Genomic DNA, 57665 nt, shown 5'->3' with positions numbered 1-57665 from the left:
ATATACCCCTCCCAACGCAGGGCCAAATTGATGCAATGCTAAAAGTGTAATTAGAAATCATTCTAGCTTTCCAAATTTTAATATCTTTTTTAAAAAAATAATAGGATGCACAAGGGTTGATTTACCACTAGGATTGCAGCACACAAGAAATGGAGATCTTGATTTAAATAGCACACACACAACACACATCTAAGGCACACCTAAGGCCCAGCAGGCTTCCTCAACCTCGGCCCTCCAGATGTTTTTGGCCTACAACTCCCATGATCCCTAGCCAGCAGGACCAGTTGTCAGGGATGATGGGAATTGTAGTCTCAAAACATATGGAGGCCTGATTTTGAGGAAGCCTGCCCTAAAGTTATTTTCATAGCTGAGGAAAGAGAGGTGAAACCTATCCTCCACTATACTGCAATCCTGATGGAAATCACTCCCCTACATACCCATTTTATATACATGTATATATTTAAAATATGACACGAGTTCTGATGATGCACTTAATGCTTTGCCCACAGCTTTTCTGTGAATAATTGTTCCTTGAAATACAGCTGCTTTAAACATAAACAAAATGTGAATGGAAAACAATTAAGGGGGGGACCCACTTTCTGATTTATTTGCCCCAAATTCACTAAGGGGGTGGCCATTGCATGGAATTGAGAGTGTAGAACCAAAGGAAGTGCATGGAGGTGGAACCGATACTGAAAATTGGGTTGGGGGCAGGATTTTACAGACCCTGAGTGCTAATTACATGGTTGGCAAAGTGGACATTAATTTGTTTGAGAATTTGTAAACCAAGAAAATCTTTAATTAAAAAAATGCATAGATCTGCATGCATTTTGAAGTGTGCATATGAATGCTAAATATGCTTGCAAATCTGGAAAAAATAGGGGCTGATTCCAATGTTGTTTGTCCTCAGCTGGTATTGCCCAAGTCCATAGTTGTTAAGTTCGAAAATCCTGTAAATCGTTTTTTCTTCAATATGCCTTTTTGCACTAAAGTAGGAAAAGTACTCCTAGATTAAAGGTCTGGTCTTCCATTTCTATATTCCAAACCTATGGCAGGGGGCATAATTATGCATCCTCCTTGTTGACTTTTAATATATAGAAATTTGGTTACAATATTGTAGGAACAGCTCACACTGTCAAAATCATACCTATTCACACCCCTTCCAGTGTTTTTGTTTTGGAGGTGAATGAATGTACAATCCGATTGCTGTGAATGCTATATTGTTAGAAATAATAAATTATTTGTACGGGTATTTATTTGAATATAAGACTTTGCTGACTCAAAAATAATATCTAAGTGGTGTATAAAATAAATAATTATCAACAGATAAAAGTAGTAGCATTTAAAAATGAGTAATACACAATGAAATTATATGCCCAGATAGGCTTGCTGGAAGTTTTAACATATATTTAAAACAGTATAATGAAGATGTCTGCCAAATCACAGAGTTGGAAGGGACTACAAGGATCATCTATTCCACCCCCTGTAATGCAGGGATCTTTTGCCCAACATGGGGTTTTAACCCCCACAGTTCAGCTCATGTTTCTGAGAATGAGGGATGTAAGGTTTGGTTACAGGTTCTAAAATGCCAACAGAAATCAAACTTCTAACAATACTTTTCAACTGCTACTTTTTCTAATACCTATGACCATTTTATATGCAATTTTGCACAAATCGCTATTAAATACCGGTAGAAAAATGTGTCACTTTACACTGTTGTATTTCAGTGGCAATCTCCGTGAACTATTTTGTAAGAAATAAAATACTTTGCTATTTAATTTGCACGTGCTTTTTTATTGTAAGTTGGTAATATTTAAAAGCAACAACTCTTTGAAAAATCATTTATAGAAATGTAATTTATTTTCATACAATAGATCACAATACCATTTAGCAATTTTCATTAAAAGCAACTTACAGCGCAATCAATAATCATCACAATCAACTTGCCTCGTGGGTGGGCACAACAGCCTTGTCCTCTATTGCACCTGGCCACCCTAAACTGCACAACTGGCCAGGCTTTCTCCTCTTTGGGGATCTGCTGCCAAATCACTGCAAGAGATAAAGGGGTGCCGGGGCTCCCCGCTTGTCTCCTACGTGCAACGGTCGCTTTTGCCCATCGTCGAAAGCAACCCGGAAGTCCGGTGCCGGAAGTAGGAGGAAGCCCTAACTAACTCCCTGCGCCGAAGTCCCACCCCAGCGCGCCTGCGCAGTGCTAGCGCGAGGAGTCAACTGCGCAAGCGCAGAACGTGAGCCGTCAGTCCCTTCCAGTCACGGGGAGTTTTAAGCGCGGGGCCCCATGGCGAAAGAGGTACGGCGCGCCGGAGGCCACCAGCTGGGGCTGTGCTTGCTTTGCGGTTTACCTGCCGCGGGTAAAACGACGGCGGCGCAGGCTCTGAGCCGGGTCCTGAGGGAGCGCAAAGGGTGGCGCTGCGTTCCCCTCGCTTACGACGACCTCATACCTCCGGAAGCGTTCGACCAATCAAAGGAGAGCTCGGGACAGCGCGGGCAGCAGGCGTTGGTCAGTAGCCTCCTCCCCCTGCTCCTTATTGGCCAATGTGGTCTTGCGATTCTCATTGGCCAGGGAAAGGTCTTTCTTCGCCTGCCCGCGGGATCTTTCAGTGGTAGCACAGCAGCTCCAGATGGGCAGCAGGATGCGCCCCAGCTTTATATTTCAGCCGCTGTGGGAGCTTCCTTTTTCTTCTGACGCCTCGCAGCTGAATCCGGCTATGAGATCTGATGCTTTAGGGTCAGCTGTGGGGTTTGCCTTAAGTAGGCGCTCAACAAGTTTGCTAAAATAGTAAAAAAAATCTGGGTATTGTGGGAGCCTATTGGCGTGTCCTTTATTTATTAAAGTAATCTACTGTAGCATAGCAGCGATAAATCACAAAAGTCATGATTCTTCTAAATCGGCTTTGATTCGCTCCAGCTGCCGCCAGAAGGTTTTGCATATTTCAATTTTCATCAAGAAAAGTGAACTCGTTTTTAAAACATATATATTAGTTATATGAAGTTAAGACTAGCCTGCATATTTTTAAACTTAAAGACAGATTTGTTGCAGAATAAGCCCTCAGACATCTCTGTGGCTTCAGTGAAATCCATGAAATTTACACTGCAATAGGACTGCAATCCTAACTCCTCTTACCTGGGAGAATTCAGTAGGACTTCCTTCTGAGTAGGCATGGTTAGGGTTGTGCTATAAATCTGTTGGCCTTTAAAGCACCAAAAGAAAAAGAAAGATATAAGGCTAAATTGCCTTCTGTCATTAAATAAGTGTACTACTTGATCTGTTGTTGATTTGTGTTAGTATATAAAAAACTTAATAGTGTGTAATTATTATTATTTCATTTTCGCATGGCTGCCCTGCTGGAGTTACCACTTACATGCATTGTAGAGGGGTTAGCATGTTTGTTGCAAGAGAAACAATAGTTTTGTGGTAGTTACACTAAGAGTTGGGAAAGACTGGTATACAGTCTGGCATACAGTATTATATTAAACTTTGATTTTCAGCACAATGCCTGTAAGGAGAGAAGAGTTTTGGTTAAAATGGCATGGGTGGGCCATGCAGAGACTTATAGGCATGATTGATGCTAAGAAAGAATAGCAAATCATCTAAAATATGAAGAGGACAAATGCTGTCTATTTAACATTGCAGCCAATAGCAAAAACTTCATTGCTGTTAATGGTTCCAGTTTTTATCCAATATCTTGTGCTCTAACCATGAATAATTGTCCTTTTACTTTATAGATGTCACATTGGAGATTGTACCGTCATGAGTTATTGCTGTATCTTGAACATTTCCTTCAGAATTTTATTAAAGGATGCCATTATTCTCCTCCTCCAAACAGAACTGAAACAACATGGAAAAGGTTTGCCTGCTATCTGAAAGAACAAGAATTAATATATCCAAGAACAGGAACTGAAGACTCTGCATCTTGTCAATATTTAATAGATTTTACCCCTCTCAGACCAACATATTTTATTTTAGATGACAACTTTTATTATCGGAGTATGAGATATGAAGTGTACCAGTTAGCTCGCCAGTGTAAGTTTGGTATTATATTTTAAGGTAGCGTCTCAGCATTATGACTCAGCAGTGCAAACCATGATTTGGGGTGTTATGGGTAAAAGGGATTCCTATCTGCCCCAAAGATCAATAATCTGCTACATAGAACACCTAAACTATGATAGCATTAGCAGGCAGCAGCTTGTGGTACAGAACCGGCCATTTCTGCATTGGTAGAGAAGCTGGGATTGTACTCCGTGCAGATGTTGGTTTCCTTCCACCTGACATCCTATACATTTTGTGGTTCAGACAGATAAACTGCTTTGGTTGCCATGACCAATGCCAGGAATGAGACACGGAGAATACAACCAAGCCGAATTGTCTGGAAATTTCAATTGTTTCCTGGACTATTGCCTCCTGAACAGGGTAGCTGGTTTAGAAACTGGAGGCATCTAATAGCAATGGCTTAGTGCCTAACTGGGTAGCTAATTTCAAAAAGTGGTCCTGGATATTGACAGTTTGGGTTCTTGACATTTATATTATTCCATAGGGCTTCATCTCCCCCCGCCCCTTTTAATATTTAGATCAATCACTGCAATGGCATCCAAGGTTTTGGAGTTGGTTGTTCATATGCACCATATTTCTTTTACATCTGATTCTGATGAGGGAGCTGAGTGTTGAACTGGTGTCTGGGCTCAGTAATGGACTGGATTACTGAGGTACTGTTGGTGGTTAGTTTGTGTGGGAAGGTGGTGCTCAATAGTTATAAATGTAGCTGCCCTCTCCTTGAAGGATCGAGTTTGCATCTTGAGGTGCTCGTTGTCCCCAGCTTTGTCACCGGAAGAACAAGAGTTTGTCTGTGTGACTCAGAGTACCTTTCACAAGCTGAGGCTGGCACACCTGCTTCTGGACATGTACAGCAGTCCAAGTTCTGGTAACCTCCAGAATAGATTACTGCAACGTGTTACAGAAGGCAGTTTGGAAATTGCAAGTTAGTTCAAAACATAGCTGCCAGGCTGCTAACTCGTACCAGATGTTGGGATCACATTTCAAAAGTGTTTGAATAACTTCACTGGCTTCTGGTCTGTTTCCAGAGTGATAATTTTTACCTAGAAAGCCCTAAATGGCTTGGGGCTAGGATACCTGCCACCATAGCAGCCACCTGGACAATAACACCTTGCTGCTGCTGCTGCCTTTTCAGTTGCAGTGCCCTCTTATGGAAAACTTTCATCAGGCAGCTTTGCCTGGTGCCTATGTCATTATTTTTTCAGGGAATCCCCTTTTAATTTATTTTATTTAGCAGTTTTGTTCCCTCTGATGTTATTTTTATGCTACTTGTGTTATGCTTTTTAGTGTTGTTCTTCATTTTTATTTATTATGGCATTTCTGTCCCACCTCCGCATCCTAAGTGATCTCGGATCAGACACAATAACCAATGAAAACCAAAAGTAAAAGAACGTTACGAATAATTATTACCATTCCATCTGCTTAATATGACCAGGTTCCCACATGTACATGTGCAGTACTTCAGAAGACCTGCCAGAAAAGGAAATTCAGTTGGTTCTAAAATAACGATTAAAGTGGGTGCCGGTCAAAGCTCTGAAAGGAAAATTTTAGTTATTGATATACCAGGCCTCCCCAAACAATTACCAGGTCTGGGCAGGACTGTATGAGGAGAAGTGTTCCTTCAGATACCTAGCTCCTAAACCATTTCAGGGCTTTATATACTAGAACCAAAACCTTGAACAATTGGCCTTGGTGACAAATAGGCAACCAAAGCAGGTCTTTGAGAATCTGTGTTACATAGTCTTGTACAAGCTCTATTTATAATAAATACTAAACTCTGAAATACTTAGGATCCCACATCCTCACTTCATGGTGATACAGAAAACTACCTTTTTGTGCAACATTCCTGTGTGTGTGTTTCTTTTTCAGAAACCATGGTGAGATTAAAATGACCCTCTTATCATCCAGGAATATTTTTATATTTGTCTAGATACACTGGGCTTCTGTCAGTTGTTCCTAGATTGTCAGGCTGATGTTTGTTTAGAGAGAAACAGTCGGAGAAAACAACCATTACCTGAAGAAACCATCCATGCAATGGTGCAGAAAATGGAAGTTCCAAATCCAGAGAAATACGCCTGGGAGCAGAACAGCCTCGTTCTGAAGACTACAGAATGTTCAGTAGAAGATAAGTATGTAGTCACATGAAAGCAGTTATTTACATTGAATTAAATGGAGGCTTCACAGACACCCGTGGGCCTAGCAGAGTTGAAGTAGAACTCTGGAGTTGTGCAGCGCTTCTCTATTCATTGATATTTGCCTTGCAATAGCATTGTCGCAGGGTACCTAACTGCGGAAAGGGACATAGCTCAGTGATAGTACACATGCTGAGCATGTAGAAGGTCCCTGGTTCAATTCCCAGCATCTCCAGGCAGGGCTGTCTGAAACTGAAGAACTGCTGCTAGTCAGTGTAGACAAAAGCTGAACTAGATGGGCCAGTGGTCTGACTCAGTGCAAGGCAACATCCTGTGTGATACTTGCTTGGCAACCCCTTGCCCCCCTCCCTTTCTGGAAGCTTGTATTTCACCCTGCTTTCATCTGTAACGGGGGTGGGGTGGGTAACCTCAGGCCCAGAGGCTGAATTCAACCCTCCAGGCCCCCCTCTCTGGCCCCAGAACTTTCCCCAGTCCACACCCCTCATTGGCCATGCATTGTATCCCACATGCTTTTGCCTGGCTACAATGCGTCTTTGCACGCTGATAATGCCTCTTGGTTGTGTGGGCGGAAGATGGCAAGGGATGTGTAGAAACTAGCCTGTTGTACAAAGCAAAATTTGCATTGCTGCTCTGCCCACTTTTGCCGCTGGCCCCCACCCACCCCTGGCATGTGGTCCTCATAAGGTTGGCCAGAATTGAATACAGCCCTGATACTTAACCAGAGTATTGAGGCCAGTATGTGCCTTTGGAATTTTATGAACAGATCATGGCCTGCTCTTGGGCAGGGCAAAGGGTAGAGCGGGGGGAAGCCGGGGCAAGTCAGTATTCATCATCACCCCTTTTCAGATCCTCTGACATGTACGGCATGTAATAAATTCCTACTAAAACCATAATTGGGGGGGGATAAGATAACCAGGTCCCAAAGTATGGTCTGAAGATACATGAAGTCATCACCTTGCTGAAGGTAAGCAGGTTCAGGTCTGGTCAGTGCCTGGATGGCTGACCACCTAGGGACCACATGCATGCCACTTGCAGTTACATGACAGGATAAGAAAGTAAATAAGCTGGCTGGCAAAAATTAAAAAAAAACTCAGCTGGCGGCTGAGCTGCATTTGAACTATGATCTCTGGAGTTCAATGTCAGCATTCTGCTGTCTTGTCCAGGGGCGGGAAGATTTCAGACCTTGCTGGAAGTAAAATCTAGACGTGAATGAGCTTCTGAGCACATTCTGAATTGTTTCCCATTCCAAACCCGAACTGACTGAGCTCACAGTTCCTTTACAAACAAGTCCACTGCTAGTTGGTTTTCTTCATATCAGCAGCCTAATTTCGCAGGAGAAAATCATTTTGTTCTTGTTGTCAGTAAACAATTGAGAATCAGCCAAGGAAGGTTCATTACTGAGCTATCTGAAGCTCGTGAGAAAAAAATAATGGCGAAAACAGGGTATTTATTGAGCGGACCCCTCCCTGTTCTCTCTTATCTGTGGACTGAACTGAATAAATGCTAAAAGGACTTGAAATTTAACTTAATTGGAAATATATTTGCTTATCTTCGGCTGAATGGGAGGATGAAAGGAATCTGTGTGCTTGCCAAGGAAGGTTCATTACTTTGAGGTGCGTGAGGTCACTCTCCTTCCCAGGCCGAGAAAAAAAAGGTGAAAAAAGAATATCTACTGGAACAGTGATTTTTGCAACTGCTGTTGAAGCTGGAAAACAATGAATGGGATGGAGCAATGGAGAACTTCTGAAACAACAATGGGATATTAGCTCGCCCAAGGCATGATGGAGAGCAGCAACGGCTGGGAATAGATAGACATAACATTTTACAAGGATAGGAAGGAACACCATGGACAGAATAATTGCCATACACAGAAGGAATAAGGATATAGTCTGAATGCTTCACCTATGGGTTTATAAATCATTTAATGTCTCAAGACGAATGGATGTTGTTAACATTACAGTAGTTGTATAAGGGATTGTTATTTTGACTGGAATGCAATTGAGATACCGGTAAATAAGATTTTGGAACGCAGAACTACAAAGTAAATCACCAAACCATCAATTCTAGCATGTGGGAGGCCACCTAAATTATATAGTTTGGCATCTGAATGGTTGGGATTAGTAATTGTATTATAATCTGGCACTGTTATAATGAGGCTACCATTGGTTTATTCTAATTGCAAACTAATAAAAATTATTGTATATATATATAAAAAAGAGAATCAGAAAGCTGAGATGCAAACCCTTGCTAATCTAATGCGGCTCACCCCGAGATCCAACATTAGATCCCAATTTACATTCTGCTCACTCTTTTCTCTGCTGTCTAACCTCATTGATCTCAGCAAAATTCTTGCCAGTGTCCCATCCTTAGGCGAGTGCTTACATTGCATGTGCATAGTAGATTTTTCCTTTAACATTTTTGTCTTCTTGACTTTTTCAGTCTTCAAGTGCTTGATTTGCTATCTACTGCTTTGGAAAATCCAGTGAAACCCCTGGAAGAGAATACAGAAGTAAAGGTAATATGGAACTATTACATAGCTATTAAAACAGACATTTGATGCCTGGCACTTCTGCTGAAAATAATCCACCAGTGGAGAATTGTCCACTTTGGAGGAGAACATTTCCTATACGGGAAATCTAAGACCCACTTTCTGCTCATAAAGGAGAAGTTTGTGCTGTAAAGACAGTTGGTGGAATTCAGTGTCGTGCCATTACAAACACTCCACCTGCACAAGCATATCAGCTTGTTAGATGGAATGATCCCTCCCCATGCACAGTTCCGGGGGTTCTCTTGACCCCCCCCCCCCGCAGCCAATGGGGTGTAGGGGAAGCCCCACTGCACAAGTGGCAGTCATTATGCAGGGCTTCCGCTAGTGCTCTGTACCGAAATTCCCTCTGTGTAGTTTCACACTTGTCCGAAAGTACAAAAAATAAAATAAAATGGAAGCTTCAACTCTGCTCCCTTTGTGCAAGGTGCACAAAGCTCACCCGTTAGTGCACATATTCATAATGCCCAAATTTACTCTCTCTCTCTCTCTCTCTCTCTATATATATATATATATATATATATATACCCAGTTCTAAGAACATTTTTTCTTGTTGATTGCGTCTAGGAAATGGATCGAGCTATTTGTGCAGCCAGTGTTCTTCATCAAGCAGACCAGGCTGTCAGGCGAGCTGTCTCCCAGACCATGAAGACAGCTAAAGGTATGCTTATTTGCAAGAGGTTGCTTAACTTGCTTTGCATGCACTTAAATTAGGAAGGCACAGTACAACAAAACCATACATGTGCAGCGGTTTATGACTACTATTTAAAGACACTGTTTATGCACGAAGGCCCTATACATGCCAGTTGTCCTCTCTCTATCTCTGAAGATTCCTCTTTCAGGGATCCCACTCCTGAGGAGGTAAGCCTTTGTTCATTTTCAAAAAAAAAATAGTGGCTTTGCTTAAACCTTTGATCTTCCTTCCCCTCTAAAATAATATTAATAATAATTTTATTATTTATAACCTGCCCATCTGGCTGGGTTTCCCCAGCCACTCTGGGTGGCTCTCAACAGAATATTAAAACACGATAGAACATCAAACATTAACAACTTCCCTAAACAGGGCTGCCTTCAGATGTCTTCTAAAAGTCAGATAGTTGTTTATTTAATTGACATCTGATGGGAGGGCGTTCCACAGGGTGAGCGCCACTACCCAGAAGGCCCTTTGCCTGGTTTAAGATAAATTTAATATAACAGTAGGTAAATCACCATGTGCTGTGTATTTTGTTTCCCTAGATAATAACCTTACCCCAAAGGAGATGAAGAGCTTGGCAGATGAACTAAATATGCTGAAAATGGAATTTTTGGAAGATTTGAGGCACAGAGAAAATGAGAAAAATTACCAATTGGATATAAATGTAACCTCTTTATTCAGCCAACAGGCAGATGGCATTGTTAAGAAATATTTAAGTGAGAAGTATTAGCATTTTGATTCATTCAGTGAAGCGGATATAATGCAGTAGCATGTGGGTTTGGCAAGAACACTAGATATTGCCACCTGAAGCAGATCTGATGTCTCATTGGAAAAAAACTGGGCCAATTCCCTCACTCTCTGTTCGGACTGACTACGAAAAATACCAATTGTACCAAGAAGCTTCAGGATCCATAGGGAGAAGAAAGATACAGTGAGATCTACCCTCTGAAATATTTTACTGTTTGCTATAATTTGAAATATGTATGAGTTAATGATCCTGGCTGCAGACATATGACCCAGACGTTGTTAAACTTCAAAGTCCCACCAGCCCTTACTACCGGTATCATGGCTGAAGGTCTAATGGACGATGGTAGTTGTAGTCCAACAATGGAGGCCACGGGGCATAGTGGGCAAACAGTGGCTGGATCTAGACACATTAAAACAGCATTCTAGTTAAAAGCGTTGTAAATTTAAATAGGGAAAACAAGTACAGTGGTGCCTCGCAAGACGAAATTAATTCGTTCCGTGAGTCGTTTCGTATTGCGAAAAATTCGTTTTGCAAAGCACGACCATAGGAATGTATAGTAATTTAATTCCCATAGGAATACATTGAAATTTTCGTCTTGCGAAGCACGATCATAGAAAAATTCGTCTTGCGAGTCACCCTTTCGTTAGCGAATGCCTTTCATCTAGCGAGTTTTTCGTTGTGCGAGGCATTCGTCTTGCGAGGTGCCACTGTACTGTAGAGAAAACAGGACTCCACAGCACCATCTGGTGACACAATGTTATATCGCATATACAACGCATAGAAATCACTTTTTCTTTACCAATTTGCCTGAGTTCTGTTTGTAGCTTTAGCACTGTTATAAAATACTGTATTAAAGACCATAAAGGCCTTTTCATATTTGTTCCATCTAGTGCTTCCCAGACTGCTGTTTCATTTTTATTTAACAAAGGGGATGCATATAGTACTTCTGGCTATATATTCCACATTTTGTGAATTGTTTCCATCAAAGGTTCAGTGGTACCTCGGAAGTCGAATGGAATCTGTTCCAGAAGTCCGTTTGACTTCCAAAACGTTCAGAAACCAAGGCAGAAACCGTATCAGAGGTTTGGGTTCCAAAGAACATTTGCAAACTGGAACACTCCCGGGTTTGCGGCATTTGGGAGCCAAAACGTTTGGCTCGCAAGGCGTTTGTGAACCAAGGTATGACTGTTTATCCATTGCTCTACAACAGTTCATTCAATCAGATCATTTATAGACATTTCATAAAGATGACCCAGCTAGGATATACGTGTGGATTTTTACAAGCAGCCTTTATTTAGCTGTGTTAGTCCATTCAACATATCCAGCACTGTAATTAAAACATACATAGTATATTTTAGGTTCTCTGCTGTCATAGCATGCAATCCCAATCAAACAAGACTAATGATAAGTTTGTCACTGACTTCCTGAGTGCAACATATATGGCACTAGAGTTGCAAGACTAATTTGGTGCTATGCCATTTTAGAGAGGCAGAAGGCAATTCCAAAAATATTCTGGCGAAATACTTCTATACGTCGGAATGCAAACATTGAGTACAGTTACACAAATGTATTAAGACACTGAACACTAACTTTGAGAAAGATACCCAAGAGAATGTCAAGAACTGAAATTAAGGTCTTAAATATAGCTGCTTGAGAGCTCTCCCTCTGAAAAATGATTCTAAACTTAAGAGAGACAAAAAATTCTAACATGGGAAGGTGAGTTTTTTAGTCTGCTTTGAGTACAGTGCCAGCAGCCTATCCCGCTCAAACTATGCTGTTTACCTCAATAAATACTGTGCATCCTCCACCTTATTATAGTTTAGGACCTTTGTGGTGCCATGTGGCTACAGGAGGGGGGGGGGAATGACCCAATTGCTCAAGTAGACTTCGGCGTAAGATTTCTTACATCTTAGGAGATAGGATCCTACTGATAAGGTTTTTCTTTTGCACTGACCAGTGATGACTTAACTGACTCAAGAGGACTTTTCTAATCTGTGCTCCTATTTTGCCTCTCAAAAGAATGCTCCTCTACCAAAAGAGCTGAAGATGAAGAGGGGTATACTAGACAATTATTCACACAAAGGCACGTACTTTGGGATGCGAAACCATTCAATAAAAGCACTCTGCCTTAAGTTTGTATGTGCATGTGCATATTTACTTTGGGATGCGAGGGACAGCAGTATAAAGTTCTCTCTTTCCCTTAAAATAAAATAAAGATACAATAAAAGTGCATGTCAAAGTGTTTTCCCCTGTATATTAAGGATTCATGTGCTGTAAGCTAGCACCATAGTTTTTGCTAGCATTGTTTGTTTAAAGTGCCTATTCACTTAACTAGATCAAGGCAGAAACAGTTGACTGCTGTGTCTTACGGTATTTATCCACTGTAATTAGTCAGTGATTCCACATATAAACTTTTTGCTTTGTCAAGTCCAGAACTATAACAAAAAACCTAGGATGGAATGTTTTCTTTCGACTGCTGTTTACCTGGAATAGGACGCTCTTTTCAAGAAGTACATTCATCATTCACAGATAAAATGACCCATGTGAAATCTGAATGGATTATCATAACCGCCTTGCCACTTCATTTTCAGGTAAAAAACATTACTACCAGAAGGTAAAGACAAAACAACTTACACATTAGCATTTACATGGTAATGAAGTTCTTTGCAATGCAATCCAATGCAAGCTAGGTATGAAGATTATGGTACAGTATTTTAACACATTACCCATTTTCTTCCAATGTTTTCTTTCTGCACACAGTTTTAAAAATTACAGACATTTAATACTAGGCACTGTTTCCTTGTATTCCTTTAAAGGGGGGGGGGTCAGCAGTAATGAAAAGTGGATGCCTTTGTACCCTATTTCACATTTTTACTCTTAGTTTTCCACATCATGACTCACTATTACCACAGAAGCTTTATTAAAGGCCTCACAGCAATTAAACTTTTCCTAGATTTAAGTTTTGTTGTAGACATCAACTTTATCTCTGTTTACTCTTTAAACAATATTTTATAGCGGTTTACGGGATGGTCAGTTTATACACAGTTGCATATAGCTTCTACACTGAAAATATCTGAGTGCATTCTGTTATGACGGAATTAAACTAAAGGCTACTCCAGTAGCTCAGCTTAATGTTAAGTATTTGTTAATTACTTGGACACAAGTGTTGATTCACAAGATCCACATTATGTTAGGTCTGTATATATTGTGTTGCACTGATTATCCATTAATAGTAATAATAATAATTGCACTACAAACCTCAATTCTTATTTTAGGAACCATGTAAAGAATGCCACCATGGTAAACAAGCACGTCTCTAGCAAATAATGAAAGCGTGTAAAGGTAATTGCCTTTGATGTTAAATCTGCTTAACTGGATTCCTCCAAAAGGGCACGCAACCTCTCCAGTAGCAACAAAGAGACAGACAGCAATGTGTTTAAACAAACACTGATAAATGAATGCATGGTATAACTTATATTCAATCAATGCTGGTTATGTTGGCCTCTGGCAAAATGGCAAGCAAAGTCATACTTGTTTTTACATTTGCAACCACATATGTTGCACTGGAAAGGGTTCTCAAAGCCATGACATCCCATGTGGATCGTATAAAGAATATTGTCAGCAAAATACATATCACAGTGCTGGCAGTGATGCAGAAGCTGAGGATCTTGAACTGGAAGAGTTGGTGCTGGAGTACTTGGCTGACTATTACTTATGCTTGGGGTGCTGGCATGAGCACTGTGGTCGCTGCTGGGACCTGCGACTGGACTGTAGTTTCTTTGAGAATGTGCAGGGCGAGGATCAGGACTTGTAGGGGATGAACTCTGAGGAATACTGGTCGACACCGCTGGAACGGCTGCTGGCGCAGCAGGCTGCTGCATCATAAAAGGCTTTTCATCTTGACATGGTACAACATCAGGAGAGGGCGGGTTTTGGTTTTCAGGGGGCAGGCTAGACAACTGTCCTGCTAAAGTAGATAGCTGGTTTAAAGGGTTATCTACCATAAGGTCTTGTGGATCTCTTGGTAACCCACCGGTCTCTGTTGGCTTTGTCATACTTTCATATGCTTCAGTCTGAATGTTTGGGATTTCATGAGAGAAGTCGTTAAGGTAGTCCGGCTTCTGAACCACCATGGAAGGTGGACTCAAGTTTATTAGCGCCCTTCGACTATACCCCAAGTTACTGGTCTTCTTCTGCAAGACACCCCACATCTTCTTGCTACTAAGGGAAGGCCTTGTACCTTTTATAGGCACCATTTTATGTTTGCGCCTGCGGTGGTGAGACAGGTTGCTTCTGTCACTACAGCGGAATGAACACAATTCACATTTGTAAGGTTTTTCACCTGTATGCGATCGCATATGAGCTTCCAAGTGACGTTCGTATGCTGATGCAAAGGGGCATAAGTGGCATCTGTGTGGTTTCTCACCTGAAAGAATGCAAATCAAGATTTTATTGTTGCTTTGATACCATGTGTTTTGCAAGAAACAAAAGGAGGAAGAGTGACTAGAGTTGAGTCGCTTGCAGAAACAGCACTACAATATCTAAAGCTACCATTTAAAATCCTTAGACAAACAAATTAAAGAAATGAGTTTTATGGTTCATGTCTTAGGTCCAGTAAATGCTGGAAGACACATATTGTAAGTTGAACAAGTAAAAGAATCAGCAACATTGTGAGTGTAAGCAGTATCTAGAGCTGGCAAAACCATTTCCCTCGACAGTCACACAGGTTATTTCATATAGTCTGGTTTTCCTACATTTAGTTGAAAACTGAATTTTAAGAATCAAGTCTGCTTACTGGAAAAATAAAAGGGGAAAGATCATTTAACAGATAGATACAAATCTCCTGACTGGAAAACACATGTTTAACACAATAAGAAAGCTTGTCTAGGTATATATACCACCAGCAGAGAGGTACAAAATCTGCAGACTCAGTCATACCTGTGTGAATTCTGATATGTTCTATGAGACGTGCTGTTCCTTTGCTGGCATAGTTACAATACCGACATTTCAATTTTCCATCAAAAGTTCTTTCAAACCCATCGACTAACACTCCAGAGTTTTCATCCAGTGAGACTTCGACCGAAGGATGATCTAGTCCATTTTGATCACCTTCTGTCCCTGCTGTAAAAAGAGAAGGGAAACACCAATTAAGTTTCTTCCTTTATCTTAGTTTGCATACTATAACAGGCTATTGGGAGACAGGTGGAAGGAAGCTCACCTCTACAATAACCAACCTTTCGTATAAATAAAGTGAAAACTGAATTGTACCGTGGTGAACCTACCTCCCTGAAGAGTCTCTGCTTCTTTGTCCCCACTAACAGAGCCTGAAATCATGTTCACATGGTGAGTCTGCTGAGTCAGATATTCCTGAAAATCTTTTACAAAATCCAAAGGTTCTGGTTTCTTTTCACCCATATTCACACTACAACTTCACAATCCTGTGGGCCTAAAAATAAAAACCAACTTAAGATTCAAACAAAAATCACACAATATAGAAAATAATTACTGATTTCTCACTTGAAGAGCAACATGTTAGTCTTGCAATTACCCTACGAGGTAGGCTAGGGTGGTAGATGGTGACTTGAAAAAGCCAGCCATCAAAGAAGAGTCAGGAAACAATTAGGGCTCCCCATATCAAGTTTCACTGTGTGAAGATGTCTAACATTTAATAAAAGCCCAAGTCCTATACTGTTCATATCAACAAACCTACTCATGTTACATCAAGGCCTTCAGAAAATAGAAAGTAGGTTTCCAGGAGCCAGTTATCCATTATCAAGAGTTTAAATTTTTGTGGTTTTGTGGTTCAAAAATATACTAAGCTAAAAACAAAACACAGAACTCCTGCTTGCAGGCTTCCCATTGACAGCTGGTTGGCCAACATAGGAGACAGGATATTGAGCTAGATAGGCCCTTTTGTCTCACCCAGCAAGGCTCATTTTATATTGTTACGGAACCATCTTGGTAACTAGAATTTGGTCTTTTGCAACACAAGGGCAAGGGAAAGAAGGTAGCCTGTGGAACTGTGAAATCTACAAATACTCAAAGCACTGATGATTGGAAACTTCAGTAAGACACCTCTCACTTCAAAGGTTCCTCTTTTGTGTCTCCACTCCATGTAAATTTTTCTCTTGGTACGCTGATGAAAATGCAGGTTCTGTTTTGACTCACTAGATTTTACTCTGCTTCTTCCCCCCCCCCAAAGGAATGTTCAGAGAAGCTTATACATAATATAAAATAAACATATATATCCAAAATGACAAACACAGAACAGCAAGGGGGGGAATTACTACCCCTTCACCCACACTTGTGGGAGGGGATTAGGGTTTTGCAGGCATGCCCACCTACTGCCACCAATTTGCCCCCCTCAACAAATAAGCATCAAAAGCTACCCTTCCCCTGCTACCCTGGTGGGCACGAGCAATAAAACATTGGATATAGCAGTGGCTGCACCATTCCCCAGATGGAATTTAGATCGCTCTGCTCACTAGATTAATATTATAACCATATTTCTTTGATTTATATATGATAATCACGGTCTAGCAAATTACTAGTTCCCATACCCAGTCTTCCACTTGGCTAATTTTTTTTAAGGAATAAAGTGAAATGACTATCAAATCCATTTGATATGTAATCTTAACCAGCCGATGATTTCGTGCAATTTGTGGTGTCTTTTATCACTACACAAGATTTAATAGCGTATTACTAAAAATTCATGTTAGACTTCCATTGGCCTCTACCAAATATCTCCGTAATTCCATTTTATTGGTGTGATGTAAGAAAAGAGATGCACACAACCTACTGCTGCAAAATGATTAGATGTGGATAAAAACTTTTAAAGGCAAGTTCTAAGAACTGCAGCCTTTTCCCAAAAAATCATTATAGACATGTCATACCTGAATTTTTTTCCTTTTATGTAGAAAACATTTTGAACTCTTCTTCAGGATATTAGATAAGTAACAAAGCACACATGTCCCACTTTCCCTATCAACAAAAAGGGGGGGGACATTCAACCATTTATTAACTAATTTAAGAAAGCTTCAGGAATTGTAGTCCAAAATCATATATAAAACTGACAGAAGCATTTCAGTTACTCATTTTACAGACTTTGTTTTGAAAACAACCTTTTCACCCCAATCTTAAATCCCTTTTACTGTGTCCTGTTAAGGCTTTACCAGTGGTATATATAATCACATTTGAAAATCATTTTTTCTCTGAAGGCTGACAGCATACAAAACATTTCTACACACACTGGTTCACATCACAGTAAGGCAGCTAGTCACCTGGAAGTCTTAAAAACTAAAAAGATATTTGAAGAGGGTGCAAACAGGCATACTTGTTCAGTCTTGCCAGGAAAAATATAGGTAGGTAGCCGTGTTGGTCTGCCAAAGTCGAAACAAAATAAAAAAATAAAAAAAATCCTTCCAGTAGCACCTTAGAGACCAACTAAGCATGCACACGAAAGCTCATACCAATAACAAACTTAGTTGGTCTCTAAGGTGCTACTGGAAGGAAAAAATTATTTAGTTTGTAAAATTTTGCAGTAAACATCTGGCAGGCAATGAAGATACACATATTACTTTGCTGGATTAGATGAAAAGACCTATCTATTCAAGTATTCTGTTTCAAATTATGGCCAAATGAATACTCTGGCAAGAAAAAAGAGAAAAAATGAAGAAACCCCTGAAGCTGGTGATTATAACCATCCCAGATTAATCTCCACCTACTAATTACTGATATAGAACAGGAACAACCAACATGGTACCCTGCATGTATTTTGAACTACAACTCCCATCATTCTTGCTTTTGGCCATGCTGGTTAGAGCTAATGGAAGTTGTTGTCCACAACATCTGGAAGGAATGTTAGTAACCTGCTATAGAGATTTCATTTTTTAAATTAGAAGGTGGACTTATTTTGTATACTTCATCATTGTGTACTTATTTAAGTACTTGGTCTGGGGTTTTTTTTAACCTACTTCCAATCAGTTTCACTGGAAAATCCTAAATTCTAGTACTCTGAAAGACAAAAGAAGTTTCTCCATTCACTTGGCTATTTCATTTCATACACTTCATTCATGTATATGCCTCCCACCTCCCCTAGTTATTTTTAAAATGAATTTTTCAGGCATCACCTGTTTGCTGAAGGGCAAAAAGGCAGTGAGGAAAGCAAATGCTATTTTAGAAATTGCAGTCTTAAAGCATGCCTGGGAACACATTGAAACTCTAGGATGCAGTAACACTGGTAAGAGAAAGTGTGGAAGGAGATATTGGCTAAACAAGGGGAAAGGGTTATCTGGCTGAAGGCATTACTTGCTTTAGGAAAAGTGTTCATGCTAGTAATTTTGTGGGGCTTTGGGAAAGATTTCAGGGAAAGAATGAGAAGGCAGCAATTGGAAGAATTTGGGGAACAGCAAGGCGAATAAAGACAGCAGGTCTTCCCAAGAAAGAAGAATCTGATCGGGCTGAAAACAGAAGATAAGGGAAGGGGTGGGGAGAGGGAGAGAGAGACTGACAAGACAGAGAAAGAATTGCCAGCTTATGGGCTTGCAAGGGAAGATTTAGTACCTGTCCTTATTTCTACAAGGAGCCTGCTTGATGTACTGGAGTTGAGAATAGCTGGAGTTGAGCAACAAAAGGAATAGTTGTGGGGATCCACAGGAAAGTTCCTATGCAAAGAGTGATAGAAAAATAACTGGGTACTGAACAAAGGTGCAAAAGAAAAACTCACACCCCAGTTAACAGTGGCCCGTAAAAGTATGCTTCCTGCAGAGTCAAAAGAAGAAAAAACGCAACAGAAACTGACTTGGCTGAAGCAGGCCACCAGCAGTAAAATAAAAAGGCTTTTCTAATCTCGACTTTAATTTTAAGCAAAAGGAAGTTAGAACTCCCTGTTAGCTGCTAGCCTTCTCTCAGAGACTTTTTAAACTAATTCCAAATACGCTTTATCAAAGAACTCACACCAAATAAAACCCAACAAAGAGATGAGGTCTCTGGTATTCAAAGAGTTCTAGCCAGCAAGATGCCGGCCATAGTCTTTTATGCACAGGTTGGGGAGAAAATTAAAATAGTAACAAAGACAACAAATCCTGTCTTCCTGCCTATAAATGGGTGTCAAAGGTTTTTGAATGGTGTGACCCAGAAAGGGTGTCTAAAATGTTTGAAAAAAATAGCTTATAAAAGAGTATATTTTTTCTGCATTTCAGCTGAGTAGGGGAAAGAGATTAATATTATATTTTGGACTGTACTGGAAGGAGCCTCATTGCCAATGAAATTACTTGTGCGGAAGGGAGGGGAGGAATGACAAAGGTAGATGTCCAAACTCTTGTAGTGTGAGTTTTATTGACAGTTACCCAGGCTTAGCAACAGTATTTGTTTTCATTATTCCTCAAAAATATCCCCAGTAAACTGAAGCTTAATAAGAATGTAAGTAGAACTAGTCGTCTTCTAAGCCTCCTTCTTCCCAGATAGCCCACTCTACCCCATCTTCTCTTAATAATAATAATAATAATAATAATAATAATAATAATAATTTGTACCCCTGCCACTGGGCAGCTTCCAACATATATAAAAACAAAATAAAACAGTAAACATTAAAAACCTTCCCTATACAGTGCTGCCTTCAGAAATAGTAATACTACCAGGATTCCCACTTGCACCCACAGCTCCCTTATTCCGACTTAGCTTTGCACTGCATATTCCAACAACCTCCTCGTTACTTCCCTCCAGACAAAAAACCCAAGCATAGGTCATTAGTTTACTGACACATAAATATACATAACTTTTAAGAGATCATTAAAATGTGTGTGCAGCAGTTTTACCTTAATCCTCCAAATCAACTTCAAATCAGTGAAACAGACATCAAAAATCCACTCTTGAAATATATGTTCCATCATATATTAAATACACTTCTCTGATTAATGCCTTTCTAGTCTACAAGGAAATGAGATTAGGGCACACATTGGTTTTAAAAAGCATTTCCACCAGTTAAGTCTTCAAGGCTGCTTACAAACATTTCTGTTGCCAGTGAGAGGGCTTGTCCATCTTCTATTCCAGGGTTTCCCAAACTTGGGTCTCCAACAGTTCTTAGACTACCATCATCATCCCTAGCTAGCAGGACCAGTGGTTCATAGCTGTCAACCTTTCCCTTTTTGGGCAGGAAATTACCTTATTATAGCAGTGGGGAACAGCGGGGAGGGTTGACAGCTATGCAGTGGTTAGGGATGATGGAACCTGTTCAAAAACAGCTGGAGACCCAAGTTTGGGAAACCCTGTTCTAGTCTACTACAGACTAGCTCACCCAATGCCCAACGCCCACAACAGGGAGCCAGAATGCATTGGCAATGTCTGCCTCAAAGTTTCAGGGGCGGCAGCAGAGCAGAGAACACACCCTCCCCAGAAACATCCCTCTCTAAAAGCTACTAGGAGCAGAGATCCTAGTAAAGATGTGATCATTTTCATGGGTCACAAGTTGTGTAGCGCTGCCATGGCCTTTTCTTGTTATTTTTTTAAGTGGGGAACAATATGGTTCAGCTTATGACCAAGACAATAACCTTAATAGGCTTTATACAGCCATATTTTCCCAAGACAGACTGATGTTGTGCTCATGATTGCTTGTGGTCTTCACATAGACCATATGTTGTGAGAACAGGATGCTAAACTAGATAGGCCTTCAGTCTGATCCAGTAGTGCTGTTCTTGGGTTACTTATTTATTTCAAAAAACTTATTCACTGCTTTATCGGTTGAAAAACCATCAAAGCTGTTTACAAAAAAAGCAATAAAAGTATCACTAGGTTAGTGCTGAGCAAGATCTAGTTTCATTCTGAGCGACAGTTGCTTCAAATTTTCCTTTATAAAATAGTTTTGCCTACCTTCTTTCTGTAGTCATCAGCTTCATATAGATTTAAGTTAACTTGGGTTCCATTAGTTGAACACTGCAGAATAAAAGACATAATTTTGCATACTCAATATTGTTTTTAAAGCAATCTCAAGGGAAATCAAAATGTGAAGTTCCGCATTTTCAAACTGAGTTAGTTAAATTAGATGCCGTTGCCTTAAAATAACGTAGCCTGATAATGGTGTTGCTTTAGTGTTGAAAATACGCACAGAGTACATTATACCTAAGGAAAGCCATAAAACCTAAGTTTTATAACTCACATTTCATGCTTAAGTAATATAATTAACATACCAAAATCCTTACAAAGTTAATGCTAAAAAATTATCTTCTGTCAAATGCAGCATCTACATGAATAAACCTATGCAATAGTTTTCCTATGTAAGAAGGATATGCTTTTGTTTTCCTAGCTGACACTGCTGTACAAAGCCCTATTTAGGATATTCACAATGAATTGTAGCTGCAGGAAACAATCCAAGCACTGGATTGCCTGAATGCTAAAGTTTTTTATGCTGTTGTTTACATATCTGAAACAGGTGGTTCGGTTGTTTATGTGCATGCCGTATTTGTCTGCTCTGAGCAGGACAGACAATTGATGCTCATATCTAAGAAATCTAAGGAAGAAAGAAAAAATTGAGACTTTTCTCAAGTCTGCTCACATAACACCTTAACATTTTCACAGTTCCACACTGTCCAAAACAGAGATTGATTTTTGCCAAACACAGTATGCAAAATCTATACATTAGAATGTGCAAGAGGCAGAACATGAGTGCTATAAGGAGGAAGATCAACGTTTCAGCCACCAGAAAGCCTTGAATGAGCATGCCTTTGTTGTCTTATTCTCACTTGCCGACTTTCATCCCGAAGGCAACAGCAAAAATGAGCTGGCTACATACTCTACTGCAGACTTTGCCATATTATTCAGCTAAAATGTTTCACTGTACCTCTGCTCCCACTGGCACTGGAGAACATATTACATATAGCCAACGGTGACACAAACCATAGGAAGAACCTGAAAATGCAGGAAGTAACTTTACGGAGCTTGCTCTTTCACCAGCAGCAAAGCTACACTGTATTAACTGCACTGTGGGAGCAATAATTTGCATCCAGTATATTGTGACTCTTGCCCTTTCTGGCAACACTTAACCCATTTCCCCATCCTTGCAGTTCAGGGCAGCAAGGCCTGAAGGGATGCAGAGCTGAAGAACTCTCAGCAATTTTGTCAGATGCTGCAAATCAGTGCCTAGAGTACTACGATACAAACAGAGTTTGATCCAATCTTGTTGGAAGATACCACTTCATATTCTCATCTCTTAACACTTGCTCCCAATTACTTTGCCAATTTAATCCTAAAAATTATGGCTCATATAATTACTTTAAAGAATTAAACCAAGGAGACGGTAAGAGGGAACTAATGTTCGGAAGGCAGTTGGAATAGAACTCAGATTTTTCATTCCACAGAACTCCATACACACAACCTATGGCACGCCACCCTCCCTGCCCTCCAACTCTTCAATCCCATGCAAAGACCTCCCGACTTGCAGTTTTCCCCTTCCACTCTCATCTCCAAGCAGTTTAAGTCAGACATCTCTCACTCGGTGTCGCTTATTGAGTGATCTCAAGAAAAACAGTGTCACTTCTAGACCCTGGGCTGCGCTAAAGGAGCACCCAGCTAGCATCCTTCGAGGATGTATGTTTTAGGAGTAAACAGATCTGTCAGCTCCACTTTTTGCCTCTGGACACACACACACACACCCAAATGTTGGTGGGTATGCACTGTTTCTAGAGCCGGCCGCCAGGGTGGTGAGATGCAACGCAGGAGAGGTGTGCCACTCTTAACAGCTGTGTAGGGAAGAGTAAATTTCATCCTCCCTCGCTGGGCAAGGACGGCGGGGGGGGGGGGGGGAGGCCGGACTGGGTGTTCCTGTTCCAGCCGCCCCTTCATAGTTTCGCAGAGGTGGAGATGTCCACAGAGGCAGCTTGCCATACAAGCGACACCTCACACCTGCTGGGGGGGGGGGAAACCCCCCTCTTCTGCAGAACTGTAGGATGCATGAGGAGCCCAGGCATCATCGTCTTCTTGCATCTTCTTCTTGCTTTCCTTAGGGCAAGATGAGCTGCTATCGACTCCCCGGGAAAGCGCAAGCTGCCTGCGGCCACCTCTCCTCCCGTGACCCTGACAGAGAGCCAAACTCCAAGCCTCCCTTTGGGGGCTGCTGGGGAGAAGATTCCCACTGCCCACCGGACCCACCTCCTGGGCAGAGCGCAGCCTTTTCCCCGACCGCACCGGAGCGCCGCTCCCGACATGCTGCCTCCCCGACCGACCCACGGCGAAGTGGGCTTCGCCAGCGCCACTCCTCCTGCGCTCACAACTTCGGCAGGCAGGCAGGCAGGCAGAGCCGGGTGCCAGCGGGGAAGGAGCACGAGGAGGTCTCCTCCTGCTCCGCCCAGGCGGAGGGAGCCCCCCGGACGCTGCTTGCCCCGCCGCCGCCTCACCTCCGCCGCACTTGCCAGCCGCAGGTGGACCCGACTCCCGCCGTCACCACTGCCCCCGCCGCCTCCGCCGCCGCCGCCGCCTCCATGTTTGTTGTGTCTCCCGGAGCCCAGGCGTAACCCACGTCCTTCCCCCTTTCGAAATCCCGCGAGAGCTCCGCCAGCTCCGCCAACAGCCGCGCCCGGCGCGCGCCGTTCTCAAAGAGAGGCGTCGGGAAGCAGCGCGCTCTCGCTCTCTCTTTCTCCAAAGCGGGTGGTTTGCTTTTTTAAAAATTTTCTCTTGAGTTCTGTAGAACTTCCGGTATCCAGTCGCATACCGCCCGGGCTCCCTCCTTTAATGTGCGGCGGCGAGAACGAAGGGAATGCGCAAACGCCTGTAAAAATCAAAGCGACGCTGCTCCACATCGGGGGCGGGGAATTGGGGAACGAGAGTGGTTGCGCTTCTAAACAACTCCCGCCCCTCAGGAGGGAGAGGAGGAGTGTTCCATTGGGAACCAGAAGTGCGCTGCGCGGCAGGATTTCCGTAAAAATGGGCAGAAGTTCCCTCTTTGGGTTCCTCCAGCAAGTTCGGTGTCCGCTCGGCCTTCGGGGAGAGAAGCGGCGGCGGCGGCGGCAGACGGGATGGCGGCGGCAGGGGCTCTGTCTTCGCTCAGGCGATGCGGGAAGGTAAATGCCGCCGTTGTTTTCCAGGGGTTCAGCTCGATGAGGGGGGGGGCTGTTTTCAGATCCAGGTGGCAGGTGGAAGCTGTAGGGGGGGGCGGGTCGATCGGCTGCTTTGCAGGCAGGTGGTCGCAAGTCCGAATCCCGGCATCTCGTGTCAAAAAGAGTCGGAAAGCCACCGCCAGTGCGAGAAGAGGGGCGTAGTCCAGATGTGCAAGATAGTCTGGTCCCTGGTAAGAGGGAGAGTTCTTTGTAAACCTCACCTGTACAGGTGAGCTGTGTCCAATAACAGATCCAGCCACGGAGAAAGGTTCCCTTGTTGAATTTCAGGAGGATGCACGGGAAAAGGTGGTTAACTGTACTAGGACAAGAGGGCGTAGGTGCATACGGTCTCCATGCGTTTTGGGATTTAGGAGGCACAATTCCCAGATCGGAGAACGTGATTTCCAGATGCTGCTGAGTTCTGGCACTTCTCACTCTCTCTTTAGAAATGGATAAAGGGTGTGTTTGTGCTCATGGGAGCCATGAGGTGATCTCTCCTTCATCCCACACTCCTTTTCACTCTGTGGAGTAGGCTAAATTTGCATACCTTTTTGTTAAGATGTGCCAGTAATCATAATAAGCCTAACGCAACAGTTCTAAACATAAAGGTTTCAGCTCCACTGAACACTGACTTCTGAATGAAAATGCATATAACTCTGCTGCAAAGCTGGGTGTAAGCATGGTCCTTTCAGTGATCATCAGGGCAGCACTATGAGATAGAAGTGTAGAATAAGCAGGATGCCACTCCTAGTCGGAGCATCAGGCCTGGCTTACCACCTTCTGAAGAAAATTAATACACATTGCCAACTAAAGAGGGAACTACTATAAGGCTACTAAGTCCAGCACTACTAGCTGTTCAAGACTGGCTTAGGAAATACAACTTTATTGTCCTTTATAAATTGTCCTTTATTGTAGAAATCAACAAGAGAACTTGGTAGCCCATATTTCAGTATTTTTGAAAAGTGAGCTGTAGAATACTTCAGTAGTGTTTTCTCCTAACTCACTTCATAAGAAATGGTAGACTATGGTTCTAATCTCTTAAAATCATTACATCCAGAAGAGGTCAAGCAGAATTCCACTGGTACATGACTAGCTATTGCAACATGAGCTTTCAATAAGCCTGCTAAAGCAAGGATAGAAAAATAGCAAGTCCATTGGTCCAACAATTGCTAACCAGTTGCTAAGGTTTCTCACTAATGATTTGCTTGGTCATCTGTATATTGTATACTGTAAAGAAAAGTGTGGCCTTTCAGCATGTTCATTACCCAGAACAGGGATGAACCAGCTTTTTAACCTTAGGAGTTTGTGCCTTTAACAATAGGGAGGGGTTTGTTTGTTTGTTTATTTTTACAGTAATAGCTTCTGATGTTACTGTGCTCTGAAAAGCTATGTATTGTATACTAAAATCCCCATCTATGCAACTGTTACATTAGGTACCTTAATGTAGAAAGGCTGGCGTTCCCTATTATAGAAAACTATAATTCTTTCAAACATAGTAGTCATCTACTGAGTTTTGTATGAGATTCTGCAGTACAGAAGTACGTATTGTTTTTTGGTATTTACTTATTTTATGTGTGCCAACCCCTTTCAAGGGCCTAACCCTAGAGTGTGAACTTTCTACATAATTCAGGAGTTATTTGCAAATGTTCATGTATATTGCCCATTGTAAATTTTATAGTGAAAAATAGCTTAACAGGGAGTTGCCTCTCTTTATATAGTGAGAGCAATCTTGGTCTGCTTGCCTGTCAGCAAGAATTTGTTTAAAGTGAAGGTGGGCTGACTTTATCCAAATGCAACTTACAACCCAATCCTGTGTACTTAGCCCATATCTAAGCCCCCTGGAACAGGTTTGCATGTATAAGCAAGCCACAGTTAAACTAAACAAACCATTTGCATTGAATCTGAATGTGTCCAGTGTGTTTAAATCTGCATAGGACCTAACAACATAAATCAGGCCACTAGGCTCCAGTACTAAGCCCTTTTATATTATAGTTATTGTAGTTTTATATAGCACCATCACTCTGCATGTCACTTTACAGAGCAACTAAACAAAAATCTATGTAGCTTCTTTATAATCTAGTTTTTTCAAAGAGGCTGAAGTTACCTTAACCAAATGGAAATTACCTTTCAGTCTGTTCTGCCTGAAATTAAGTTTGGTCTGTTTCAGTTTTAAATTTAAGCACATATGCTGTTAGATCTAAGCAAGTCAAAGGATTGTTGCACGATAATCCTAAACAGATTTCTGTTAAAAGGTTCTCTCCTAAGTGTTCTTGACATTGGGGGGGGGGGGGGTTGTCTTACTTGTGTTCTCAGAAATAAAGCCAGAGAAATAAGATTGCTTAAAACAAAGAATGAAAATCAGTATTTACCATCTTGGACTATGCAAATGTTGTTTAACCATATAAGATCTTGAAGTTGTTTGTGTGCATGCTCATCAGTGGATTACTAAAGCAAATCAAATGATAACCTGTATGTGTGACTCAAAAGATCTAACATGATTGACAAAGACAACTTCCACAACACCTGTAGCAACCCCCACATAAGTCAAGGGCATACTGTATTGCAGGGGTAGCCAACATGGTGCAGTCCAGATACTGTACTTTATTGCACATTCCCATCACCCCTGACTGTGGCTTTGCTACTTGGGGCTGATGGGAATTGGAACCCACAACTTCCAGAGGGCACTATTCCTGATATAGGGCTGACTTTCATCCTGTTTATATTCTGAAGTATCTTGTAGGATGCTTTTGTTCACTTGGGAGCATAGTTTCCTTCCACAGTACCCTAAATTATAATATCCATCCTTGCTCACAACCCAAGCCTAGTGATGATGTGCTCGTTAGTCACTTTGGTCTGAGTCTGCCCATGCTCCCTGAGATTTCATGGATATATCTTATTTGTAATTTCAGGTTAAGATTATTTTCTCTAGTGGTATTGTTCTCTCCTTCTTAAAATATGTTTTGTCCGCAGCTGAGATGGAATATGCCTCCGTGCATAAACTTTTGCATGAGACAACCCAGTTTCTTTAAATCTTCCAAATCTGAGGCTTTACCAAACCTAGCCAGTGAGAGAGTAACTTGTGCTCCACTTCAGACATTTACAGAAGAGGAGATCATGATCAAAGAAATGGGTAATGTATTTGAATTCAATCTCTATGGGCAAAGTCTGCCATGACTATATCAATTATTTTCTACATGGCATGTGATTTATAATAATGCACTGAAGAGAACGAATCACTTCTGTAAGCAAGAAATTCACCCCCACCCCATAAATTGTTAGCTCATTTTCAAAAATTGATGTTTTGAAGAATTAAATGTCGGTTTAAGTCTATGTACACAATTCTCTGTTACATTCTAGACAGAGGGGATAAATACTGTTACCTTTCCCCCACTTCACTATGGTAAACTTCAATCAAAAGACCTAAATCTAACTGTAGCCACGAGTGCTATCTTACCTACATTTGTGAATTTTATATCTGTTAAATTTCTGGCTGCACTGCAACTTAAGGCTAACAATGAGATTCTTTATATCTTTTCTTCCTTATAGTGAAAAAGTTTGCTCATGAGCGAGTTCTACCATTAGTACAGAAAATGGATGCTGATGCAAAAATGGACGATTCTGTTGTACAAGGCCTATTTGAACAAGGGGTTTGTACATATTTTGGTGTTTTTAATGCAGTATGTAGCTTCTTCCCTTTGCACACTGAGTACTGTACATATACATTTATAACATTATAAGCAAAAGGATGAATTATATAATTGAAAAATAGTCACAGGGCTGACTGCTACACAGTTGTTTCATTGGAGGTAGATTTCAGGGGAAAACATTTGGTGACTAAGGTTACACCCTGACCCCACTTACATGCGAGCAAGCCCAAATGAATTCAAAAGGAGTTGCTTCTGAATGGACATGGCTAGGATTGCACTTTGGGGCATTTTGATTACTCTTTAGTTAAATAAGAGGCACAAGTAACAATAATGTTTTAGTATTATGCCACTCTGATTCCAAAATTTGCTGTTTCAGGAGTACAACAGCACAAACAAATCTGTAGGATCACAGTATTGGATCTCAAACTTGAGCATGCTGATAGCCAAATCTTGTGAACATTTCCTTAGAGTTCAGTGGGAGGCTGCGATTATAGGAGGGTACACATGAAAATTCCTTTTGGAATCAATGAGTTGTATTCAACTAAATTTTACTCGGAGTAGACCCATTGAAACTAACGGAAATGAGTCATGTTCGTTAAAATTCATTGGGCCTTCTCTGGGTGAAACTTAGTAGAATACCACCCAATAGCTCTTTTTTCTAGCAAAGATTATGGAAGTTGAATAGAAGTCAGAATTCATAAGGTTTCTCCACCCACTCCTAACAATAGCTTGTTCTTCCTTTTTCAGTTGATGGGTATTGATCTTGATCCCAAATATGGAGGAACAGGGTTTTCTTTTTTTTCCACTATTCTGGTGATTGAGGAGTTGGCCAAGGTTGATCCATCTGTATCGCTTGTGTGTGAACTCCAGAATACCTTAACCAATAAATTGTTTACGACGTATGGCACAGAAGAACAAAAGCAAACCTATTTGCCTAGACTGGCAAAAGACATGGTAGGTGAAGTATATTGGCATATAAGTTAAATTTGCATTTGCAGAATTTCCACCTTAAGGAACGAACTGCAGAAACCTATGTAGATTTATTTAGGAGTAAGTTCCACCAATTTATTGAAGCTTACTCTCAAGTAAGCGTGCATAGGACTTCAGCCTAAGAGCTCCACCCACAGCCTAGCCCTAGTTGAGTTTAGGCATATTTGTGTCTCGTTGACTCCTGTGAGTCTTAGGTTGGGTAAAAGAGATGTTTACAGACAAATCATTCAAAGTTTTTGGAGTTAAACTGTTTATTTTCATCCCCCTTAAAGAGGCCACTACACTGGCCTGTGGCAGAGCTTTTTGTATATTCCTCACTGCCAATGCACAGCATAACAGTGTCACTGTTATTGCAGCAGCTGTTCCCCCTTTCCTCCATAGCACTGCTGTACAACGGTAGACGTGTGACTTTGTTCAGGATGAATGAGAATGTGGTATTCTAGAAAACTGGCTGCTGTGATTGAAACAATAAGTGGTAACAGCCCTTCTTTGTTTTCCAACCAGTGCCATCCAAGAAAGGGTTGGGCGTGTTGTTGTTTTTAATTGGAGTGGTGCGAAAATGTTAGAGAGACTATATTGTGTAGATACTTGGATTTACTTGTCTTGTGGATTAAATATGCCACTGGTTGAAAAATAATCCTTTCTTACTTGATTACTTTGCTGTACCTATGTTCTCAAAATGTTTGCAGAGTGAATATATCTAGTGACTTGACTTTATTTTAAAATGATAGATGGGCAGCTTCTGCCTTTCAGAGCCTGGTTCCGGCAGTGATGCGTTTTCCTTGAAGACTCGTGCTGAAAAGAAGGGGGACTACTATGTCATCAGTGGGTCAAAGATGTGGATTAGCTTTGCTGAGCATGCAGGAGTGTTTTTGGTGATGGCAAATGCCAACCCTTCTGCAGTAAGTAGTTAAAACAGTTATTGCTTGATTTTACTAAGGCACTGCAGCAAGATTAATTACAAGGTATAAACTAGACTTGTACCTTGCTTATACTGGCAGTCTTCGTCTTTCTTCCTGTATCCTCAGTTTATGGAATTTCTGCTGCTGCTTTGGAAATTTGCTAAAAACAGCAGAAGAGCAGAGTTAGGAACCTTGATCTCTCTTTCTCTCTCTTTGCCGCCCAATCCCTGCTGCCTGCCCTGGTGTTTTTCTTATCCTATTTGCATCTGAGAAGCCCTGTCTGGAGTATCCATACTAGTGAGTAAAAAGGTAAAGGTGCGGGTGGCGCTGTGCTCTAAACCACTGAGGCTCTTGGGCTTGCCGATCAGAAGGTCAGTGGTTCGAATCCCCACGACAGGGTGAGCTCCCGTTGCCCTGCCAACCTAGCAGTTCGATAGCACACCAGTGAAAGTAGATAAATAGGTACCACTGCAATGGGAAGGTAAATGGCGTTTCCGTGTGCTCTGCTTTCCATCATGGTGTTCCGTTGCGCCAGAGTCTGTTTAGTCATGCTGGTCACATGACCCGGAGAAACGGCGGCTCCCTCAGCCTGAAAGCGAGATGAGTGCCGCAACCCCATAGTCGCCTTTGCCTGGACTTAACCGTGCAGGGGTCCTTCACCTTTTTACCTTTTACTAGTGAGTAACAAAGGACAAATCACACATTACAGTGGACCCTTGGGTTACGTCACCTTCAGGTAATGTAACTTTTGGGTTGAAAGCACAGCAAACCCAGAAGTGGCACCTCTACTTGCGGATTTTTTGGGTTACGTACGGACCCCTGGAACGAATTACATTCGTATCCAGAGGGTCCACCGTATGCTTTTTTTTTCTTTTTCACTGTATGCTTAATACATAGCATGCAGCTACGTGTCTTGAGTTTTAAAAATAATTACAGCTTGAGTGCCAAGAAGATTAGTGCTCAGGCTCTTGGTATCTTGCATGGTTGCTATTTTATGTGTGTGCCTGCTTAGGGGTTCCTGTGACAGATTGTTCCATTAATCGTTAGCAACTTACTTATTGATACATTCATACTCTAGGAATTTCCAGGATGGTATTTTTTATTCATTTTGGTATATTATTAGCTACCTTGATTTTCATTTTTTGGGGTGGGGGTGGGGAGAGGAACAGCAGCATACACACATGAACTAAAATAAAAAGCTGTAAGTTGAGAGCAACATGGAATTCAGAGGCATTAGAATGGGTGGTATTGTTGCATGGGTGAAATGGCGCTTGAGGGCATTTCCAGGTACAGGCTCTTTCAGCTGGTGGGAACATTGGCTTCCACAAACTGCAGAGGAACAAATGGCAGACCAGGGATAAGATGGGACAGTAAAGGATGCAGTCAAACAAAGAAAGGTGATTACACAGCTGTTGTACAGTTGTGCACTCTTCATGATTAGGCACTGTATTACACAACCAGCAATCCAGAACATTTATTTATATACAGTGGTACTTTGGTACTCGAACAGCTTGGCTCCCAAACAAATCAGCTCCCGAACTCCGCAAACCCAGAAGCAAGCATTCCGGTTTGCGAACTTTTTCCCGGATGCTGAACATCTGACGCAGCTTCTGCTTGAGTGCAGGAAGCTCCTGCAGCCAATCAGAAGCTGCGCCTTGTTTTCTGAACAGTTTTGAGAGTCAAATGGACTCCCAGAACGGATTAAGTTTGACAACCAAGGTACCACTGCAGTCAATTTCACAGTTAAAAGCGTTTACAATAAAAACAAATCCATGTATAAAACTAAATCTGTAAATAGAAATAATTTCATATCTAATACAGACACAGATTGGGAGAAAGATCTTCACTTAAATGGCATATTGAAAAGGAAAGACTTCTCATTTTTCCAGTATTAAGTTGGGTTCTCCACAGTTCTACATAAGTTTCCTAATTCTTTTTTAAAGGTACTCACAAACATTTGTTAGCATTTTATTGCATTACACCCTTTTTTGTATGGAACGCTGCCTAATATAACGAGTTTTGTGTTTTGTGTTTTTACTGATATATGCATTTTCATGCAATCTTAACCTTACATTACTTGGTTGGAAAACTGCCCTGCAGAAATCAGAGAAGTGCAGATTTCAAAGGGTTGCTGCATTTTCAGAATGTGTGAATTAGGTAGAACTGCCTTTAAATGTGAACTGAATTGAATTTCCACCCCGTCCTTATTATCAGCACAGTTAATTTTCCGTATGTCTTTGCTTCCTAGGGCTATAGAGGAATTACCTGTTTCATAGTAGACCGTAATACAGAGGGCCTACACGTAGGAAAGAAGGAGGATAAACTGGGAATCAGAGCCACATCTACATGTCCTGTAACATTCGAAAATGTGAAGGTGCAGTACTCCTTTTAAAGCTGTGGAATTTGGCTAAATCGTTGCAATATCATAGCTCAGTATGAGCAGCTCAGTGGGATACAGTTGCATAAATTAGCATGAGTTTGGAAGGTGAATGGTGCATTTCTTGCAGGAGGTTGGCTTAAAAAAAATAACTTTTAGAAATATAGCAGATTTAGATTTGAATCACACACAAACACAATCTGTTGATTTATGATTGATACAAATTTACAATACTTTTGTCAACCAAAAGCCATACAATACGTAGTTTGCTTTTTTATGTTCCTCGCAACCAAATGTAAAACACACCTTTGCGTTTTTGTAAACCGCTTTGGGAAGCATTTATGTTTGAAAGGTGGTATACATTTTTTAAATAAATAAATATGGAGATGGAAGTAAAGGGCTATTAGCAATTAACTAATGTTGCTTAATTCCTCAGGTTCCTGTGACCAACGTGCTCGGGCAGGTTGGGCAGGGCTATAAGTATGCCATTGGAATGCTCAATACGGGAAGAATAGGAATAGCTGCACAGGTAAGTATCACTATAATTACTTAGGTCCAGTGCAGACGTAACACAGAGTGTATACAGTTTTGACTGCCCTCCACCAGTACTGATCGCAAAAAGGATATTGCAGAATTGTAAACAAAAGCCCTTTTAAGTGTCATCGAGTTACAGTTATCTGAATCAGGAGAGCCACCACTGTCCAGACACTGTGGCTGAAGGTGTGTATACAGTGGTACCTCTGGTTACGAACTTAATTCGTTCCAGAGGGCCGTTCTTAACCTGAAATTGTTCTTAACTAGAGGCGTGCTTTCGCTAACGGGGCCTCTTGCTGCCACTGCGCCGCCGGCACACAATTTCCGTTCTCACCCTGGGGCAAAGTTCTCAACTCGAGGTAACTTTTCCAGGATAGCGGAGTTTGTAACCTGAAGCGTTTGTAACCTGAGGCGTTTGTAACCTGGGGCGTTTGTAACTCGAGGTACCACTGTACTTAAAACCTATGACTCCCTCCCCCCATTATATGATTTGTAGCAGGGCTGGGCCCTTCAGAACGTGGCAGAGAACGTGGGGCCACACGCTTCCCCTTCACCCAGGCCTTCCCCTTCACTTCACTTCCCCTTTCAACCCCTTCATGTGAGGGGTTGAAAGCCTGAATATGGCTAAAGAGTCTTCCACAACTGTAGTTAAAGAGATTAGCAGCTGGCTGCTGGATTGCATAATTCCATACTTACACGCTCCTAGTCCTTCCTTTCTCTTGGAGAAATAAAGTGCACCTCATCACGGCTTAACATTGTTTAAGCACATAGGCTCGGACCCAACAATTCTTGGGCCTCCCCATTGGGATGTTTTTGCCTTTTTTTCTTTGAACAACAGGTTCCCATGTGATACCGCAAGCTGCTTTTGAATAGCCCCTTGGTTTCAGAAATGCTTTGTAATGAGGGCTGCTCTTCTATGTGTCCTTGGGCACATGGAAGTAGTTGCATAGTTCTTTGAATTTTAGCCACGGTGACTAGGTTCCAGTCTCCTCCTTAGAAGCTCCCTGCGCCACTCACACCAAGAGTATCTTAACTAATACTTTGTTCCAACATCTTGAAGTAAAGAGAGATGTCATGAGCAAAAACCCAGGTTCCTTTCCTCTTCCCCCCCCCCCAATAATAAAAAACCTGGTTTTAATTTAGAATTTAATCAGCATATTATGAAAAAAAAACCTGAGCTATTAAGTTTAGGAGAACAGTATTAATAAGTAAGTAACCTTATCAAGGCATTATACATTAATGTTGTTAGATTATCACTTTCCATATTAAGCAGTGAAATGGACTGCTGGCGACTGACTAGGTATTATTATGCTGTCTGATGGGACATTGAAAATTAAATGAGTAAAATGAAAGTGGCGGTGAGACGCTGTTAGAAATACCCGACTTCTAGCTTCTTTCACTGCCTTTTGAATTCTGCATATAACTAGGTCTGCTGGGGGTTTTTTTAGTCTTTCTGGAATACAAAATCTCTCCACTCCTGTCCATTCCTAACAACCAAGCTCACTCCTGGCAATTGTCACAAAGCTTTTCTTGCCCTTTTAAAGAGGAGGACTGTGACACTTTTCCAACCATATTAGTTACATTTGCTTTTCTTTGTTGTTCATTCACAGATGTTGGGATTAGCACAAGGATGTTTTGACCACACCATCCCATATACAAAGGAGAGGTCCCAATTTGGAAAAAGCATATTTGATTTTCAGGTAGCGATGAGTGCATTCTGTAAAATGGGTCTAAAAACAATAAGAAAAAAGAAATGCTTATCACAGCTGATATTTTGTAGGCCACAGTATTATAACTTCTTAACCACTGCCACGTTTTGTTTGAAGGATTACCTGTCAGTAGTAAATATGAAGAAAACATTTTAAGTAGTAATACCTTTCTGAATTAATACCTTTCTGAATTTGAAGTAATACCTTTCTGAATTTGAAGTAATACCTTTCTGAATTTGAATTATGGTGCTGGAGGAGACTCTTGAGAGTCCCATGGACTACAAAAAGATCAAACTTATCCATCCTTAAAGAAATCAGCCCTGAGTGCTCACTGGAAAGACAGATCCTGAAGTGGAGGCTCCAGTACTTTGGCCACCTCATGAGAAGAGAAGACTCCCTAGAAAAGACCCTGATGTTGGGAAAGATGGAGGGCACAAGGAGAAGGGGACGACAGAGGATGAGATGGTTGGACAGTGTTCTTGAAGCGGCTAGCATGAGTTTGGCCAAACTGTGGGAGGCAGTGAAAGATAGGCGTGCCTGGCGTGCTCTGATCCATGGGGTCACGAAGAGTCGGACACGACTGGACGACTGAACAACAACATCTTTCTGACTATCTGTGTGGCATAACTTTCTATAACTTGAGTGAGAACTCCTTCAGCTACGAATTTTTAAACAATTCTACCATGATGCAGTTATTTCTTGCATCATGGTAGAATTGTTTAAAAGTTCATTTGTAATTTGTCACTCAAGCTACAATTTGGTTAACTACTGTAATATTTGCATTATTATATTTCACTATAGTTGCCATAGGATGTGTTTATAAAATGATAATTATAGTAATGATTTCCCCTTGCTTTTTTGGTTGTTTTTGGCTTGGTCTTTTGGCACTTTAGACTTCATTCCTTACCTGGAAATGAATATGGTTCTATTTACACTTGAGTAAACAAGCAAAGAATTGCTATATCATCGGATCAGGAACTGAGCATTATATTTGACAGCTGAGGAAGGGAGGATGATTTTCTCTTGCAAGTTTAGTTTTACATGGAACTTGTTTCTTTCAAGGGAATGCAACATCAGATTGCGCAAGTGGCTGTACAGCTAGAAGCTGCAAGATTGTTAACCTACAATGCAGCTCGACTTGCAGAAAGCGGAAGGCCATTCATAAAAGAGTCAAGCATGGCCAAGTATTATGCGGCAGAGGTAAGCTGTATTTGAGGTTCTTTTTTTTTGCCTTTTCTTTTTAAATGAAACATAATTGAACTGCGGCTTTATATTATTACAGATAGCTTATCATGAGACATCCTGAAGCAATTTGCAATAGCAACATATATGGGACAATTGCCTATAAATACAATTAAAACATTTGCCCATATAAAACAATCATATACACAATTTAGAACAAGATAGACATATGGCTTGATTGTAATGCAACCTCAGAGTGGCTTACAAATAGAATGAAACAAGAAAATCGCCCGTTAAAAACAGCATTTTCAACATTTTAAAAATGATTAAAATCAGCAATAAGCCAAATACCGGATTAAAACATTCTACGTGTCTGAATAGGCTTGACAAACAGAGTACAGTGAAGGCACCAATCTGATGTCAGTATTCTCACGGTCAGGATGGTATTGATTTGAATTGAGCTAAAATCACAGCATGTTATGTGTTTTTTGCAGGTTGCTACTCTAACAACAAGTAAATGTATTGAATGGATGGGCGGAGTCGGCTTCACAAAAGATTATCCTATTGAAAAATATTACAGGGACTGCAAGATTGGTAAGTAGCAGTTTCTTATAGCTCATCTGTTGAAAATGAAAACGTAGCATTTTTATCCAGTTTGAGTTTGAATGATCAGAAAGTTGTCAACGAAGCACATTTGCCGTTCTCCATCTCCTGATATGGATATTGAGTGGCAGGTCTATAAGAATCTGGAAGTCTGATTGTTTGTCAAGTTTTGATCTACAATCTTAGCCACACCAGGTTCCTGACCCTCTTCACTGTCCCAGCTACCTACAGGCAAACTGAATAGATACCTTAGTTTGTTCATTACCCAGAATGTAGATCTGGTAGTCTCTTCGCATACAGCTGCATAGGCAAATCCATGCTACCTGCCCCACCATGCGGCTACATTATTCGCTTCTAATCCTTAGCTGCTCAGAATTCCATGACTGAAAAGCAGGCCCCATGCCTCTGGATGTGGAAAGATATAGGGACTAATTTCTGTTAGGTCATCATTTTGCACAATGCATTTCCTATCTATGTTAGGCTGTACAAATCTGCGTGGCTATCACAGTCTCATCAGTCACTGATCTGCAGCCTGCCATAACGGACTGTCTCCATGAAAATACTTGCAAGAGGCTATGAAAGCGATACCTAATTTACACACACAAGTTATAGGGTGGAATCGAACTTTCGTGAGTAGACGTCTGCTTGCCCAACAGGACTTCTTATTCCTCGCTCCTGCAGCCTCCACGTGCCTCCCAAATCTGCATTGGAGGGACCCCCAGTCCCTCAGAGCAGTTGTGTGGGTGGCTGCAGAAAAAGGTAAGAGGAAGCGAAAGTCCTGTTCTGCAAATGGAAGTCTGCTCCACAAGCACACGGTCACCGCCAGAGTCAATCCATAACTTTTGTGAGCTTGCCCTTGCATCTTCCTTTGTAATAAAACCATACCACATTCAAAGTTTGTACTAAATTGTTTAACATACTGCACTGATCACAACAAAAAATACTCCAGCTGTAGAACTTGAGGCTGCATTATCAGATCTTTTTCACACTGCCTCTGTTACATACCGTTGCCTCATATCTAATGTTTGCCATAACATGCTTAAATCACTGTTTATCACTGTTTATATTATTGCTTCATTTATTCCCTCACCCTGTTGGTTTGTTTCAGGTACCATATATGAAGGGACTTCAAATATCCAGCTGAACACAATTGCAAAATGCATTGCTCAAGAATACTGAAAAATCAAGAGATTTAATTACCGCTGCAGTACTGGTGGGAATCACGGGCTACTTCTTCATGTCCAATTTCTAAGACAAAATAAGAAAAATTGTGGTAATTTTAAATATGTACAAGACTGCAGCATAAGTGACTGGACTGTTACACTTCAGTAATGTACCATAATAACTAATTTTCCCAACTATAATGATACAGGGCGTTAAAATCAACCTTCTTTTGTATCTACACATTGGGGTCTGTAGAACTGATAACTTCAGTTGATTCTGGGCTATCAAGGATTCTCTGCTTTACCATGTGGGCTCTTTGCACCTGCTTATCAAGATCCAACACACAAATATGCAAACTGTAAAAAAGAACTAAGTATCCAAGAAATCTCTGAAATTCTATTCACACAAGTGTGATGGCCCTGATCACATGGGAGCTGTAATGAAGTTACACTAAAAAATACCCTACAACCCATACATGTCGGTGAACTACACAAGTATCAATGGTCGGTGCTTGAAAACATGGCCCTAAACAGGATAATAATGGACAAAATAACCCACCTCTTTGATTGATTCACAACACTGTACTTGGGGAGTTGGAACAGACTTGTCCTATGGTTAAGATGGAGATGAAGGAACTAATTGATACAGGGCCTTTCCTATAGGATGGTTAAAAGTTAGTACTTCATGCTTTATCCTGGGCATCCTGTAAAAATGCATGCAGGTCTCAGAGCCAGTAATAAGTAAGACATTTGCTTCTGAATAGTCCTGTTAATTTTGGCTATTGCAGTGTGCCCAGGAGTATGTTCATTTCCATGGCACTACTCTGTCATTAATACTATGAAGAGTATGGCCAGGAAGAATACTTGAAGGTATTTTACATAGAACTGCTTGTAAGATAACATTCTGGTGTCTGTGGCACTACAGTATCATGAAATATTGTGCAGGGTTGCAAGTGATTAAGTGAGAAAGCGGTGCTGGTTGCACTGAAGCCAATGGGGTTTTTATCAGCTTCCTTTAAACCCCTTTGTCTTTGTTAGCTTTTAGACTGCAATTTTTAATTTTTGTGCCTCAGTCACATACATGTAAAGTGTGATCACCTAGTTTCCACACCTCATTGGGTAAAACTGTTGCAGACAAGAGTACCCAACCAAGGTGATCTTGCATTCTTCTTATTTGTGCCATATTTGAAACTTGAATACAGTGGTACCTTGGTTTAAGAACAGTCCGGTTTAAGAACGATTTGGTTTACAAACTCCGCAAAACTGGAAATAGTGTCCCGGTTTGAGAACTTTACCTTGGTCTAAGAATGGAATCTGAACAGTGGAAGGGCACCAGTGGCAGAAGACCTCATTAGGGAAAACGTGGCTCCATTTAAGAACGGTTTGGGTTTAAGAACAGACTTCCAAAACGGATTAAGTTCGTAAACTGAGGTACCACTGTACACACACACACACACACACACGTTTCTTTCCATTCTATTAGTGGAAGAAAATGCCCATTTGAAAAGCACCCACTCATAATAAATATTGCTGTTTCTGACTAATATTAGTTTATCCATCAGATTGGGTTGGGGGCAAGCATTTGGTTGTGTACGTGGGGAAGAAACTTTGCTAAGTCCAAGCGGTTGAGCGCAGCTTGAACTGCAAAAGGCTGAGGCTAAATTAGATCATGCATGGGGAAGTTAAGGCGAATGCATTTCCTTGTATGCTCAGATCTTGTGATAGCTGCTGGGTTTAATCGGAAGTAGTGCTGGAACAGAATAAGCAATGTTCTGAAGTGAGCTAATGGGCGGGGGCGGGGGGGGGGGGAGGAAGCCTACTTTGTTGTTAGGTAATGCACACATTTCGGAAGAAGCACAACACATTAAAAGGCACCCCAAAAAAGAAGAAACCAGAAATCCAGCAGGTTGAATTTCTTGTTGTTTCTGCCATCTTAGAAGAGGCATTCTCCTCTGTGTGACAGAAGAGGTGATCTCTCTTTGATGATTCATTTATTTCCCACCTTTCTTTTCTTATGGTTTCATGTGGTTTCCAGGCAGTTACCTCTCCAGGCACCAGCCAGACCCAGACCTAAGCTTGGTTTCAACAAGGCCTGGGAGTGCTGCCTGTATTCTTTTTTTAAATAAATGCTTGTATTTAAAAAAAATTGCAAAGACCTGCAAGTTTAATAGAGCCATCTTTTAAATTTATGAAAATGTTTCAGATTGAGTAATCTGATTGACAAAACATTGCAGCCCCAGTAGTAAGTGGTAGCATTACTCTTTAAGCTGGCAGTAATTGGCTATAACATTTCTATGACAATGTCCCCACTGTGCCTTCAATCAATCTAGCTGTATTAAAAAATATGGAAAGCTTGTCTTCGTTACATTTGAGCTACCTTCGTGGGTTAAGAATAAGTATTGGCACATAGTCCAGTTATATGATGTACAAAGCTGCTCATGAAAACTGTCCAGCTACTTAATTCAACATACTGCTCATGTCTCTGCTTTTACTAAATATCTGTTACTGGACATGCATTTGCCTCTTTCTTTTCTTGAGGGGCTCTGGGTCTTTAAACATCTGCATGTCAGTCAGATTCAGCAGGCACAACTTTCCTCATAACAACTCATGCCTGGGAAAGCTTTCTTTAATTTCTAGCTAGGGGGCAGCTTTTAAAAAGCAGAAATCCACTTTCAGCAAGGGGGGGAATGTTACAACCCTAACTTGAAATGGCTTTTGCATTAAGCATCTAGCATACAAGTTTTTATCACTTTGAACTGTGTGTTTATTATATCTGCTTCGGGCTGTATGCAGCTGATCGGGATCCGATTCCTTCTAAACCTAACATTAAGGAAAATCCTTGGTGAATATTTCAAGCTAAAGGTACAGTTTGTATAAAGAGCATCTAACATGAAGTATTTTTGTACGGCACGCTTACTGCGTGCATTGTTACAAATATTTTTGTATGTCTTCTACCATGATTGTACACCCCACAAAGTGGCTATAAAAGTGATTCAATGCAAATGCATCTACTAAGTGAAAGTGGAATAAAACTGTGAAACAAGATTGTGGTTGATGAATGCCATACACGTAACATCCTCTTCTCAATCAACAAAGCATATGATAATGTCTTCTGACTGTGGTGTGTGCTGTCTATTCATCTACCCCACAACTACATTCCATGCAGATAGTACTTGAAGCATGATCTAGTGTGGCACAGTAAGGCCTAGATGCCTTCCTCACTGTCTCTTTCTCTTTCTTCTCTGGCACACATTGCTATCTCTTGCTGTTCTCTTGCTTTCCTAATTTTTTCATAGGCTGACATTGGAAGGTGTTTGCAAATGCAAGCACAATTCATACAAGATCGCTTTCTGCACCTGGACAAGAACACACATATGGGAATGTCTTCTCTGTTCTTTCTTTGGGATCAAGGTACCCGTAAAGGCATCCCAAAAGCTATATATATCCTATACTCTGTCATGGTCAAGAGATAGGATTATGAGTAATGTTAACACAAAGACCAAATGTTTTCATACTGAACCAGCTGAACAGCAAGGATACATTTGTGATCTTGGTTCAGAATGAGAAGCTAAGCAATAATGGAAATGGACTTGGCTATGGCATTTAGATGGTTCTGTAAGTCCTGTTTATTCACAAATCATGCTGACTCTTCTCAGGTGCATGTATGATTATAACAAAGTAAATCCATTAGGAGTGTTCTTTCGGCAGTGTTGTCATTTTGGACTTGTTAAGTTGGTTCTACGTTGATTTCAAAATTGGGTGGCAAATTGCCTCTAGCAACTTAGGTGGAATAAAATATTTTCAGATGCATACATTTTCCTCACCTCTGACCCTAAAGTTGTCTATTTATGGGGCAGGGGAGGCAAATGGCATTGGCAACCTATTTGAATGTAGCATTCCCACTTTCCCCCTCATGGGATGGTTTGTAAAAGGTATTGCATGAGCATGAATGATGCACTGTAGTCAATCTTGACTTTTTAGTTTCGAGTGTGATTGCTTACCTTTTCCCCCTCCTAAGCCAGCCACTAGAGGGACATCCATCTACCAGTAAACAGGCTGAACATATCCAAATCTATACAGTAGAGGGCATAGGAGCTCTTCCATACAGGCCAATTTTTTTAAAAAAATAAATAAATGCCTAAATCACTGTCGCATCGAAGAGACTGGAGGGAGAAAGATGTGGAAAAGTGTGCCAAGAAAGCCTGCCAGTGTAGAAATAATTAAATGTATTCCTTTCCTTTTTTAAGGTTAACAGTAAGTCCTCTTTGGCACCAGAGCGAGTTGACTTTTTATGTAGTGAAGTGTTCATTCATTATGTCTTTTCTTACTGTTAGGCTTCAGTTTTTCATTAGGACCAAAACGCAACTGGCTTTTTTTTTTCTTACAGGGTTGGGAGTGGGAGAGACGAAGTGTGCTCCCCTCCTCCATCTCTCACATAGGAAGCTGGTTTAAACTGAGTCGGCCCATTAGTCTGTATATCTCAGTACTTCCTTTCCACACTGCCTGTCAGTAACTCCAGGGTTTCAGGAAGGGGGCCTTCGCAGCCCTACCTGCAGGTTCCAGTGATTATATCTGCGTGCAAAGCATGTGCTCAACAGACCACTAAGCTAGAACCTCGTATCTCACTAGGCAATTGCATATACTTACAAATTTTCTGAAGGCCATCTGGTCCAACTTGCTTTTACCCACAAGTAAAGTCTTCTGTATCAATTATTCCTATAAGGTTAATTCATGTCTAGTTGACTTAGCAGTAGATGTGGGTTTATCTGCTCTTGGTGGTAACAAATTCTGTTAACTGAATAGCCATCTCTTCAAAAATGTGATTTGTTAATAAATGGAAACTACAATACAGTAAAAGAGTAGACTACAGGCAGATTGGATGGATTGTGGTCCCCACATCTCACTCCTGGAGTTCAAATTTTAAGGAAGTAGGGAAGGAAGGAAGATGAAAATTCACTTGTCAGGAGCAGAATAAATCTCATTTAAATACATTAAATACATTTCATTTTGCTAGCTCTTGGAGAATAGGGTGACCCCTGACAATACAGAAGACTTTTGACTGTAATTATTCAATATATAGGGTTGCACACCTTGAAAAGAACTCCAATCCAGTAGAAGCTTTCAGTGGAAAAAGGAGAGAAGGTAATTTTCAACAGTTTTTACATGCACGCAAACACACACCCCACATCACTTCCCATTTTGTTTCAGAAGATCCTCCAACTCTCTCTTTAGGGAGGTGCAGTGCATAGAAAGAAGGGTGGGAAGGATGGAAATCACTTCTCTCCTTGCAGCAGTGTCCCACGAATAGAACTGGATCCATCCTACAGTCAACAAACCAGATATGGGTCATTTATATATTTCTGTCCCACCCCTTTAACATCAGCTAGAACAAAAGAGTGATTCAGAACACAACTGGTGATGGGGTCACCTACATTTGCTCACTGTACTGCTACCATTACTTGTTTTTTTAATCCATGAAACCTTTTTTTAAAAAAAAAGGTTAAAATATACAAATCAACTGCTTTGATAAAGAGCTAGATTCAATACTTTCCTGCCAAACAGGTGACTTAGTAGCATTTTGACTTAAATTATCTTGCAGCTGTATCATTGCATGCCCTATAAATGGTCCTTTCCCATTTATTTATTTATTTATTTATTTATTTATTTATTTATTTATTTATTTATTATCCACCTATTGTTTAGTGCATTTTTGCACTAAAGCACTACTGTAGGAATAAAACAAGAATAATAAAGCAAACACAATTCACATTTGGAGAGGGCCAGATATTGCTATGGCTGGGACTGTGATGCGCTGTCCTTGTTTGCCTTTGCAAGGGAGGAAAATATTCTAATGGGGAATATAGCGCTACCTAAAGAGATATGCAGAACTTCAGCAATAGACCCCACTTTAACAGCTGCCTGCATTTGAACATTAAAACAACTCAAGGGTACTATGGTGGAATCAGAAGGTAGTTGGGTGAGGTGCTGAGAACCCTCTTCAGGCCCGCCAGCTTGGCCCTGGGATCGTGGGTGCCTGGGGCCACACACCACACATGCACCTGACATCAGCATGCCCCACAGCATATGTGTGTGTGTGTGTGTGATGTCAGCACTCCCTGCAGTGTACTGACGTCAGGCGTGCACGTCAGGTGTGCTGATGTCACCTGCGCCAGCCCCCATGACATGTGGCCCTGACGCAAAGAAAAGGGTGCTCGGCCCTTTCATGGAGAATATTGTGGGGGGTTGAAGCACCCAGGGGCCCCCTCACCTGGCCCCTATGACTGTCCTTGAAACTCTAGCCCACCTATCCTGAACTACCATTCCATACCCTCCAACATTCCTCAGATGAAAAGAGGGACATTTCTCACTCGCCCACAACTGACCCTCCTTGACCCTCCCCATTCCCCCCCCCAGCATTTCCTATCAGAAGAAGGGCAAGTGCCACCGCCACGATACCAACAGAACACACTCCTTCCACTGTCCTGAGAAAAGCCCTTAATTCCGATTTGATTTTATTCTTTGTTAGATTTACAAGAAGAAAAACACCTTTCAATAGATAAATTTTAGACGGGGGAAAGATTAGACGTGGACATAAAAAGTATTTTTTTTAAAATAAAATAAAAATAATGATTCTTTGCACTCAGCTCCCCCTTTATTCCCAGGGTGGCCCTGCCATCTGCCTGCCCCATTATGTGGGGCTGGGCTTCAGCTGTGGCAGCCTTTCCTCACCTACAAGCTGGCCACATAGGAGGAAGCAGCAGCAGCAGCAGCAGCCACCATGGAGAGGCAACAGGATGCTCTTACTGTTGCTGCTCAGGACAAACGCCGGCTCATCCTCCACCCCAAGTTCAGTGGAAGCAGCACTGGCATGGGAAATAGGGACATTCCAGGATCAAATCAGAAGCCTGGATGGCTTTCACAATTCTGGGACTGTCCCTGGAATATCGGGACACTTGGAGGGTATGCCAATTTCAGGTGTCCCTGGTGAAGAGAGACTGGCTATTGAACGCCTAATGCGCCCTCAAGTTGCATTCAAGAGAACCGTGTCCCAAGAAGATGCAGCTTCATTCAGATGCTCCCCTCTGACAACTACCTTGCTGCATATGTCTACATAGGCTTGACCGAGCAAAGCCCTTGTAACATGGCATCCTTTCAACACACAACAAATTTAGGAACTGTTGTAACATCTCCAGCACCACTGCAAAGTTCAAACCACAGATCTATGGGGAAAACTATGGCCCTCCAGATGTCACTAGACTCCAATTCCCATCACTCCTTGCTGTTGGCCTTGCTAGCTGGTGTTGATGGGCGCTTGAATCCAATGACATTTGGAAGGCTGCAGGATCCACACCAATGGTCAATGAGTGCTTTGAAACTCGCAGGGGACGACGACTTGTCTACAAGGCAATTTGGAGCAGAGAAATGGCTGAAGGACAAGTAAAACAAAAACCCTCTCCTACCACTTCACTGCTTGAAATCTCCCCCTTGCTGTTTTTTTTTTTTTTTTTTTAATGGTGCTCAGCTCCATTAAACGTGTTTATGGAGTTAGTCACTAAGTAAGCATCCATTAATCTTCTTCCAATCTGTGCATATTGTGCCCATTCCTGTCTATACGCTGTGGGACAGCCATGTGACCCTGCATCCTGAGTTACCTTTGGGGGGGGAAAGGAAGGATCAAGTCCTCCATGTTTATCTGAGTCCAGTCTTCCATTAGTGTTCTAGAACATTTCCTTTCCAGAGCTAAATTTATCAGGGCTATTGCTTCATATTCAGGATAGAGTTAATTAAAACAGAGTAAGGCCTAATTTTGCAATGCTTCTGGTTTTTCCCCTCCTCTCTCCTTTTAAAAGGTACCCCATAATAATTTCTAAACAGATAATGAAAGCCTTGCCTGTCTTCTAAACTGGTTGATTTATGTGCTGTTTGCGGTTTTTGAGAACACAAAACAATTAATTTATGTGTGAAAAGAACAGTGAATTAATCCTACTGAGCCCTGGAGCCTTTAAAGACCTGCATCGTATGTTGAGCTCGTTTAAAACTTGCATAAGAAATTAATGTAGACTCAATCCCTTTCATTTGAAAAGTGCGGCTATAGTAGATGTCCCTGAGATATCTGCTGGATCATTATTCAGAAAGGTTAAGGGGACTTTATTTTTTTTATTTTTTTGCCATATTCAGTATGTATTTTTCAGTAACAGCTCAACATGGTGCATTTCAACTTATAAAGAGAGGGTTTTTTTGTTTTTTTTTAAAGAAAGGCAGAAAGAAAAAAGGAAGGAAGAAATGGGGGAGCTTTTTATTCACCTTCCACTTAATTTCCTTGCTGCCATGCCAGTCCTGGCTTAATGAATGTAATTGCTACCTTTGATGAAAATACTATTATCAAGATCACACATTACATTGGAAAACAGTTTTTCTTTAAACACAGCTACTGAGGTCTCTAATTATGCATGTAACAAGTGGCTCACCAACAAAAGGCGATGTTGTCTACAATTGCTAGGAATTGGAGCAAGGCAAATTTGAACAAAGGACAGATTAGATGTGCTCCAAGCACTACAAAGCCCATTCCCCTGATTAATTTCCTGCAAAAACTAAAACAATTCTCTCTTTAAAAAGAAACTAACCCTCAGCTTCAAAATGATCCATATGCCGTTTGTGTCAATCTATAGGATGATAATGGTGGCAGATTTTAGTCCATCTAATAGTTAATAATTTAAAAGAGGAAAGCTCTTTTATAAACTTCTCTTTTCATATGTAAATAAGCACTACAAGCTCTTCAGGACTACCGAACAAAGAAAACCTGACTTCTCTGTAGAAATCAGTAGTGAGGGAGAACCTTCACTATCTCAAAATCTGTATTTCTGTGCATGAAATCCAATTATTTTATCAATTTATTCTCAAATATATATTTCCTACAAAGACATCAGTGTGCATAGAGTACTTTCTAAAATTATTCTACTGGTCTCTCAAGAGTGTCACATTTCAAAAGTAAACCTCTTTTAGCATAACTTGGAGCCACTGGAAAGCATATTGATTCATTCTATTTCTCAGTTAGGATTAGAGAAAACCAAAATCTGTGGTTGTTATTCATAACGTATTTATATATATCCAGTAGTGATGCAAAGGAAAGGAAAGATGCCACATTGCAAAGTGGTCAGTGCAACTAGCAGTAAGTAACAGGTTAAGTGCATTGACCAAGTTAATTTTGTTATTGTCATTAAACCATGTTTTAAAACTGCCAATCAGCTGGGGCTAATGGCAGTTGCAGCCTGTCCAGCATTCAGAAGGCACCATGACAGTTACCCCTAATGTTGTGCTTTGACTGTTGGACTTTGACTAGAAAGAGACCCAAGTTAAAATCCCTATTCAGCCATGAAACCCAGTGGGTGATTCGCTATCTTTGAGGACCTAATGACACATGACATAAATGATATTAGCAAGCAGGGAAAATATAAGAAGCTGCCTTATCCATTGGCCCATCAGTGGCAATGGCTTTCTAAGCCTTCAGCAGGGCCCTCTCCCAGCATTTTGGGAGATGGTGGTGATTGAACCAGCATACTTCCATCACGATGCAGCACAAATCCAAGATGCCAGCATCTGGGTCCGCAAGTTACTGGTATGTGACCCACGCAAGATCACGGCCTCCCCAAAAGTGCTTTTTTCTAGCTTAAACCTCCCCTCACTGTGCCCTGTTTTTCTGTAGACAAGTGGCGCCCCATCCAGTGTTAAGCTACCATGTGAGATTTAATCATATTATTTGTTAAATGTAGTTAACAATTTCTTTGGATGAATTAAGTGCTCATCCAAAGAAACAGTCTTCTAAAACAACACAAAATAGCCCCCACTCCACATAGGATGAACTCACAATAGCCAGCAAAAGCCTTAGCATCAGTGCTGTCCAAATGCTCAGGAGCATAACAATGTTTTCACTCAGCACCAGAAGGATGACAAAGTTGGCACTAGGCACACTTCCCTGAGGAGCAATTGATCAGGGGGTGAGGGTGGCCTGTTTTTCCAGCAACACCCTCCAAAGTATCTTAGAGGGGACACCCAGAGAAGAGCCTCAGATGTAATGTTAGCAGAGTGTGGATATATTTGTATGGGTAGAGGTGGTCCACAGTGTCCCATGCAAGGCTTCATAGGTCAAAACCAGCCCTTCAAATTGGGCTCAGAAACAAACTGGCAACTGGTGCAAGCTAGCACTCTATGGAGAAATGGTAAGATATAACTAAAATATGTAAAGACACATAGTTGTGAGAGATACTGTACAGTATAGACAAATTCATGTGCTCATGTACAGTGGTACCTTGGGTTACAGACGCTTCAGGTTACAGACTCTGCTAACCCAGAAATAATACCTCAGGTTAAGAACTTTGCTTCAGGATGAGAACAGAAATTGTGCAGTGGCAGCGGGAGTCCCCATTAGCTAAAGTACCTCAGGTTAAGAACAGTTTCAGGTTAAGAACGGACCTCCAGAACGAATTAAGTTCTTAACCTGAGGTACCACTGTATTTATTTTTACATTCTGCCTAGAAATGTCTCCAGATTAGAGACTGAATGTATTTTTCTTCTTTATTCAGACACATTTCTGCTGTAGCATTTCCATGGATATTCCCAGATTTTCCCCAATTCAGCATTTGCTCATAATATTCCCCAAGGTGTGTGTGGTGCAGGTGGCTTTTCATTTTCCTAGTCCTCTCTTTTGCGTCTGATTTCTCAACTGCTGAATGCAGTCACTCAGCCAGAACTTCTTTTGCTCAGCCATACACAATAACTATCCTAACCCCAGGGCAAGAGAGAAGAAGACAATGAGGGAAGGTGAGAGGAAGCATTCAGAGTGAAAGCGGGAGAAAACGGCTCTGATGGCATCATCAAGGTCTGACAGGATGGTGCAATTTTAAAGCACTGCCCTCAACTAGTCTGGGATCAAAGCTGCTCAGATACTGTTTCATAGTCAGTGGCCCTTTTAGACAACCAGCCTTTGGGGGAGGAAGACAAAAGGGATCTATGCTTTTAAAGAATGGAGGGGAGGGCAGTGAGTGTTGTGCCCTTAGCTGCAGTTAAAAAGCTGTTAAGATGTCAGAGCACAGAAGCATCTGCGCCAATCACGAATGGGCATTGTTAATGAGATGATAAGAAGATTCTCTTCACATTGTGAGACTTCACAATGCAAAGCCATTGTGCTCTGCCTCACCTAGAATTGTAGAGAATCTTAGCACAGATACGAAATGTGATGTATTCAGTGGTCTGTGTTTGCCTTAGCTTGAGCCTGGACTAAGGATTCTGAGCCCCTGTGTTCTGATTCGATACATGATATCCAATCACAGAACATTTCTGGATTTGGGCCTCTACCATTGGCCCTTAAACTCTGAGTCATGATTCGCAGCTTGGAAGTTTAGACGGCCAATCACGGGAGTGGGAGTGGCTCAGGCCTTTGGAACTGTATATAAGCAGTTGATTTGAACCTGTTGTCCAGTTCTGCTAGTTCAATAAAGGTTATTGCTGTTATCACTGTATCTTGCCTCGTGGGAACCTGTTTCTCAGAAACAGGTTACATGGGAGGCTGGTCATAGCACATCACTATTGTCCCACACAAGCTAAGCAGTGGCAGAGCTTCATGCTCCGGCACCGGGGGTGGGGCTGGCACGCGTCCCGGGGGCATGGTGTGCTGCCCATAGGGGCATGGCGCGTGTTCTGGGGGCGGGGCGTGCAGCCTGCGAGGGCGGGGAGCCCAGCATGGGTGGGGGGGCAGCCGCGATGGAACCCCACCAGGATTGTGCTGCCCGGGGTGGTGCACTCTCATCGCCCCCCCTTCCTATGCCCCTGAAGCTAAGCACACCCCACCTTGCAGATGCAGCAGTGGCTCCAACACCCTTTTAACTTCCACCAGGCAGTAAACCAGAGTTAGGATTGCACCCTAATAAATCATCCTATTTTTTTAAAAAAAAATTAAAAACAAACAAACATAGCCACAGCTATTTTAGCATCATGGTTAATGACAGAGACTGGAAACAGTTTACTTAAGAAACAAAATACATACCATTTTAAAAACAGGCCTTAATCATATGCCTAAGGTCAGTTATAAACCCAGAAAATGTCAGGATCAGGCCAACGATTAAAAGCTAACAAATCTATCATAAAACATAATGTAGCACAGTTATAAAGCAATGTCATGCCACTTCAAAATGCTGTGTGAAAAAATAAATTCTTCTTAAACTTTCCAAAGTGGGCCCAAGATTAAGTGAAATGCATCTGGATCTTGAGTGAGGGTGTTACAATTATGTTACAGGTAAAAAAGAGACAGTAGTGACATAGTCCCTTTTTATTTATTTTTAAGTAATATAATAGTATATTACAGAAACAGAATGTTCTTCAGTGGCTTTCTTGTCTCCACTCCTCCACATGCAGCTGCTGGGTGACCTTGGGCTAGTCACATTTCTCTGAAGTCTCTCAGCCCCACTCACCTCACAGAGTGTTTGTTGTGGGGGAGGAAGGGAAAGGAGAATGTTAGCCGCTTTGAGACTCCTTCGGGTAGTGAAAAGCGGGATATCAAATCCAAACTCTTCTTCTTCTTCTTCTTCTTCTTAATCAAAAACATGCCATTGTAAAGGGTCAATAACTACAAAAGCCCAAACTGAGTGAGTAGTGTGGAGTGTGTATTTTTGTAATTGATTTTATACTTGTAAACTGCTTATAGCACTTCATCTGAAATCCAGGGTGTGAATTCATTGCTTACCTAAGATGAGAGGGAAAGGTGGAAGAGCATTACAAAATGGGTTGACAGCATGGCTTAGCATTCTCCCTTTTCAGATTTATCTTTCTCCTCTTATAGTTATCACATATCACTTCTAAAGGCCTTTCCAGTTTATACTGCAGCAAATGCACAGCTGCTCCTTGTGTGTGGTATGAGAACCAGGTACCCTTCCTCAGGAGAGCACCTCTATTTCAGAAATATATTTCCTTTTTCTTTTGTAGTACTCAAACCATGATACATCATTGCTGGAGTCCAGATAACACAGCCAATTCAATGGAGCACTATCTAGAAAGCAGATAAATAAATGTGGTGATGATGATGATGATGAGCAACAACATCATCATTATCTGAAGATCCCAGGGTGGTTCACAACATAAAAATACAAAACAAGAACAGAAAATACATATCTAAACCAACCACCAATGGGTAGTTGACCCTCCACTTAAAAAAACCCTTTCAAATACTTATGCTGATGAACATAGAACACAGAAAGCTGCCTTATACTGATCAGACCATTGGTTCATCTAATCCAATAGTGGCTACAAAGACTTGTGCTCTAAAGGGTTTCAGAAAAGAAGACCTTCCTCAACGTTACCTGGAGATGCTTAGGACTGAACCTGGGGCCAGCTGCATGGAAGACATGTTCGACTACTGAGCCACATCCCTTTCCAAACAAGTTGCTATTCTTTCTCCAACATTATCTGCTGGAGAAATAATGGAGAAGATGGTCATTGTTCATCACACCTTTCAGGATGCAAAAATTTTAAAAGCTCACCAGGTTCACTGTCTTACAATTACCAGGGAGAATTGTTAAGCGGAAATGTGTTTGATGTGTAAGACGAGGTAAGTTTGAATGTACAAGCATAGACCAAGGAGAAGATACTAGTCATGTAATATCAACACATTTTGTAATGTTCCACCACTCTTTCACCCCTCCTCCTTCTCTAATCAATGAATTCACGCCATGAATTTCAAGCTAAGTGCCTTTATTCCCAAGTATTCTCCACAATGTAGGGTTTTTATAGTTGAGTATTGACCTGCTCCTTCACAACGGCATGTCTTTGATTAATTCTGAGTACATGAAAGCCACTGAAGGACCTTCTGTTTTTATGATCAACAAATACTTCAAAATCATTACAACTCTGCTGTCTCCTTAGCTTTCAACTGTGTGGCAAAGTAGGCCAACATCTACAACTACAGAGCCATGGAAGTAGTGGGAACAAGCCTGCTTGGTTAAATTATGACACAGACTCGAATGTTGCTTCATGTCTCCAGACTCATCACTGTTGGTGCATGCAGGTAAAACATGATACCATAGTGTTAATTGTAACAGTGTGCACACCTTTCTACTTACTACTTCATGGATGGGATACCTCAGGCCTGGTGACCAAATAGTGCCCTCTGGGCCTCTCCATCTGGACCTCAGGACTCTCTCCAAGCCCTCCCAAGACACAACCTTCTCCTCAGGCCATACCCCTCACCAGCTTTGCTTGGCATCTTCCTTGAGTGCTTGGCATCTTCCTTGGCTATAATGTGTCTTTGGCCTCTGTTAATGCAAATTGCTTACCTGGAAAGAGGTGTTTGAAGAAACAAGCCTGCTGTAAAATAATAATAATAATAATAATAAGCTTTAGTTTCTCCACCCACTTTTGCTTCTGGCTACAGGCACTAGTGACATCCCTCCAATCCTGAGAAGGTTGCCTAAAACGAATTCTGGTCCTCACACTAAAAAAAAAAAAAGCCTCCTCATCAGTGTATTGTTCATATATTTGCCAAACGATGGTGGTATTAGATGGCAGATTCAAAGCTCTGTGTTTGGGATAATAATGAGCCCTTTCAATAATCGTAAATACGGATTGTGGCAAGGAAACCAGCATCCCAACAATGAAATGATGTGCTTCTTACTAAACCTCAAAGCAGAGTGGATTCTGTATGCCTTTGCTTGCAGGTATTGATTGTTTATTTCACAGTCCTCTGGGGTGGGGGGAAGAGAGATGTATTATAAGGAAGCAAAGAAAAAGTAGATCAGGTTTAAACCCTTATCACTAAAATGAGCCTCCTTCTGCATTAAAAAAAGAGGCACCCCTAACCAGACATCGTAATAGGAACAGCTCCAGTTCTCAGTGTCATAAATTTGAGTGTGTAGAAAGAAGACTTATTGGTGAATTTAGCAGTATTTTTCGTCGAAGTGGCAGTTGCTAACCATTACACCAGTATTTATTTGATTCTTAAAGAGCACAAAAGCATGGACTACAAATAAAGAAGATGGAGTAATAGCTTTTGACTGGGCCACTAGCTTTAAACTTGAAATGAAGTGTCCAGTTTTGAGTTACTGTGTCCAAATGCCATTTGTACAGTTTGAAAAGTGGGGGCATTTTTCCAGCTTGTCACTGTTAGCTGTAGTTCATTCCCATGAATGATATCACTGAAGGAGCACGTTGCCGCTGCTATAAGTACTTCACTCATGACTGGAATGTATTAAATGTATTAATCTGTGCCTCCGAGTGTAATTTAGGGAAGCCCTACGTTTGACACATTCTTGTACATCCTTGTTTTATCGCCCTATCCTGCAGGTAACCATGGCTCAAGAGCAAAGTGACTGAATGAAGTTAAAATTGTGTGTCACACACTATCATATGCACTTGTGTTGCTTATTTCACTGTCAGAATTATAGATATTAGATTAAATACGTCTGGGGGCTCAGTTTTTATGTCACGGCTGCCAATATTAAGATCTATGCCAGGAAGCTCAGCATTCTAATCATTCTTCTACAGCTTGGGATCAAACAACATCACACACACACACACACACACACACACACACACATTATCTTGAATAATCAAACAGTGTCACCACAACAGGAAATAAAGTCCCCAGCTATACCACCCAAAGATAAAACACAAGACTTAGGTTGTCTCACCAAATATTTGTCAAACCTATTTGAAGCTGCCTGCATTAAAAATGTAATTTTTCCCCCAGCAAGGTTGGCTCTTATGTCAACCTACTGAACTCATAAAACATTTATAGCCACCTTTTAACCATTATCTCCCATAAATCTGAACTCAGCTCCCCCCAGATATGTATGATTTTGAAATTAATGTGACTTTTGCTACAATTCCTAAGGTGCTACAGAGATATATTTTGTCAGCATATATTTTTTGCCAGTAATTAGGTAGTAGGTCTAGTGTCACTTATCCATGTTTTTTGTGGGGTGTACCCAGGAGCTTATACCAACAACTTACTCTGGTATAGTCTCACTGATGTCTATAGGATTACCCCAGGATATGTAGCTTGTTGGGCATCCGTATCCACAAACCAGTTGTGATTCAGTCATGGAGTCAGCTGGTATACCAGAATATCATATATTATTCTGCCAAGTGATCCATCATTATCCTGCATGGCCTAGATGGGATCTGATCTGTTGATCTACAGAAACACCATGTGGGCATGTTTTGAATGTTGTCAAGAGGTAGGGTTAGATAAGAAAAATATCCGCCTTGGGTTAGGGAAAAGTTCCAATTCTACTTGTTGAGTTGAAGTTTTCAGTAACCTGCTTTAGGCAGGAAAATCCCATCAGCTGGTCTACTTAGAACAGGGATGGGGAAATGTGTGACCTTTTAGATATTACTACAACAACTGCTATCCCTTAGCCATTGGCTGCCTTGGCTGAGAACTGCTGTTTGACTATATCTGAAGGGCCACAGGTTCCCCACCCAACTGTGCTCAATGTGAAAGGAGTCATAGTTCAGCAACACCAGGAAGGTTACAGGGACCCCACCCTCTGGGAAGCTTGCACAGGCCCCTTTTAAAACAATGAGAGTTTTAATGGCAATTTAAGCCAATGGTAGCCTTGGAAATAAGCCCACAAAGGTGACTGGTATCTGTGAGGAAGGAGGGTAATGGCATCAAGTCCCCTCCTGTGTGGATTCTAGCTGCCCTCAAGTCAGCTGTCTGAGGGAAGAACCGTGTGGCAGGAACTGCTCCGTCATCCTGGCCTGGACATTGTCACCTGCTCTGCTGCTGAATCAGATCTGGGGAGGAGGAGGTCCTTCAGGGGAGGAGATTGCTCTTCATCAAGGGCAGAACAGCCAAAACTGCCCCTGCCTTAGGAATTATAGTTTTAGGAGCTTGCATTCCCTTCCTCCCTCCCATTCCTTTTTCCTCATGTGTGGTGCCTTTGTAGATTGTGAGCCTGAGGGTGGGGAGTCAGTCCATATCTACCAAAGAGGGGGCTTCCCCCTTCTTGTATCCTCTTTGGTTTCTATGCTGGGCAGAGAAGAGGGATGGAGTACTCTATCAGCCTGTTCACTCCCCTGCATGCAAGTCCTTGTTGCCTAGGCTAATGCTTAAATATAAAGATGCCCTCAAGTGTCAAATAACCAATCCTCTCTGCAACTTGCCTACAGTAAAAGAATGCCTCCATGTAAGAATTGGATGCTGAAGAGTTGATCTCACAGCAGCCCCAGTCACCTCTTGGCAGTGGTGAAAGTGAAACAAATCTTTGCATGAGCTATTGTATTAGAGTTTCTTTCAGTAAAAATAAAAAGCAACATCTATTATAGTCATATCTGAAATTTCGTGGTAAGCTTGGTAGAGAAAGTGGCAGTTTGAAAAATGTAGAGTTGACTCCTGTGAACTTTCACAAGAATGGGCAGTCCACAATGTCAGTTCCTGTTAACCACAGCTATATGGATGTATGGGTACCTGGTAATGCACACTATGAGACAAAGGAACATCATCATCTTCAGGTTGATATAGTCAATGCCGCCATTTGCATCTGTGCAATGCTACATGTGCCTGCTCAGTGATGTTTTTCTCCCAGGTAAGAGGAACAGAGTCATGGTGTATATAAGCAAAAAAATATAAAAAAATTAAAATCAAGAATTATTGAAGACACAAAGATTATCACTAGTGCAATGAGAATTCCCTCCCTTCTCCTCCCATGCACACCCCATGCCTTCCCCAGATCTGCTTTAGAGCGTTAGGGGAACACCCAGTACAGATTTAGGGTGTGTGCATGGGGTGGAGAGGGGTAGAGGCCTCCACCACAAATGGAAAACCCTTGTGCTGATAGAACCTTAACCTTACTGTTATCTTAATTACACCCCCTGTCCTGAAATTCAAATTCAAATGCCAAGGGATAGAATGTGAAATTGTGTGACATCATGCTTCTTTCAATTAGGCTAAAGAAAACTAAAAGATATTAAAAAGTGGAGACACAATCAGAACTCCCATCCCATGCAGAAGGTGAAGAGCCCAGCCACATGGAGAATAGGAAGCTGGAAGCAGGGGGAGTTGGTTGACAGCAGAAGGAAAACGCCAAAAAGGAGCCTTCCCCGGAGTCAAGGGAAGTCCATCCTCCCTGCTACTGCTTTGCCCAACCACCACCCCATTCATACAGCTTCCCTCAGCTACAGAGCCACACATCTGATTGATCTCTGGCAGGGTGGAGGAAGGAATGCCCTATAACAGCCAATCTCATTCTTCTTCCCCAAGTCACAGCTTCAGCACTGGCTTTCTCTCTGTCTTCCTTCTCTGTGGTGGGGCTCCAAATCATGACCATAGAATTGTTTGTTTGTTTGTTTGTTTGTTTTAAACTGATGTCTGGGGGAGGCCCAGAGGTGTCAGGGTTGTTTGTGGATCCTAGCCTGATCCAGTGTAGAGAACTTAAATGAATCTTGCCGAATTTCATCAAATACGGCAACCAGAGTTTTCTTGCACTTTATCCCAAAGTACAATTACTGCTGCTTTCCAAGCTACTAGAGTACACCTTTCCCTCCTCTTTATTGACCTCTATGTCTTTACTTGTACACATTTCAAAACAAGTATCTATAGCAGTATGTGGTGTGTGTGTGTGTTTCTAAATCCTGCAGAGCTGATGAGACTTCAGTATGAAAGCCAGGCAATTCATAAATGTAGAGAGCTGCAACGCTCCACCTGCAGGCATCGTTAGCTGGCAATGATGGGGATGATAGAAGTGATGGGAACAGTGACTGAACTCTGACCTTATCGATCGGAGCCACCTCTAACCAGCTGAGTTGCTCCGGCCCAGTCAGCTGAAAAGGAATTTAAAGGGTAGTCATCTTCCCTGTTCGACTTGCCTGCCATTAATAATGTTTTCATCCATGACAGTGATAAACACACGGTACTTGAAGAGAGTTTATTAAGGTCAGTCTATAAATAAAAATTAAAAAAATTTAAAAAATGGGTTTACACAGATGAACAGATGGATGGATAAAGTGATTGGGAAAACAATAAATATGAAAATGGACAGATGGATAAAGTATCTGGCAGCATTCTTTCAAAAAAAAGAAAGAAAACCACTCCCCATGCCTCAAATAACTGGCAGCATCAGACAATACCCTTCTGTCCCCTAAAAAAAGAAATAGATTTAATGAAGCTGCTTCAGAACTTATAGGCTTTGTGGATCTATCGCCTGACTAATATTTTGTCATTTAATGCCAATTCTCTGATCTGATAAAAAGGATTGCAGCCATTTTTCTATGTCAGGTATATAACTGAGTGCTACTAAAATTTAAATGTCTCATCTGTCCTTAGATTAAATACTGAAGACCTTAAAACCGGTGAGTTTTACTTCATATAAGATACAATCAAATATAGTGGCTACTTCTAGTTCAGCACCTCAGAAGGGACAAAAAATAATAATGCATTTTTAGCAGAATATTAAGTCTATTATTTAACCTCCAAAATCAAGATGCCATTTAAACCAAAGAGCTTTTTACTCTCTCCGTTACTTGGAATGCAGGTCAATTCCACCAGTCCCAACCTCTACTTAATTCCAAATGAATGTGCTTCAGGTGCCATGTGATAAAATTTCTCCAAAAATATTGTCGCAATGTGCAAATTAAATGGCTACTCAGATCATCAGGAGGTGGTTATTTGGTAGTCTCTTGAAACAGCTGGAGACAGTGGGTACAATTCAGAGAAACCTAGGCTTCCATAAATACCACTGGAATCACTGGAACCAAAGAGCTTAACTGTGCCCTCAACAGCCCAATCCTATGCACGTTTACTCAGAAGTGAGACACATCATGTTTAATGGGGCTTACTTCCAAGTAAGTGAGCATAAGCTTGCAATCTAAGGCACATTGTACGTACACAAGACTATCAACGGATTGTCCCCCAGGAAGTGAATTATCTCTTTGGATGACGGGGTAGTGTAGGACACAAGACACAAAGCACCACCACTTATTCCACACCAGGGGCAATGACCTCATCTCTATTGAGCCTCTTCATGCCAAGGAAATAAGCTTTTCTGAAATATAAACCACCAAGCAGGCTACGGTAAGTAGAGGAAGAGGGGAGACTGTATCAGCATGCATTGCTAAAGGTAAAAGTTCCCAGTGGCAACACAGGCCAAAGGGGCATGCTTGAATGAAGGAGCTCAGCAGGATTCAGTTTCCCTGGATTGTGTCCCACCTCCAAGCCTAGCCACCCAATCACAACAACGTGCTGCAGCTACAGAAAATGCCTTCCACATGTTGGTGTCT

General features: G+C 41.5%; 3 protein-coding genes across 10 annotated transcripts; 2 read left to right on the top strand and 1 right to left on the bottom strand.

The window, feature by feature from the left end:
* Positions 1–2288: 2288 nt before the first annotated feature.
* On the top strand, positions 2289–10468 carry PSTK (phosphoseryl-tRNA kinase). Its single transcript, XM_033149478.1, has 6 exons — positions 2289–2518; positions 3745–4042; positions 6000–6198; positions 8662–8737; positions 9335–9428; positions 10004–10468. The coding sequence occupies exons 1-6, from the start codon at positions 2297–2299 to the stop codon at positions 10189–10191; spliced, it is 1077 nt and encodes a 358-aa protein (XP_033005369.1). The 5' UTR covers positions 2289–2296; the 3' UTR covers positions 10192–10468.
* Positions 10469–12714: 2246 nt separating this feature from the next.
* IKZF5 (IKAROS family zinc finger 5) lies at positions 12715–23669 on the bottom strand. Of its 8 annotated transcripts, none has more exons than XM_033149470.1 (7): positions 23595–23669; positions 21076–21138; positions 20025–20136; positions 17103–17190; positions 15492–15655; positions 15148–15330; positions 12715–14635 (listed from the first exon to the last, which is right to left on the bottom strand). In XM_033149470.1, exons 5-7 carry the CDS (start codon positions 15622–15624, stop codon positions 13692–13694), a joined length of 1260 nt encoding a protein of 419 aa, XP_033005361.1. In that variant the 5' UTR covers positions 15625–15655; positions 17103–17190; positions 20025–20136; positions 21076–21138; positions 23595–23669; the 3' UTR covers positions 12715–13691. The 8 variants fall into 8 exon arrangements, with proteins under 8 accessions (XP_033005361.1, XP_033005362.1, XP_033005364.1 ...); XM_033149471.1 differs by lacking the exon at positions 23595–23669 and adding an exon at positions 23350–23485; XM_033149473.1 differs by lacking the exon at positions 23595–23669 and adding an exon at positions 22043–22167.
* A 409-nt stretch (positions 23670–24078) lies between these two features.
* ACADSB (acyl-CoA dehydrogenase short/branched chain) lies at positions 24079–37859 on the top strand. The gene is made up of 11 exons (XM_033149468.1): positions 24079–24257; positions 27264–27423; positions 27840–27940; positions 28688–28894; positions 29662–29832; positions 32081–32206; positions 32646–32738; positions 34354–34443; positions 35515–35652; positions 36129–36228; positions 37346–37859. The coding sequence occupies exons 1-11, from the start codon at positions 24213–24215 to the stop codon at positions 37414–37416; spliced, it is 1302 nt and encodes a 433-aa protein (XP_033005359.1). The 5' UTR covers positions 24079–24212; the 3' UTR covers positions 37417–37859.
* Positions 37860–57665: the final 19806 nt, after the last annotated feature.

This window comes from Lacerta agilis, chromosome 5 (assembly GCF_009819535.1).
Source record: "Lacerta agilis isolate rLacAgi1 chromosome 5, rLacAgi1.pri, whole genome shotgun sequence".
Lineage (NCBI taxonomy): Eukaryota > Metazoa > Chordata > Lepidosauria > Squamata > Lacertidae > Lacerta > Lacerta agilis.
The sequence above is the reverse complement of the archived record's forward strand: the minus strand, read 5'-3'. Positions and strand labels throughout refer to the sequence as shown.

Coding starts and splice junctions, on each gene's coding strand:
- PSTK (XM_033149478.1), top strand. CDS start 2,297: ATGGCGAAAGAGGTACGGCGCGCCGGAGGCCACCAGCTGGGGCTGTGC. Junction 2,519..3,744: donor AGCGCGGGCAGCAGGCGTTG/GTCAGTAGCCTC, acceptor TTTACTTTATAG/ATGTCACATTGGAGATTGTA. Junction 6,199..8,661: donor GAATGTTCAGTAGAAGATAA/GTATGTAGTCAC, acceptor TGACTTTTTCAG/TCTTCAAGTGCTTGATTTGC.
- IKZF5 (XM_033149470.1), bottom strand. CDS start 15,624: ATGGGTGAAAAGAAACCAGAACCTTTGGATTTTGTAAAAGATTTTCAG. Junction 15,331..15,491: donor AGCAGAGACTCTTCAGGGAG/GTAGGTTCACCA, acceptor CTCTTTTTACAG/CAGGGACAGAAGGTGATCAA. Junction 14,636..15,147: donor ACATATCAGAATTCACACAG/GTATGACTGAGT, acceptor GCATTCTTTCAG/GTGAGAAACCACACAGATGC.
- ACADSB (XM_033149468.1), top strand. CDS start 24,213: ATGGCGGCGGCAGGGGCTCTGTCTTCGCTCAGGCGATGCGGGAAG. Junction 27,941..28,687: donor AAGGCCTATTTGAACAAGGG/GTTTGTACATAT, acceptor TTCCTTTTTCAG/TTGATGGGTATTGATCTTGA. Junction 28,895..29,661: donor CTAGACTGGCAAAAGACATG/GTAGGTGAAGTA, acceptor TTAAAATGATAG/ATGGGCAGCTTCTGCCTTTC.